The sequence below is a fragment of the Hyla sarda genome, unplaced genomic scaffold (genome assembly GCF_029499605.1).
Source record: "Hyla sarda isolate aHylSar1 unplaced genomic scaffold, aHylSar1.hap1 scaffold_319, whole genome shotgun sequence".
Taxonomy (NCBI): Eukaryota; Metazoa; Chordata; class Amphibia; order Anura; family Hylidae; genus Hyla; species Hyla sarda.
This window is the reverse complement of record NW_026609923.1, coordinates 107,633-179,439: the sequence shown is the minus strand read 5'-3', so window position 1 is coordinate 179,439 and position 71,807 is coordinate 107,633. Positions and strand designations below refer to the sequence as shown.

At 40.5% G+C, this 71,807-nt stretch overlaps 1 protein-coding gene across 1 annotated transcript; it reads right to left on the bottom strand.

The window, feature by feature from the left end:
- Positions 1-42,163: 42,163 nt before the first annotated feature.
- LOC130329599 (uncharacterized) lies at positions 42,164-67,766 on the bottom strand. Its single transcript, XM_056553506.1, has 3 exons — positions 67,751-67,766; positions 48,097-67,668; positions 42,164-42,345 (listed from the first exon to the last, which is right to left on the bottom strand). The coding sequence occupies exons 1-3, from the start codon at positions 67,764-67,766 to the stop codon at positions 42,206-42,208; spliced, it is 19,728 nt and encodes a 6,575-aa protein (XP_056409481.1). The 3' UTR covers positions 42,164-42,205.
- Between the last annotated feature and the right edge of the window lie 4,041 nt (positions 67,767-71,807).

Below are 71,807 nucleotides of genomic sequence, written 5' to 3'. Positions count from 1 at the left end.
AAAGCTCGGAAGTGAAGACAGTCTTAATTCCTGTTGGTCCAGAAGTTGATATATGTTCTATTGTTGACAGTGTATTTTGAGTGGTACTTGGTTCCTGAGATGGTGTAGTCTCTGATATTGTGGTAGGAAGTTGGGTAGACATCTGGGATATAGGAGTGGAAAAGTGTTCTGTCTCTTTTGTTGAGATGTATTCTGAAGTTGGTCCTGATGAAATTGAGGAGCTTGAGGAAGATGTTGAAATTAAGGGTCTTGAGGAAGAAGTTGATGCGTTTTCTGAAGGCAGGCTGGTTTTCTCAACTGAAGTAGGTGTAGCTGAAATTATTGAGGTGTTGAGACTTTCTGTCATAAAAGCTGTTGCCGTAGTGGATATTTTTTCAGTTTTTGGAGTTGATGACAACGTTTGCCCAACTTCAGGAGATAACGTAATATCAGAATTTAGTGTTTGTCTTACTGTTGTAGGTGTGACTTCTGATGCTGTTGAAGAAAGATCACTAGTTTCTGTTGTTGATAAGGAAAGTTCTGATGTTGTCTCGGGTAAAGAGGTGGATGAAACGGTTGACAAGAATTTTGAGGTTTCGCTGTGAAAAGTTTTGGTTTCTTCTCTTCTGGTTGGTGTAATTGCTTCTGTGGAAAGCTCAGAAGTGAAGATAGTCTTAATTCCTGTTGGTCCAGAAGTTGATATATGTTCTCCTCTTGACAGGGTATTTTGAGTGGTACTTGGTTCCTGAGAAGGTATAGTTTCTGTTATTGTGGTTGATAGTTTGGTAGACATCTGAGACATAGGAGTGAAAGAGTGTTCTGTCTCTTTAGTTGAGATGTATTCTGAAGTTGGTCCTGATGAAATTAAGGGTCTTGAGGAAAAAGTTGATGCTGTTTCTGAAGGCAGGCTGGTTTCCTCAACTGAAGTAGGTGTAGCTGAAATTATTGAGGTGTTGGGACTTTCTGTTGTTAAAGCTATTGCCGTAGTGGATATTTTTTCAGTTTTTGAAGTTAATGATGTTTGGCCAACTTCAGAAGATAATGTGGTTTCAGACTTTACTTTTTGTGTTACTGTTGTAGCTGTGATTTCAGAGGCTGTAGAAGAAAGATCACTAGTTTGTGTTGTTGATGAGCGAAGTTCTGATGTTGTCTCGGGTAAAGAGGTGGATAAAACAGTTGACAAGAAGGGTGAGGATTCGGTGGAAAAAATTTTGGTTTCTTCTCTTCTGGTTGGTGTAATTGCTTCTGTGGAAAGCTCAGAAGTGAAGACAGTCTTAATTCCTGTTGGTTCAGAAGTTGATATATGTTCTCCTGTTGACAGGGTATTTTGATTGGTACTTGGTTCCTGAGATGGTATAGTCTCTGTTATTGTGGTAGGAAATTTGGTAGACATCTGGGACATAGGAGTGAAAGAGTGTTCTGTCTCTTTTGTTGAGATGTATTCTGAAGTTGGTCCTGATGAAATTAAGGGTTTTGAGGAAGAAGTTGATGCTGTTTTTGAAGGCAGGCTGGTTTCCTCAACTGAAGTAGGTGTAGCTGAAATTATTGAGGTGTTGAGACTTTCTGTTGTTAAAGCTATTGCCGTAGTGGATATTTTTTCAGTTTTTGGAGTTGATGATATTTGGCCAATTTCAGGAGATAATGTGGTTTCAGAGTTTACTGTTTGTGTTACTGTTGTAGCTTTTATTTCAGAGGCTGTAGAAGAAAGATCACTAGTTTGTGTTGTTGATGAGGGAAGTTCTGATGTTGTTTCTGGTAAAGAGGTGGATGAAATGGTTGACAAGAAGGTTGAGGGTTCGGTGGACAAAGTTTTGGTTATTTCTCTACTGCTTGATGTAATTGCTTCTGTGGAAAGCTCAGAAGTGAAGACAGTCTTAATTCCTGTTGGTCCAGAAGTTGATATATGTTCTCCAGTTGACAGGGTATTTTGGGTATTTTGAGTGGTACTTGGTTCCTGAGATGGTATAGTCTCTGTCTTTGTGGTAGGAAGTTTGGTAGACATCTGGGACATAGGAGTGAAAGAGTGTTCTGTCTCTTTTGTTGAGATGTAATCTGAAGTTGGTTCTGATGAAATTGAAGAGCTTGAGGAAGATTTTGATGCTGTAGAAGAAAGTTCACTAGTTTGTGTTGTTGATAAGGAAAGTTCAGATGTTGTTTCTGGTAAAGAGGTGGATGAAACGGTTGACAAGAATGTTGAGGTTTCTTTGTGAAAAGTTTTGGTTTCTTCTCTTCTGGTTGGTGTAATTGCTTCTGTGGAAAGCTCGGAAGTGAAGACAGTCTTAATTCCTGTTGGTCCAGAAGTTGATATATGTTCTATTGTTGACAGTGTATTTTGAGTGGTACTTGGTTCCTGAGATGGTGTAGTCTCTGATATTGTGGTAGGAAGTTGGGTAGACATCTGGGATATAGGAGTGGAAGAGTGTTCTGTCTCTTTTGTTGAGATGTATTCTGAAGTTGGTCCTGATGAAATTGAGGAGCTTGAGGAAGATGTTGAAATTAAGGGTCTTGAGGAAGAAGTTGATGCTGTTTCTGAAGGCAGGCTGGTTTTCTCAACTGAAGTAGGTGTAGCTGAAATTATTGAGTTGTTGAGACTTTCTGTCATAAAAGCTGTTGCCGTAGTGGATATTTTTTCAGTTTTTGGAGTTGATGACAACGTTTGCCCAACTTCAGGAGATAACGTGATATCAGACTTTAGTGTTTGTGTTACCGTTGTAGGTGTGACTTCTGATGCTGTAGAAGAAAGATCACTAGTTTCTGTTGTTGATAAGGAAAGTTCTGATGTTGTCTCGGGTAAAGAGGTGGATGAAACGGTTGACAAGAATGTTGAGGTTTCGGTGTGAAAAGTTTTGGTTTCTTCTCTTCTGGTTGGTGTAATTGCTTCTGTGGAAAGCTCAGAAGTGAAGACAGTCTTAATTCCTGTTGGTCCAGAAGTTGATATATGTTCTCCTGTTGACAGGGTATTTTGAGTGGTACTTGGTTCCTGAGAAGGTATAGTTTCTGTTATTGTGGTTGATAGTTTGGTAGACATCTGAGACATAGGAGTGAAAGAGCGTTCTGTCTCTTTAGTTGAGATGTATTCTGAAGTTGGTCCTGATGAAATTAAGGGTCTTGAGGAAGAAGTTGATGCTGTTTCTGAAGGCAGGCTGGTTTCCTCAACTGAAGTAGGTGTAGCTGAAATTATTGAGGTGTTGGGACTTTCTGTTGTTAAAGCTATTGCCGTAGTGGATATTTTTTCAGTTTTTGAAGTTAATGATGTTTGGCCAACTTCAGAAGATAATGTGGTTTCAGACTTTACTTTTTGTGTTACTGTTGTAGCTGTGATTTCAGAGGCTGTAGAAGACAGATCACTAGTTTGTGTTGTTGATGAGCGAAGTTCTGATGTTGTCTCGGGTAAAGAGGTGGATAAAACAGTTGACAAGAAGGGTGAGGATTCGGTGGAAAAAATTTTGGTTTCTTCTCTTCTGGTTGGTGTAATTGCTTCTGTGGAAAGCTCAGAAGTGAAGACAGTCTTAATTCCTGTTGGTTCAGAAGTTGATATATGTTCTCCTGTTGACAGGGTATTTTGATTGGTACTTGGTTCCTGAGATGGTATAGTCTCTGTTATTGTGGTAGGAAGTTTGGTAGACATCTGGGACATAGGAGTGAAAGAGTGTTTTGTCTCTTTTGTTGAGATGTATTCTGAAGTTGGTCTTGAGGAAGAAGTTGATGCTGTTTTTGAAGGCAGGCTGGTTTCCTCAACTGAAGTAGGTGTAGCTGAAATTATTGAGGTGTTGAGACTTTCTGTTGTTAAAGCTATTGCCGTAGTGGATATTTTTTCAGTTTTTGGAGTTGATGATATTTGGCCAATTTCAGGAGATAATGTGGTTTCAGACTTTACTGTTTGTGTTACTGTTGTAGCTTTTATTTCAGAGGCTGTAGACGAAAGATCACTAGTTTGTGTTGTTGATGAGGGAAGTTCTGATGTTGTTTCTGGTAAAGAGGTGGATGAAATGGTTGACAAGAAGGTTGAGGGTTCGGTGGACAAAGTTTTGGTTATTTCTCTACTGCTTGATGTAATTGCTTCTGTGGAAAGCTCAGAAGTGAAGACAGTCTTAATTCCTGTTGGTCCAGAAGTTGATATATCTTCTCCAGTTGACAGGGTATTTTGGGTATTTCGAGTGGTACTTGGTTCCTGAGATGGTATAGTCTCTGTCTTTGTGGTAGGAAGTTTGGTAGACATCTGGGACATAGGAGTGAAAGAGTGTTCTGTCTCTTTTGTTGAGATATAATCTAAAGTTGGTTCTGATGAAATTGAGGAGCTTGAGGAAGATTTTGATGCTGTAGAAGAAAGATCACTAGTTTGTGTTGTTGATAAGGAAATTTCAGATATTGTCTCTGGTAAAGAGGTGGATGAAACGGTTGACAAGAATGTTGAGGTTTCGGTGTGAAAAGTTTTGGTTTCTTCTCTTCTGGTTGGTGTAATTGCTTCTGTGGAAAGCTCGGAAGTGAAGACAGTCTTAATTCCTGTTGGTCCAGAAGTTGATATATGTTCTATTGTTGACAGTGTATTTTGAGTGTTACTTGGTTCCTGAGATGGTGTAGTCTCTGATATTGTGGTAGGAAGTTGGGTAGACATCTGGGATATAGGAGTGGAAAAGTGTTCTGTCTCTTTTGTTGAGATGTATTCTGAAGTTGGTCCTGATGAAATTGAGGAGCTTGAGGAAGATGTTGATGCGTTTTCTGAAGGCAGGCTGGTTTTCTCAACTGAAGTAGGTGTAGCTGAAATTATTAAGGTGTTGAGACTTTCTGTCATAAAAGCTGTTGCCGTAGTGGATATTTTTTCAGTTTTTGGAGTTGATGACAACGTTTGCCCAACTTCAGGAGATAACGTGATATCAGAATTTAGTGTTTGTCTTACTGTTGTAGGTGTGACTTCTGATGCTGTAGAAGAAAGATCACTAGTTTCTGTTGTTGAGAAGGAAAGTTCTGATGTTGTCTCGGGTAAAGAGGTGGATGAAACGGTTGACAAGAATTTTGAGGTTTCGCTGTGAAAAGTTTTGGTTTCTTCTCTTCTGGTTGGTGTAATTGCTTCTGTGGAAAGCTCAGAAGTGAAGATAGTCTTAATTCCTGTTGGTCCAGAAGTTGATATATGTTCTCCTCTTGACAGGGTATTTTGAGTGGTACTTGGTTCCTGAGAAGGTATAGTTTCTGTTATTGTGGTTGATAGTTTGGTAGACATCTGAGACATAGGAGTGAAAGAGTGTTCTGTCTCTTTAGTTGAGATGTATTCTGAAGTTGGTCCTGATGAAATTAAGGGTCTTGAGGAAGAAGTTGATGCTGTTTCTGAAGGCAGGCTGGTTTCCTCAACTGAAGTAGGTGTAGCTGAAATTATTGAGGTGTTGGGACTTTCTGTTGTTAAAGCTATTGCCGTAGTGGATATTTTTTCAGTTTTTGAAGTTAATGATGTTTGGCCAACTTCAGAAGATAATGTGGTTTCAGACTTTACTTTTTGTGTTACTGTTGTAGCTGTGATTTCAGAGGCTGTAGAAGAAAGATCACTAGTTTGTGTTGTTGATGAGCGAAGTTCTGATGTTGTCTCGGGTAAAGAGGTGGATAAAACAGTTGACAAGAAGGGTGAGGATTCGGTGGAAAAAATTTTGGTTTCTTCTCTTCTGGTTGGTGTAATTGCTTCTGTGGAAAGCTCAGAAGTGAAGACAGTCTTAATTCCTGTTGGTTCAGAAGTTGATATATGTTCTCCTGTTGACAGGGTATTTTGATTGGTACTTGGTTCCTGAGATGGTATAGTCTCTGTTATTGTGGTAGGAAATTTGGTAGACATCTGGGACATAGGAGTGAAAGAGTGTTCTGTCTCTTTTGTTGAGATGTATTCTGAAGTTGGTCCTGATGAAATTAAGGGTTTTGAGGAAGAAGTTGATGCTGTTTTTGAAGGCAGGCTGGTTTCCTCAACTGAAGTAGGTGTAGCTGAAATTATTGAGGTGTTGAGACTTTCTGTTGTTAAAGCTATTGCCGTAGTGGATATTTTTTCAGTTTTTGGAGTTGATGATATTTGGCCAATTTCAGGAGATAATGTGGTTTCAGACTTTACTGTTTGTGTTACTGTTGTAGCTTTTATTTCAGAGGCTGTAGAAGAAAGATCACTAGTTTGTGTTGTTAATGAGGGAAGTTCTGATGTTGTTTCTGGTAAAGAGGTGGATGAAATGGTTGACAAGAAGGTTGAGGGTTCGGTGGACAAAGTTTTTGTTTCTTCTCTTCTGGTTGGCGTAATTGCTTCTGTGGAAAGCTCAGAAGTGAAGACAGTCTTAATTCCTGTTGGTCCAGAAGTTGATATATGTTCTCCAGTTGACAGGGTATTTTGGGTATTTTGAGTGGTACTTGGTTCCTGAGATGGTATAGTCTCTGTCTTTGTGGTAGGAAGTTTGGTAGACATCTGGGACATAGGAGTGAAAGAGTGTTCTGTCTCTTTTGTTGAGACGTAATCTAAAGTTGGTTCTGATGAAATTGAAGAGCTTGAGGAAGATTTTGATGCTGTAGAAGAAAGATCACTAGTTTGTGTTGTTGATAAGGAAAGTTCAGATATTGTCTCTGGTAAAGAGGGGGATGAAACGGTTGACAAGAATGTTGAGGTTTCGGTGTGAAAAGTTTTGGTTTCTTCTCTTCTGGTTGGTGTAATTGCTTCTGTGGAAAGCTCGGAAGTGAAGACAGTCTTAATTCCTGTTGGTCCAGAAGTTGATATATGTTCTATTGTTGACAGTGTATTTTGAGTGGTACTTGGTTCCTGAGATGGTGTAGTCTCTGATATTGTGGTAGGAAGTTGGGTAGACATCTGGGATATAGGAGTGGAAAAGTGTTCTGTCTCTTTTGTTGAGATGTATTCTGAAGTTGGTCCTGATGAAATTGAGGAGCTTGAGGAAGATGTTGAAATTAAGGGTCTTGAGGAAGAAGTTGATGCGTTTTCTGAAGGCAGGCTGGTTTTCTCAACTGAAGTAGGTGTAGCTGAAATTATTGAGGTGTTGAGACTTTCTGTCATAAAAGCTGTTGCCGTAGTGGATATTTTTTCAGTTTTTGGAGTTGATGACAACGTTTGCCCAACTTCAGGAGATAACGTAATATCAGAATTTAGTGTTTGTCTTACTGTTGTAGGTGTGACTTCTGATGCTGTTGAAGAAAGATCACTAGTTTCTGTTGTTGATAAGGAAAGTTCTGATGTTGTCTCGGGTAAAGAGGTGGATGAAACGGTTGACAAGAATTTTGAGGTTTCGCTGTGAAAAGTTTTGGTTTCTTCTCTTCTGGTTGGTGTAATTGCTTCTGTGGAAAGCTCAGAAGTGAAGATAGTCTTAATTCCTGTTGGTCCAGAAGTTGATATATGTTCTCCTCTTGACAGGGTATTTTGAGTGGTACTTGGTTCCTGAGAAGGTATAGTTTCTGTTATTGTGTTTGATAGTTTGGTAGACATCTGAGACATAGGAGTGAAAGAGTGTTCTGTCTCTTTAGTTGAGATGTATTCTGAAGTAGGTCCTGATGAAATTAAGGGTCTTGAGGAAAAAGTTGATGCTGTTTCTGAAGGCAGGCTGGTTTCCTCAACTGAAGTAGGTGTAGCTGAAATTATTGAGGTGTTGGGACTTTCTGTTGTTAAAGCTATTGCCGTAGTGGATATTTTTTCAGTTTTTGAAGTTAATGATGTTTGGCCAACTTCAGAAGATAATGTGGTTTCAGACTTTACTTTTTGTGTTACTGTTGTAGCTGTGATTTCAGAGGCTGTAGAAGAAAGATCACTAGTTTGTGTTGTTGATGAGCGAAGTTCTGATGTTGTCTCGGGTAAAGAGGTGGATAAAACAGTTGACAAGAAGGGTGAGGATTCGGTGGAAAAAATTTTGGTTTCTTCTCTTCTGGTTGGTGTAATTGCTTCTGTGGAAAGCTCAGAAGTGAAGACAGTCTTAATTCCTGTTGGTTCAGAAGTTGATATATGTTCTCCTGTTGACAGGGTATTTTGATTGGTACTTGGTTCCTGAGATGGTATAGTCTCTGTTATTGTGGTAGGAAATTTGGTAGACATCTGGGACATAGGAGTGAAAGAGTGTTCTGTCTCTTTTGTTGAGATGTATTCTGAAGTTGGTCCTGATGAAATTAAGGGTTTTGAGGAAGAAGTTGATGCTGTTTTTGAAGGCAGGCTGGTTTCCTCAACTGAAGTAGGTGTAGCTGAAATTATTGAGGTGTTGAGACTTTCTGTTGTTAAAGCTATTGCCGTAGTGGATATTTTTTCAGTTTTTGGAGTTGATGATATTTGGCCAATTTCAGGAGATAATGTGGTTTCAGAGTTTACTGTTTGTGTTACTGTTGTAGCTTTTATTTCAGAGGCTGTAGAAGAAAGATCACTAGTTTGTGTTGTTGATGAGGGAAGTTCTGATGTTGTTTCTGGTAAAGAGGTGGATGAAATGGTTGACAAGAAGGTTGAGGGTTCGGTGGACAAAGTTTTGGTTATTTCTCTACTGCTTGATGTAATTGCTTCTGTGGAAAGCTCAGAAGTGAAGACAGTCTTAATTCCTGTTGGTCCAGAAGTTGATATATGTTCTCCAGTTGACAGGGTATTTTGGGTATTTTGAGTGGTACTTGGTTCCTGAGATGGTATAGTCTCTGTCTTTGTGGTAGGAAGTTTGGTAGACATCTGGGACATAGGAGTGAAAGAGTGTTCTGTCTCTTTTGTTGAGATGTAATCTGAAGTTGGTTCTGATGAAATTGAAGAGCTTGAGGAAGATTTTGATGCTGTAGAAGAAAGTTCACTAGTTTGTGTTGTTGATAAGGAAAGTTCAGATATTGTCTCTGGTAAAGAGGTGGATGAAACGGTTGACAAGAATGTTGAGGTTTCGGTGTGAAAAGTTTTGGTTTCTTCTCTTCTGGTTGGTGTAATTGCTTCTGTGGAAAGCTCGGAAGTGAAGACAGTCTTAATTCCTGTTGGTCCAGAAGTTGATATATGTTCTATTGTTGACAGTGTATTTTGAGTGGTACTTGGTTCCTGAGATGGTGTAGTCTCTGATATTGTGGTAGGAAGTTGGGTAGACATCTGGGATATAGGAGTGGAAGAGTGTTCTGTCTCTTTTGTTGAGATGTATTCTGAAGTTGGTCCTGATGAAATTGAGGAGCTTGAGGAAGATGTTGAATTTAAGGGTCTTGAGGAAGAAGTTGATGCTGTTTCTGAAGGCAGGCTGGTTTTCTCAACTGAAGTAGGTGTAGCTGAAATTATTGAGGTGTTGAGACTTTCTGTCATAAAAGCTGTTGCCGTAGTGGATATTTTTTCAGTTTTTGGAGTTGATGACAACGTTTGCCCAACTTCAGGAGATAATGTGATATCAGACTTTAGTGTTTGTGTTACTGTTGTAGCTGTGACTTCTGATGCTGTAGAAGAAAGATCACTAGTTTCTGTTGTTGATAAGGAAAGTTCTGATGTTGTCTCTGGTAAAGAGGTGGATGAAACGGTTGACAAGAATGTTGAGGTTTCGGTGTGAAAAGATTTGGTTTCTTCTCTTCTGGTTGGTGTAATTGCTTCTGTGGAAAGCTCAGAAGTGAAGACAGTCTTAATTCCTGTTAATCCAGAAGTTGATATATGTTCTCCTGTTGACAGGGTATTTTGAGTGGTACTTGGTTCCTGAGAAGGTATAGTTTCTGTTATTGTCGTTGATAGTTTGGGAGACATCTGAGACATAGGAGTGAAAGAGTGTTCTGTCTCTTTAGTTGAGATGTATTCTGAAGTTGGTCCTGATGAAATTAAGGGTCTTGAGGAAGAAGTTGATGCTGTTTCTGAAGGCAGGCTGGTTTCCTCAACTGAAGTAGGTGTAGCTGAAATTATTGAGGTGTTGGGACTTTCTGTTGTTAAAGCTATTGCTGTAGTGGATATTTTTTCAGTTTTTGAAGTTGATGATGTTTGGCCAACTTCAGGAGATAATGTGGTTTCAGACTTTACTGTTTGTGTTACTGTTGTAGCTGTGATTTCAGAGGCTGTAGAAGAAAGATCACTAGTTTGTGTTGTTGATGAGCGAAGTTTTGATGTTGTCTCGGGTAAAGAGGTGGATGAAACAGTTGACAAGAAGGGTGAGGATTCGGTGGAAAAAATGTTGGTTTCTTCTCTTCTGGTTGGTGTAATTGCTTCTGTGGAAAGCTCAGAAGTGAAGACAGCCTTAATTCCTGTTGGTTCAGAAGTTGATATATGTTCTCCTGTTGACAGGGTATTTTGAGCGGTACTTGGTTCCTGAGATGGTATAGTCTCTGTTATTGTGGTAGGAAGTTGGGTAGACATCTGGGACATAGGAGTGAAAGAGTGTTCTGTCTCTTTTGTTGAGATGTAATCTGAAGTTGGTTCTGATGAAATTGAGGAGCTTGAGGAAGATTTTGATGCTGTAGAAGAAAGATCACTAGTTTGTGTTGTTGATAAGGAAAGTTCTGATGTTGTCTTGGGTAAAGAGGTGGATGAAACGGTTGACAAGAATGTTGAGGATTCGGTGGAAAAAGTTTTTGTTTCTTCTCTTCTGGTTGGCGTAATTGCTTCTGTGGAAAGCTCAGAAGTGAAGACAGTCTTAATTCCTGTTGGTCCAGAAGTTGATATATGTTCTCCAGTTGACAGGGTATTTTGGGTATTTTGAGTGGTACTTGGTTCCTGAGATGGTATAGTCTCTGTCTTTGTGGTAGGAAGTTTGGTAGACATCTGGGACATAGGAGTGAAAGAGTGTTCTGTCTCTTTTGTTGAGATGTAATCTGAAGTTGGTTCTGATGAAATTGAAGAGCTTGAGGAAGATTTTGATGCTGTAGAAGAAAGTTCACTAGTTTGTGTTGTTGATAAGGAAAGTTCAGATGTTGTTTCTGGTAAAGAGGTGGATGAAACGGTTGACAAGAATGTTGAGGTTTCTTTGTGAAAAGTTTTGGTTTCTTCTCTTCTGGTTGGTGTAATTGCTTCTGTGGAAAGCTCGGAAGTGAAGACAGTCTTAATTCCTGTTGGTCCAGAAGTTGATATATGTTCTATTGTTGACAGTGTATTTTGAGTGGTACTTGGTTCCTGAGATGGTGTAGTCTCTGATATTGTGGTAGGAAGTTGGGTAGACATCTGGGATATAGGAGTGGAAGAGTGTTCTGTCTCTTTTGTTGAGATGTATTCTGAAGTTGGTCCTGATGAAATTGAGGAGCTTGAGGAAGATGTTGAAATTAAGGGTCTTGAGGAAGAAGTTGATGCTGTTTCTGAAGGCAGGCTGGTTTTCTCAACTGAAGTAGGTGTAGCTGAAATTATTGAGTTGTTGAGACTTTCTGTCATAAAAGCTGTTGCCGTAGTGGATATTTTTTCAGTTTTTGGAGTTGATGACAACGTTTGCCCAACTTCAGGAGATAACGTGATATCAGACTTTAGTGTTTGTGTTACCGTTGTAGGTGTGACTTCTGATGCTGTAGAAGAAAGATCACTAGTTTCTGTTGTTGATAAGGAAAGTTCTGATGTTGTCTCGGGTAAAGAGGTGGATGAAACGGTTGACAAGAATGTTGAGGTTTCGGTGTGAAAAGTTTTGGTTTCTTCTCTTCTGGTTGGTGTAATTGCTTCTGTGGAAAGCTCAGAAGTGAAGACAGTCTTAATTCCTGTTGGTCCAGAAGTTGATATATGTTCTCCTGTTGACAGGGTATTTTGAGTGGTACTTGGTTCCTGAGAAGGTATAGTTTCTGTTATTGTGGTTGATAGTTTGGTAGACATCTGAGACATAGGAGTGAAAGAGCGTTCTGTCTCTTTAGTTGAGATGTATTCTGAAGTTGGTCCTGATGAAATTAAGGGTCTTGAGGAAGAAGTTGATGCTGTTTCTGAAGGCAGGCTGGTTTCCTCAACTGAAGTAGGTGTAGCTGAAATTATTGAGGTGTTGGGACTTTCTGTTGTTAAAGCTATTGCCGTAGTGGATATTTTTTCAGTTTTTGAAGTTAATGATGTTTGGCCAACTTCAGAAGATAATGTGGTTTCAGACTTTACTTTTTGTGTTACTGTTGTAGCTGTGATTTCAGAGGCTGTAGAAGACAGATCACTAGTTTGTGTTGTTGATGAGCGAAGTTCTGATGTTGTCTCGGGTAAAGAGGTGGATAAAACAGTTGACAAGAAGGGTGAGGATTCGGTGGAAAAAATTTTGGTTTCTTCTCTTCTGGTTGGTGTAATTGCTTCTGTGGAAAGCTCAGAAGTGAAGACAGTCTTAATTCCTGTTGGTTCAGAAGTTGATATATGTTCTCCTGTTGACAGGGTATTTTGATTGGTACTTGGTTCCTGAGATGGTATAGTCTCTGTTATTGTGGTAGGAAGTTTGGTAGACATCTGGGACATAGGAGTGAAAGAGTGTTTTGTCTCTTTTGTTGAGATGTATTCTGAAGTTGGTCTTGAGGAAGAAGTTGATGCTGTTTTTGAAGGCAGGCTGGTTTCCTCAACTGAAGTAGGTGTAGCTGAAATTATTGAGGTGTTGAGACTTTCTGTTGTTAAAGCTATTGCCGTAGTGGATATTTTTTCAGTTTTTGGAGTTGATGATATTTGGCCAATTTCAGGAGATAATGTGGTTTCAGACTTTACTGTTTGTGTTACTGTTGTAGCTTTTATTTCAGAGGCTGTAGACGAAAGATCACTAGTTTGTGTTGTTGATGAGGGAAGTTCTGATGTTGTTTCTGGTAAAGAGGTGGATGAAATGGTTGACAAGAAGGTTGAGGGTTCGGTGGACAAAGTTTTGGTTATTTCTCTACTGCTTGATGTAATTGCTTCTGTGGAAAGCTCAGAAGTGAAGACAGTCTTAATTCCTGTTGGTCCAGAAGTTGATATATGTTCTCCAGTTGACAGGGTATTTTGGGTATTTTGAGTGGTACTTGGTTCCTGAGATGGTATAGTCTCTGTCTTTGTGGTAGGAAGTTTGGTAGACATCTGGGACATAGGAGTGAAAGAGTGTTCTGTCTCTTTTGTTGAGATGTAATCTGAAGTTGGTTCTGATGAAATTGAAGAGCTTGAGGAAGATTTTGATGCTGTAGAAGAAAGTTCACTAGTTTGTGTTGTTGATAAGGAAAGTTCAGATATTGTCTCTGGTAAAGAGGTGGATGAAACGGTTGACAAGAATGTTGAGGTTTCGGTGTGAAAAGTTTTGGTTTCTTCTCTTCTGGTTGGTGTAATTGCTTCTGTGGAAAGCTCGGAAGTGAAGACAGTCTTAATTCCTGTTGGTCCAGAAGTTGATATATGTTCTATTGTTGACAGTGTATTTTGAGTGGTACTTGGTTCCTGAGATGGTGTAGTCTCTGATATTGTGGTAGGAAGTTGGGTAGACATCTGGGATATAGGAGTGGAAGAGTGTTCTGTCTCTTTTGTTGAGATGTATTCTGAAGTTGGTCCTGATGAAATTGAGGAGCTTGAGGAAGATGTTGAATTTAAGGGTCTTGAGGAAGAAGTTGATGCTGTTTCTGAAGGCAGGCTGGTTTTCTCAACTGAAGTAGGTGTAGCTGAAATTATTGAGGTGTTGAGACTTTCTGTCATAAAAGCTGTTGCCGTAGTGGATATTTTTTCAGTTTTTGGAGTTGATGACAACGTTTGCCCAACTTCAGGAGATAATGTGATATCAGACTTTAGTGTTTGTGTTACTGTTGTAGCTGTGACTTCTGATGCTGTAGAAGAAAGATCACTAGTTTCTGTTGTTGATAAGGAAAGTTCTGATGTTGTCTCTGGTAAAGAGGTGGATGAAACGGTTGACAAGAATGTTGAGGTTTCGGTGTGAAAAGATTTGGTTTCTTCTCTTCTGGTTGGTGTAATTGCTTCTGTGGAAAGCTCAGAAGTGAAGACAGTCTTAATTCCTGTTAATCCAGAAGTTGATATATGTTCTCCTGTTGACAGGGTATTTTGAGTGGTACTTGGTTCCTGAGAAGGTATAGTTTCTGTTATTGTCGTTGATAGTTTGGGAGACATCTGAGACATAGGAGTGAAAGAGTGTTCTGTCTCTTTAGTTGAGATGTATTCTGAAGTTGGTCCTGATGAAATTAAGGGTCTTGAGGAAGAAGTTGATGCTGTTTCTGAAGGCAGGCTGGTTTCCTCAACTGAAGTAGGTGTAGCTGAAATTATTGAGGTGTTGGGACTTTCTGTTGTTAAAGCTATTGCTGTAGTGGATATTTTTTCAGTTTTTGAAGTTGATGATGTTTGGCCAACTTCAGGAGATAATGTGGTTTCAGACTTTACTGTTTGTGTTACTGTTGTAGCTGTGATTTCAGAGGCTGTAGAAGAAAGATCACTAGTTTGTGTTGTTGATGAGCGAAGTTTTGATGTTGTCTCGGGTAAAGAGGTGGATGAAACAGTTGACAAGAAGGGTGAGGATTCGGTGGAAAAAATGTTGGTTTCTTCTCTTCTGGTTGGTGTAATTGCTTCTGTGGAAAGCTCAGAAGTGAAGACAGCCTTAATTCCTGTTGGTTCAGAAGTTGATATATGTTCTCCTGTTGACAGGGTATTTTGAGCGGTACTTGGTTCCTGAGATGGTATAGTCTCTGTTATTGTGGTAGGAAGTTGGGTAGACATCTGGGACATAGGAGTGAAAGAGTGTTCTGTCTCTTTTGTTGAGATGTAATCTGAAGTTGGTTCTGATGAAATTGAGGAGCTTGAGGAAGATTTTGATGCTGTAGAAGAAAGATCACTAGTTTGTGTTGTTGATAAGGAAAGTTCTGATGTTGTCTTGGGTAAAGAGGTGGATGAAACGGTTGACAAGAATGTTGAGGATTCGGTGGAAAAAGTTTTTGTTTCTTCTCTTCTGGTTGGCGTAATTGCTTCTGTGGAAAGCTCAGAAGTGAAGACAGTCTTAATTCCTGTTGGTCCAGAAGTTGATATATGTTCTCCAGTTGACAGGGTATTTTGGGTATTTTGAGTGGTACTTGGTTCCTGAGATGGTATAGTCTCTGTCTTTGTGGTAGGAAGTTTGGTAGACATCTGGGACATAGGAGTGAAAGAGTGTTCTGTCTCTTTTGTTGAGATGTAATCTGAAGTTGGTTCTGATGAAATTGAAGAGCTTGAGGAAGATTTTGATGCTGTAGAAGAAAGTTCACTAGTTTGTGTTGTTGATAAGGAAAGTTCAGATGTTGTTTCTGGTAAAGAGGTGGATGAAACGGTTGACAAGAATGTTGAGGTTTCTTTGTGAAAAGTTTTGGTTTCTTCTCTTCTGGTTGGTGTAATTGCTTCTGTGGAAAGCTCGGAAGTGAAGACAGTCTTAATTCCTGTTGGTCCAGAAGTTGATATATGTTCTATTGTTGACAGTGTATTTTGAGTGGTACTTGGTTCCTGAGATGGTGTAGTCTCTGATATTGTGGTAGGAAGTTGGGTAGACATCTGGGATATAGGAGTGGAAGAGTGTTCTGTCTCTTTTGTTGAGATGTATTCTGAAGTTGGTCCTGATGAAATTGAGGAGCTTGAGGAAGATGTTGAAATTAAGGGTCTTGAGGAAGAAGTTGATGCTGTTTCTGAAGGCAGGCTGGTTTTCTCAACTGAAGTAGGTGTAGCTGAAATTATTGAGTTGTTGAGACTTTCTGTCATAAAAGCTGTTGCCGTAGTGGATATTTTTTCAGTTTTTGGAGTTGATGACAACGTTTGCCCAACTTCAGGAGATAACGTGATATCAGACTTTAGTGTTTGTGTTACCGTTGTAGGTGTGTCTTCTGATGCTGTAGAAGAAAGATCACTAGTTTCTGTTGTTGATAAGGAAAGTTCTGATGTTGTCTCGGGTAAAGAGGTGGATGAAACGGTTGACAAGAATGTTGAGGTTTCGGTGTGAAAAGTTTTGGTTTCTTCTCTTCTGGTTGGTGTAATTGCTTCTGTGGAAAGCTCAGAAGTGAAGACAGTCTTAATTCCTGTTGGTCCAGAAGTTGATATATGTTCTCCTGTTGACAGGGTATTTTGAGTGGTACTTGGTTCCTGAGAAGGTATAGTTTCTGTTATTGTGGTTGATAGTTTGGTAGACATCTGAGACATAGGAGTGAAAGAGCGTTCTGTCTCTTTAGTTGAGATGTATTCTGAAGTTGGTCCTGATGAAATTAAGGGTCTTGAGGAAGAAGTTGATGCTGTTTCTGAAGGCAGGCTGGTTTCCTCAACTGAAGTAGGTGTAGCTGAAATTATTGAGGTGTTGGGACTTTCTGTTGTTAAAGCTATTGCCGTAGTGGATATTTTTTCAGTTTTTGAAGTTAATGATGTTTGGCCAACTTCAGAAGATAATGTGGTTTCAGACTTTACTTTTTGTGTTACTGTTGTAGCTGTGATTTCAGAGGCTGTAGAAGACAGATCACTAGTTTGTGTTGTTGATGAGCGAAGTTCTGATGTTGTCTCGGGTAAAGAGGTGGATAAAACAGTTGACAAGAAGGGTGAGGATTCGGTGGAAAAAATTTTGGTTTCTTCTCTTCTGGTTGGTGTAATTGCTTCTGTGGAAAGCTCAGAAGTGAAGACAGTCTTAATTCCTGTTGGTTCAGAAGTTGATATATGTTCTCCTGTTGACAGGGTATTTTGATTGGTACTTGGTTCCTGAGATGGTATAGTCTCTGTTATTGTGGTAGGAAGTTTGGTAGACATCTGGGACATAGGAGTGAAAGAGTGTTTTGTCTCTTTTGTTGAGATGTATTCTGAAGTTGGTCTTGAGGAAGAAGTTGATGCTGTTTTTGAAGGCAGGCTGGTTTCCTCAACTGAAGTAGGTGTAGCTGAAATTATTGAGGTGTTGAGACTTTCTGTTGTTAAAGCTATTGCCGTAGTGGATATTTTTTCAGTTTTTGGAGTTGATGATATTTGGCCAATTTCAGGAGATAATGTGGTTTCAGACTTTACTGTTTGTGTTACTGTTGTAGCTTTTATTTCAGAGGCTGTAGACGAAAGATCACTAGTTTGTGTTGTTGATGAGGGAAGTTCTGATGTTGTTTCTGGTAAAGAGGTGGATGAAATGGTTGACAAGAAGGTTGAGGGTTCGGTGGACAAAGTTTTGGTTATTTCTCTACTGCTTGATGTAATTGCTTCTGTGGAAAGCTCAGAAGTGAAGACAGTCTTAATTCCTGTTGGTCCAGAAGTTGATATATCTTCTCCAGTTGACAGGGTATTTTGGGTATTTTGAGTGGTACTTGGTTCCTGAGATGGTATAGTCTCTGTCTTTGTGGTAGGAAGTTTGGTAGACATCTGGGACATAGGAGTGAAAGAGTGTTCTGTCTCTTTTGTTGAGATATAATCTAAAGTTGGTTCTGATGAAATTGAGGAGCTTGAGGAAGATTTTGATGCTGTAGAAGAAAGATCACTAGTTTGTGTTGTTGATAAGGAAAGTTCAGATATTGTCTCTGGTAAAGAGGTGGATGAAACGGTTGACAAGAATGTTGAGGTTTCGGTGTGAAAAGTTTTGGTTTCTTCTCTTCTGGTTGGTGTAATTGCTTCTGTGGAAAGCTCGGAAGTGAAGACAGTCTTAATTCCTGTTGGTCCAGAAGTTGATATATGTTCTATTGTTGACAGTGCATTTTGAGTGGTACTTGGTTCCTGAGATGGTGTAGTCTCTGATATTGTGGTAGGAAGTTGGGTAGACATCTGGGATATAGGAGTGGAAAAGTGTTCTGTCTCTTTTGTTGAGATGTATTCTGAAGTTGGTCCTGATGAAATTGAGGAGCTTGAGGAAGATGTTGAAATTAAGGGTCTTGAGGAAGAAGTTGATGCGTTTTCTGAAGGCAGGCTGGTTTTCTCAACTGAAGTAGGTGTAGCTGAAATTATTAAGGTGTTGAGACTTTCTGTCATAAAAGCTGTTGCCGTAGTGGATATTTTTTCAGTTTTTGGAGTTGATGACAACGTTTGCCCAACTTCAGGAGATAACGTGATATCAGAATTTAGTGTTTGTCTTACTGTTGTAGGTGTGACTTCTGATGCTGTAGAAGAAAGATCACTAGTTTCTGTTGTTGATAAGGAAAGTTCTGATGTTGTCTCGGGTAAAGAGGTGGATGAAACGGTTGACAAGAATTTTGAGGTTTCGGTGTGAAAAGTTTTGGTTTCTTCTCTTCTGGTTGGTGTAATTGCTTCTGTGGAAAGCTCAGAAGTGAAGATAGTCTTAATTCCTGTTGGTCCAGAAGTTGATATATGTTCTCCTCTTGACAGGGTATTTTGAGTGGTACTTGGTTCCTGAGAAGGTATAGTTTCTGTTATTGTGGTTGATAGTTTGGTAGACATCTGAGACATAGGAGTGAAAGAGTGTTCTGTCTCTTTAGTTGAGATGTATTCTGAAGTTGGTCCTGATGAAATTAAGGGTCTTGAGGAAGAAGTTGATGCTGTTTTTGAAGGCAGGCTGGTTTCCTCAACTGAAGTAGGTGTAGCTGAAATTATTGAGGTGTTGAGACTTTCTGTTGTTAAAGCTATTGCCGTAGTGGATATTTTTTCAGTTTTTGGAGTTGATGATATTTGGCCAATTTCAGGAGATAATGTGGTTTCAGACTTTACTTTTTGTGTTACTGTTGTAGCTGTGATTTCAGAGGCTGTAGAAGAAAGATCACTAGTTTGTGTTGTTGATGAGCGAAGTTCTGATGTTGTCTCGGGTAAAGAGGTGGATAAAACAGTTGACAAGAAGGGTGAGGATTCGGTGGAAAAAATTTTGGTTTCTTCTCTTCTGGTTGGTGTAATTGCTTCTGTGGAAAGCTCAGAAGTGAAGACAGTCTTAGTTCCTGTTGGTTCAGAAGTTGATATATGTTCTCCTGTTGACAGGGTATTTTGATTGGTACTTGGTTCCTGAGATGGTATAGTCTCTGTTATTGTGGTAGGAAATTTGGTAGACATCTGGGACATAGGAGTGAAAGAGTGTTCTGTCTCTTTTGTTGAGATGTATTCTGAAGTTGGTCCTGATGAAATTAAGGGTTTTGAGGAAGAAGTTGATGCTGTTTTTGAAGGCAGGCTGGTTTCCTCAACTGAAGTAGGTGTAGCTGAAATTATTGAGGTGTTGAGACTTTCTGTTGTTAAAGCTATTGCCGTAGTGGATATTTTTTCAGTTTTTGGAGTTGATGATATTTGGCCAATTTCAGGAGATAATGTGGTTTCAGAGTTTACTGTTTGTGTTACTGTTGTAGCTTTTATTTCAGAGGCTGTAGAAGAAAGATCACTAGTTTGTGTTGTTGATGAGGGAAGTTCTGATGTTGTTTCTGGTAAAGAGGTGGATGAAATGGTTGACAAGAAGGTTGAGGGTTCGGTGGACAAAGTTTTGGTTATTTCTCTACTGCTTGATGTAATTGCTTCTGTGGAAAGCTCAGAAGTGAAGACAGTCTTAATTCCTGTTGTTCCAGAAGTTGATATATGTTCTCCAGTTGACAGGGTATTTTGGGTATTTTGAGTGGTACTTGGTTCCTGAGATGGTATAGTCTCTGTCTTTGTGGTAGGAAGTTTGGTAGACTTCTGGGACATAGGAGTGAAAGAGTGTTCTGTCTGTTTTGTTGAGATATAATCTAAAGTTGGTTCTGATGAAATTGAGGAGCTTGAGGAAGATTTTGATGCTGTAGAAGAAAGATCACTAGTTTGTGTTGTTGATAAGGAAAGTTCAGATATTGTCTCTGGTAAAGAGGTGGATGAAACGGTTGACAAGAATGTTGAGGTTTCGGTGTGAAAAGTTTTGGTTTCTTCTCTTCTGGTTGGTGTAATTGCTTCTGTGGAAAGCTCGGAAGTGAAGACAGTCTTAATTCCTGTTGGTCCAGAAGTTGATATATGTTCTCCTGTTGACAGGGTATTTTGAGTGGTACTTGGTTCCTGAGAAGGTATAGTTTCTGTTATTGTGGTTGATAGTTTGGGAGACATCTGAGACATAGGAGTGAAAGAGTGTTCTGTCTCTTTAGTTGAGATGTATTCTGAAGTTGGTCCTGATGAAATTAAGGGTCTTGAGGAAGAAGTTGATGCTGTTTCTGAAGGCAGGCTGGTTTCCTCAACTGAAGTAGGTGTAGCTGAAATTATTGAGGTGTTGGGACTTTCTGTTGTTAAAGCTATTGCTGTAGTGGATATTTTTTCAGTTTTTGAAGTTGATGATGTTTGGCCAACTTCAGGAGATAATGTGGTTGCAGACTTTACTGTATGTGTTACTGTTGTAGCTGTGATTTCAGAGGCTGTAGAAGAAAGATCACTAGTTTGTGTTGTTGATGAGCGAAGTTTTGATGTTGTCTCGGGTAAAGAGGTGAATGAAACAGTTGACAAGAAGGGTGAGGATTCGGTGGAAAAAATGTTGGTTTCTTCTCTTCTGGTTGGTGTAATTGCTTCTGTGGAAAGCTCAGAAGTGAAGACAGTCTTAATTCCTGTTGGTTCAGAAGTTGATATATGTTCTCCTGTTGACAGGGTATTTTGAGCGGTACTTGGTTCCTGAGATGGTATAGTCTCTGTTATTGTGGTAGGAAGTTGGGTAGACATCTGGGACATAGGAGTGAAAGAGTGTTCTGTCTCTTTTGTTGAGATGTAATCTGAAGTTGGTTCTGATGAAATTGAGGAGCTTGAGGAAGATTTTGATGCTGTAGAAGAAAGATCACTAGTTTGTGTTGTTGATAAGGAAAGTTCTGATATTGTCTTGGGTAAAGAGGTGGATGAAACGGTTGACAAGAATGTTGAGGATTCGGTGGAAAAAGTTTTTGTTTCTTCTCTTCTGGTTGGTGTAATTGCTTCTGTGGAAAGCTCAGAAGTGAAGACAGTCTTAATTCCTGTTGGTTCAGAAGTTGATATATGTTCTCCTGTTGACAGTGTTATTTGAGTGGCACTTGGTTCCTGAGATGGTATAGTCTCTGTTATTGTGGTAGGAAGTTTGGTAGACATCTGGGACATAGGAGTGAAAGAGTGTTCTGTCTCTTTTGTTGAGATGTATTCTGAAGTTGGTCCTGATGAAATTAAGGGTCTTGAGGAAGAAGTTGATGCTGTTTTTGAAGGCAGGCTGGTTTCCTCAACTGAAGTAGGTGTAGCTGAAATTATTGAGGTGTTGAGACTTTCTGTTGTTAAAGCTATTGCCGTAGTGGATATTTTTTCAGTTTTTGGAGTTGATGATATTTGGCCAATTTCAGGAGATAATGTGGTTTCAGACTTTACTGTTTGTGTTACTGTTGTAGCTTTTATTTCAGAGGCTGTAGAAGAAAGATCACTAGTTTGTGTTGTTAATGAGGGAAGTTCTGATGTTGTTTCTGGTAAAGAGGTGGATGAAATGGTTGACAAGAAGGTTGAGGGTTCGGTGGACAAAGTTTTGGTTATTTCTCTTCTGCTTGATGTAATTGCTTCTGTGGAAAGCTCAGAAGTGAAGACAGTCTTAATTCCTGTTGGTCCAGAAGTTGATATATGTTCTCCAGTTGACAGGGTATTTTGGGTATTTTGAGTGGTACTTGGTTCCTGAGATGGTATAGTCTCTGTCTTTGTGGTAGGAAGTTTGGTAGACATCTGGGACATAGGAGTGAAAGAGTGTTCTGTCTCTTTTGTTGAGATATAATCTAAAGTTGGTTCTGATGAAATTGAGGAGCTTGAGGAAGATTTTGATGCTGTAGAAGAAAGATCACTAGTTTGTGTTGTTGATAAGGAAAGTTCAGATATTGTCTCTGGTAAAGAGGTGGATGAAACGGTTGACAAGAATGTTGAGGTTTCGGTGTGAAAAGTTTTGGTTTCTTCTCTTCTGGTTGGTGTAATTGCTTCTGTGGAAAGCTCGGAAGTGAAGACAGTCTTAATTCCTGTTGGTCCAGAAGTTGATATATGTTCTATTGTTGACAGTGTATTTTGAGTGGTACTTGGTTCCTGAGATGGTGTAGTCTCTGATATTGTGGTAGGAAGTTGGGTAGACATCTGGGATATAGGAGTGGAAGAGTGTTCTGTCTCTTTTGTTGAGATGTATTCTGAAGTTGGTCCTGATGAAATTGAGGAGCTTGAGGAAGATGTTGAAATTAAGGGTCTTGAGGAAGAAGTTGATGCTGTTTCTGAACGCAGGCTGGTTTTCTCAACTGAAGTAGGTGTAGCTGAAATTATTGAGGTGTTGAGACTTTCTGTCATAAAAGCTGTTGCCGTAGTGGATATTTTTTCAGTTTTTGGAGTTGATGACAACGTTTGCCCAACTTCAGGAGATAATGTGATATCAGACTTTAGTGTTTGTGTTACTGTTGTAGCTGTGACTTCTGATGCTGTAGAAGAAAGATCACTAGTTTCTGTTGTTGATAAGGAAAGTTCTGATGTTGTCTCTGGTAAAGAGGTGGATGAAACGGTTGACAAGAATGTTGAGGTTTCGGTGTGAAAAGATTTGGTTTCTTCTCTTCTGGTTGATGTAATTGCTTCTGTGGAAAGCTCAGAAGTGAAGACAGTCTTAATTCCTGTTAATCCAGAAGTTGATATATGTTCTCCTGTTGACAGGGTATTTTGAGTGGTACTTGGTTCCTGAGAAGGTATAGTTTCTGTTATTGTCGTTGATAGTTTGGGAGACATCTGAGACATAGGAGTGAAAGAGTGTTCTGTCTCTTTAGTTGAGATGTATTCTGAAGTTGGTCCTGATGAAATTAAGGGTCTTGAGGAAGAAGTTGATGCTGTTTCTGAAGGCAGGCTGGTTTCCTCAACTGAAGTAGGTGTAGCTGAAATTATTGAGGTGTTGGGACTTTCTGTTGTTAAAGCTATTGCTGTAGTGGATATTTTTTCAGTTTTTGAAGTTGATGATGTTTGGCCAACTTCAGGAGATAATGTGGTTTCAGACTTTACTGTTTGTGTTACTGTTGTAGCTGTGATTTCAGAGGCTGTAGAAGAAAGATCACTAGTTTGTGTTGTTGATGAGCGAAGTTTTGATGTTGTCTCGGGTAAAGAGGTGGATGAAACAGTTGACAAGAAGGGTGAGGATTCGGTGGAAAAAATGTTGGTTTCTTCTCTTCTGGTTGGTGTAATTGCTTCTGTGGAAAGCTCAGAAGTGAAGACAGTCTTAATTCCTGTTGATTCAGAAGTTGATATATGTTCTCCTGTTGACAGTGTATTTTGAGTGGTACTTGGTTCCTGAGATGGTATAGTCTCTGTTATTGTGGTAGGAAATTTGGTAGACATTTGGGACATAGGAGTGAAAGAGTGTTCTGTCTCTTTAGTTGAGATGTATTCTGAAGTTGGTCCTGATGAAATTAAGGGTCTTGAGGAAGAAGTTAATGCTGTTTTTAAAGGCAGGCTGGTTTCCTCAACTGAAGTAAGTGTAGCTGAAATTATTGAGGTGTTGAGACTTTCTGTTGTTAAAGCTATTGCCGTAGTGGATATTTTTTCAGTTTTTGGAGTTGATGATATTTGGCTAACTTCAGAAAATAATGTGGTTTCAGACTTTACTGTTTGTGTTACTGTTGTAGCTTTTATTTCAGAGGCTGTAGAAGAAAGATCACTAGTTTGTGTTGTTGATAAGGGAAGTTCTGATGTTGTTTCTTGTAAAGAGATGGATGAAATGGTTGACAAGAAGGTTGAGGGTTCGGTGGACAAAGTTTTGGTTATTTCTCTTCTGCTTGATGTAATTGCTTCTGTGGAAAGCTCAGAAGTGAAGACAGTCTTAATACCTTTTGGTCCAGAAGTTGATATATGTTCTATTGTTGACAGTGTATTTTGAGTGGTACTTGGTTCCTGAGATGGTGTAGTCTCTGTTATTGTGGTAGGAAGTTGGGTAGACATCTGGGATATAGGAGTGGAAGAGTGTTCTTTCTCTTTTGTTGAGATGTAATCTGAAGTGGGTTCTGACGAAATTGAGGAGCTTGAGGAAGATTTTGATGCTGTTGAAGTAAGATCACTAGTTTGTTTTGTTGATAAGGAAAGTTCTGATGTTGTCTCGGGTAAAGAGGTGGATGAAACGGTTGACAAGAATGTTGAGGTTTCGGTGTGAAAAGTTTTGGTTTCTTCTCTTCTGGTTGGTGTAATTGCTTCTGTGGAAAGCTCAGAAGTGAAGGCAGTCTTAATTCCTGATGGTCCAGAAGTTGATATATGTTCTCCTGTTGACAGGGTATTTTGAGTGGTACTTGGTTCCTGAGATGGTATAGTCTCTGTTATTTTGGTAGGAAGTTTGGTAGACATCTGGGACATAGGAGTGAAAGAGCGTTCTGTCTCTTTTGTTGAGATGTATTCTGAAGTTGGTCCTGATGAAATTAAGGGTCTTGAGGAAGAAGTTGATGCTGTTTCTGAAGGCAGGCTGGTTTCCTCAACTGAAGTAGGTGTAGCTGAAATTATTGAGGTGTTGGGACTTTCTGTTGTTAAAGCTATTGCCGTAGTGGATATTTTTTCAGTTTTTGAAGTTGATGATGTTTGGCCAACTTCAGGAGATAATGTGGATTCAGACTTTACTGTTTGTGTTACTGTTGTAGCTGTGATTTCAGAGGTTGTAGAAGAAAGATCACTAGTTTGTGTTGTTGATGAGGGAAGTTCTGATGTTGTCTCGGGTAAAGAGGTGGATGAAACGGTTGACAAGAAGGGTGAGGATTCGGTGGAAAAAATGTTGGTTTCTTCTCTTCTGGTTGGTGTAATTGCTTCTGTGGAAAGCTCAGAAGTGAAGACAGTCTTAATTCCTGTTGGTTCAGAAGTTGATATATCTTCTCCTGTTGACAGGGTGTTTTGAGTGGTACTTGGTTCCTGAGATGGTATAGTCTCTGTTATTGTGGTAGGAAGTTGGGTAGACATCTGGGACATAGGAGTGAAAGAGTGTTCTGTCTCTTTTGTTGAGATGTAATCTGAAGTTGGTTCTGATGAAATTGAGGAGCTTGAGGAAGATTTTGATGCTGTAGAAGAAAGATCACCAGTTTGTGTTGTTGATAAGGAAAGTTCTGATGTTGTCTTGGGTAAAGAGGTGGATGAAACGGTTGACAAGAAGGGTGAGGATTCGGTGGAAAAAGTTTTGGTTTCTCCTCTTCTGGTTGGCATAATTGCTTCTGTTGAAAGCTCAGAAGTGAAGACAGTCTTAATTCCTGTTGGTCCAGAAGTTGATATATGTTCTATTGTTGACAGTGTATTTTGAGTGGTACTTGGTTCCTGAGATGGTGTAGTCTCTGATATTATGGTAGGAAGTTGGGTAGACATCTGGGATATAGGAGTGGAAGAGTGTTCTGTCTCTTTTGTTGAGATGTATTCTGAACTTGGTCCTGATGAAATTGAGGAGCTTGAGGAAGATGTTGAAATTAAGGGTCTTGAGGAAGAAGTTGATGCTGTTTCTGAAGGCAGGCTGGTTTTCTCAACTGAAGTAGGTGTAGCTGAAATTATTGAGGTGTTGAGACTTTCTGTCATAAAAGCTGTTGCCGTAGTGGATATTTTTTCATTTTTTGAAGTTGATAACAACGTTTGCCCAACTTCAGGAGATAACGTGATATCAGACTTTAGTGTTTGTGTTACTGTTGTAGCTCTGACTTCTGATACTGTAGAAGAAAGATCACTAGTTTGTGTTGTTGATAAGGAAAGTTCTGATGTTGTCTCTGGTAAAGAGGTGGATGAAACGGTTGACAAGAAGGTTGAGGGTTCGGTGGACAAAGTTTTGGTTATTTCTCTTCTGCTTGATGTAATTGCTTCTGTGGAAAGCTCAGAAGTGAAGACAGTCTTAATACCTTTTGGTCCAGAAGTTGATATATGTTCTCCAGTTGACAGGGTATTTTGGGTATTTTGAGTGGTACTTGGTTCCTGAGATGGTATAGTCTCTGTTATTGTGGTAGGAAGTTTGGTAGACATATGAGACATAGTAGTGAAAGAGTTTTCTGTCTCTTTTGTTGAGCTGTACTCTGAATTTGGTTCTGATGAAATTGAGGAAGATTTTGATGCTGTAGAATAAAGATCACTAGTTTCTGTTGTTGATAAGGAAAGTTCTGATGTTGTTTCTTGTAAAGAGGTGGATGAAACGGTTGACAAGAAGGTAGAGGGTACATTGGACAAAGTTTTGGTTTCTTCTCTTCTGGTTGGTGTAATTGCCTCTGTGGAAAGTTCAGAAGTGAATACAGTCTTAATTCCTGTTGGTCCAAAAGTTGATATATGTTCTCCAGTTGACAGGGTATTTTGAGTGGTACTTGGTTCCTGAGATGGTATAGTCTCTGTTATTGTGGTAGGAAATTTGGTAGACATCTGGGACATAGGAGTGAAAGAGTGTTCTGTCTCTTTTGTTGAGCTGTACTCTGAATTTGGTTCTGATGAAATTGAGGAAGATTTTGATGCTGTAGAAGAAAGATCACTAGTTTCTGTTGTTGATAAGGAAAGTTCAGATGTTGTTTCTGGTAAAGAGGTGGATGAAACGGTTGACAAGAATGTTGAGGTTTCGGTGTGAAAAGTTTTGGTTTCTTCTCTTCCGGTTGGTGTAATTGCTTCTGTGGAAAGCTCAGAAGTGAAGACAGTCTTAATTCCTGTTGGTTCAGAAGTTGATATATGTTCTCCTGTTGACAGGGTATTTTGAGTGGTACTTGGTTCCTGAGATGGTATAGTCTCTGTTATTGTGGTAGGAAGTTTGGTAGACATCTGGGACATAGGAGTGAAAGAGTGTTCTGTCTCTTTTGTTGAGATGTAATCTGAAGTTGGTCCTGATGAAATTGAGGAGCCTGAGAAAGATGTTGATGCTTTTTCTGAAGGCAGGCTGGTTTCCTCAACTGAAGTAGGTGTAGCTGAAATTATTGAGGTGTTGAGACTTTCTGTTGTTAAAGCTATTGCCGTAGTGGATATTTTTTCAGTTTTTGAAGTTGATAATGTTTGGCCATCTTCAGGAGATAATGTGATTTCAGACTTTACTGTTTGTGCTACTGTTGTAGCTTTTATTTCAGAGGCTGTAGAAGAAAGATCACTAGTTTGTGTTGTTGATGATGGAAGTTCTGATGTTGTTTCTGGTAAAGAGGTGGATGAAACGGTTGACAAGAAGGTAGAGGGTACATTGGACAAAGTTTTGGTTTCTTCTCTTCTGGTTGGTGTAATTGCCTCTATGGAAAGTTCAGAAGTGAATACAGTCTTAATTCCTGTTGGTCCAAAAGTTGATATATGTTCTCCAGTTGACAGGGTATTTTGAGTGGTACTTGGTTCCTGAGATGGTATAGTCTCTGTTATTGTGGTAGGAAGTTTGGTAGACATCTGGGACATTGGAGTGAAAGAGTGTTCTGTCTCTTTTGTTGAGATGTATTCTGAAGTTGGTTCTGATGAAATTGAGGAGCTTGAGGAAGATTTTGATATTGTAGAAGAAAGATCACTACTTTGTGTTGTTGATAAGGAAAGTTCTGATGTTGTCTTGGGAAAAGAGGTGGATGAAACGGCTGACAAGAAGGTTGAGGATTCGGTGGAAAAAGTTTTGGTTTCTTCTATTCTGGTTGGCGTAATTTCTTCTGTGGAAAGCTCCGAAGTGAAGACAGTCTTAATTCCTGTTGGTCCAGAAGTTGATATATGTTCTATATTTGACAGTGTATTTTGAGTGGTACTTGGTTCCTGAGATGGTGTAGTCTCTGTTATTATGGTAGGAAGTTGGGTAGACATCTGGGACATCGGAGTGGAAGAGTGTTCTGTCTCTTTTGTTGAGATGTATTCTGAAGTTGGTCCTGATGAAATTAAGGGTCTTGAGGAAGAAGTTGATGCTGTTTCAGAAGGCAGGCTGGTTTCCTCAACTGAAGTAGGTGTAGCTGAAATTATTGAGGAGTGGAGATTTTCTGTCGTAAGAGCTCTTGACGTTGTGGATATTTTTTCAGTTTTTGGAGTTGATGAAGTTTGCCCAACTTCAGGAGATAATATGGTTTCACTAGTTTGTGTTGTTGATAAGGAAAGTTTTGATGTTGTCTCTGGTAAAGACGTGGATGAAATGGTTGACAAGAAGGTTGAGGGTTCGGTGGAAAAAGTTTTTGTTTCTTCTCTTCTGGTTGGTGTAATTGCCTCTGTGGAAAGCTCTGAAGTGAAGACAGTCTTAATTCCGGATGGTCCAGAAGTTGATATATGTTCTCCTGTTGACAGTGTATTTTGAGTGGTACTTGGTTTCTTAGATGGTGTAGTCTCTGATATTATGGTAGGAAGTTGGGTAGACATCTGGGATATAGGAGTGGAAGAGTGTTCTGTCTCTTTTGTTGAGATGTATTCTGAAGTTGGTTCTGATGACATTAAGGAGCTTGAGAAAGATGTTGATGCTGTTTCTGAAGGCAGGCTGGCTTCCTGAACTGACGTAGGTGTAGCTGAAATTATTGAGGTGTTGAGACTTTCTGTCGTAAAAGCTATTGCCGTAGTGGATATTTTTTCAGTTTTTTGAGTTGATGACAACGTTTGCCCAAATTCAGCAGATAATGTGATATCAGACTTTACTGTTTGTGTTAATGTTGTAGCTGTGATTTCTGATGCTGTAGAAGAAAGATCACTAGTTTGTGTTCTTGATAAGGAAAGTTCTGATGTTGTCTCCGGTAAAGAGGTGGATGAAATGGTTGACAAGAACGTGGAGGATTTGGTGGAAAAAGTTTTGGTTTTTTCTTTTCTGGTTGGTGTAATTGCTTCTGTGGAATGCTCAGAAGTGGAGGCAGTCTTAATTCCTGTTGGTCCAGAAGTTGATATATGTTCTCGTGTTGAGAGGATATTTTGAATTGTACTTGGTTCCTGAGATGGTGTAGACTCTGATATTATGGTAGGAAGTTGGGTAGACATCTGGAATATAGGAGTGGAAGAGTGTTCTGTCTCTTTTGTTGAGATGTATTCTGAAGTTGGTCCTGATGAAATTGAGGATCTTGAGGAAGATGTTGATGTTGTTTCTGAAGGCAGGCTGGTTTCCTCAACTGAAGTAGGTGTAGCTGAAATTAATGAGGTGTTGAGACTTTCTGTTGTTAAAGCTATTGCTGTAGTGGATATTTTTTCAGTTTTTGGAGTTGATGACAACGTTTGCCCAACTTCATATAATCTGGTTTCAGACTGTAATGTTTGTGTTACTGTTGTAGCTGAGATTTCAGATGTTGTAAAAGAAAGATCACTAGTTTGTGTTGTTGATAAGGAAATTTCTGATGTTTTCTCTGATAAAGAGTTAGATGAAATGGTTGATAAGAAAGTTGATGTTTGTGTGTTGGTTTCTGCCCTTCTGGTTGGAGTACTTTCTCCAGTGGACATCTCAATTAATGTGGTGTATGATATCGTAGTCATTTCATCCTCACACCGTTTTCCCATGTATAAACCATTACAGCTGTAGAGAAAGAACAATTTTATTATTTTATTATTTCGTTTTACACTGTTTTGATGTAGTTTTTAGACTCGTGTCTATATTGCAGTTTTTTTTCCCCCTAACAGTGCCCCTTATAAATAAAATCCCATTGGCTTAATCTTTGTGTGAGAAGTAATGTCTGGAGGGGTTGTTGTCTATTAATCATTTATGGGCCATTATGTCAGATGATTGTGAGTATCCTCTGTTACACTTGTGGGCCACTCTGACCGTGTTGGATTTAAGATCTTAATACATTTTTTGAGTTTCTAAATGTTACAATTCAAACTGCATTTACAGTTAGGTGCCAGACATAGACCTTCTAAAGCAATGCACTATATTATCCATCATACACTCACTGCCCAGTTACTTTTCTGAGAAAGTAGTAGAGGCGAAGAATAGCCTTTCTGCAGAACTGGTAGCTGCAAATACAGTAAGAAGTATAAACATGGGATAGACAAGGCTATCCTTCATATAAGATAGGGATAGGCATAAGGCTATCCTTCATATAAGATAGAGATAAGTATAAGGCTATCCTTCATATAAGATATGGTTGGGATAAATGGAGACTTTATTACCTTGTTGGACATATCTAGCTTGGATACTAGATGAGATATGGTTGGGATACATAGAGACTCTATTACCCTGGTGGGCATCTCTAGCCTGGATACATGATGAGATACGATTAGGATACATGGAGGCTCTAGTAACCTGTGTTTGCTTCTATCCTAGATACAAAATGAGATACTGTTGTGATACATGGAGGCTCCAGTACCCTGTGCAGCATCTTTAGCCTGTATACAAGATGAGATATGGTTGGGATACACGAAGGCTTTGGTACCCTGTTCGGCATCTTTAGCCTGGATACAAAATAAGATATGGTTGGGAAACATGGAGGCTGCAGTACCATGTTGGGCACCTATAGCCTGGAAACAAGAAGAGATATGGTTGGTATACATGGAGTCTCTAGTACTCTGTTTGACGCCCTAAGCTCGGATACAAGATGAGATAGTATTGGGATACATGGACACATTGGTACCCCGTTGGGCGCCTCTATCCTGGATCCAAGATATGGTATGGTTCGGATACATGGAGGCTCTATTACCCTGTTGGGCGGCTGTAGCTTGGATACAAGATAAGATACAATTGGAATGCACAAAGGCTCTAGTACCCATTTGTGTGCTTCAAACTTGGATACAAAATGAGATACAGTTTGGATACACAGGGGCTCTAGTACCCTGTTAGGCGCTTCTAGCCTGGATACAAGAAGAGATATGATTAGGATACATGAAGGCTCCAGTACCCTGTTCGGCTTCTTTAGCCTGATTTCAAGATGAGATACGTTGGGAAACATGGAGGCTGTAGAACCATGTTGGGCACCTATAGCCTGGATACAAGAAGAGAAACGGTTGGTATACATCGAGTCTCTAGTACCCTGTTTGATGCCCTAAGCTTGGATACAAGATAGGGTTTGGATACATGGATGCTTTGGTACCCCATTGGGCGCCTCTAGCCTGGATACAAGTTATGATATGGCTTGGATACATGGAGGCTCTAATACCCTGTTTGGAGCTTGTAGCCTGGATAAAAGATAAGATACAATTGGAATGCATGAAGGCTCTAGTACCCAGTTAGGTGCTTCTAACTTGGATACAAAAGGAGATACAGTTTGGATACACAGTGGCTTTAGTACCATGTTGGGCTCCTCTAGCCTAGATACAAGATGAGAAATGGTTGGTATACATTGAGGTATATCGGTTCCATATGACATACTGCAGCACATTTGCCCACAGATGGTACAGGGCCTGTAGATCCTGCATACTTGTAGGCTGCTGTAGCTTTCGCCATGAGGAGATATTCCTGGGAAGCCCTTTCCTTGAGTGGGCGACCATTATCCTGCTGGAGACCATGAGATGTGACATATGTGGCCCCAGGATGTCCTGCACATACAGTTGAGCTGTTAGTGTCCTTCCCATCACAATTTGGTGGTGACTGTCATCAGCTCACAACCCGGATTCATCGCTAAAGACAATACAGCTCCAGTCCGTTGCAGTCCAGGATTCTCATTAACGACACCACAGCAAATATAGGTGACAAGCTGCTCTCTGGGGTCTGATGGGATCTTACGTAAGCCTTGTCTCGTGACTAGAAATGAGCGAATTTATGGAAAATTCGATTCGGATAATTCTCTGAATTTTCCTAATTTTTTTTTCCGTTCGGACTGAATTTATTTGCAGCGAATCGCTATTAAAAACAGCTATTTCTGGCCTACAGAGAGACTCAATAGAGGCTTCTCCTAACACGCATATGGAGTGTGCTGGGGTAGTGAAATAATACTGTTATTCAGTATGACATGCAGATTACAGGCACCGCTGTTAGAATCACTGCAGCAGAGCATCTGGATGTGGCGTATATTTTATGTAATTTTTATTTTATTTCTTTTGATTTACATTTTTATTATTATGATTACCCATTCTGGCGAGCATCGAGCTGGCGGTCCTCCACCAGGTGAGATACCACCTGTTCTAGCCCCTGCCTGTCAGCGCCCCCTGACTATAAAAGTGCAAATGTTTAATTTAATCAGTTATGGTTCATTGTTATTGCTCCAAGCTGTTTTATTGGATTCTTGTCATAATTCCACAGGTAATATATGATGTCGATGACCATAGGGCCTCAGTCTTGAAAAGATTACGTTGATTTTTTAAATCAAAGATTCATATTAGATTCTCAAGTTTAATGTCCCAGCGTTTACTTTTAACTAATACTGTATGACTACAAAACCCAATTTAACAAGTGGCTGCACAATGACAGAGCCTAGAGGTGGCAGCAGCACGAGGAGACCATAATCTGGCAGAATGACACAGCCTGGAATTGGCGGCAGCAAGAGGAGCCCATATAGTGCCTGAATGAAACAGTCTGGAGTTGGTGGCAGCATGAGGAGACAATAGGGCCTCACAATCCCTAAGATTAAAAGATTAATTTTCAAATTTAAATTGAAGATTTATGGTAGCTAGTGCTACTATAAAAATGTTTAGGTAATGCCCCAGGCCCAACAGCATGAGTAAACCATATAGTGGCTGAATGACACAGCCTGGAGTTTGCGGCAGCAAGAGGAGACCATATAGTGGCTGATTGACACCGCTTGGAGGTAATGGAAGCATGAGGAGACCATATAGTGACTGAATGGCACAGCCTGGAGTTGGCGGCAGCATGAGGAGAACATATAGTGGCTGATTGACACAGCCTGGAGGTGGCAAAAGCATGAGGAGACCATATAGTGGCTGAATAGCACAGCCTGGAGTTGGCGGCAGCATGAGGAGAACATATAGTGGCTGAATGACACAGCCTGGAGTTTGCGGCAGCAATAGGAGATCATATTGTGGCTGAATGGCACAGCCTGGAGTTGGCAGCAGCATGGGAAGAACATATAGTGGCTGAATGGCACAGCCTGGAGTTGGCGGCAGCATGAGGAGAACATATGATGGCAGAATGATACAGTGTGAAGGTGGCGGCAGCATGAGGAGAATATATAATGGTTGAATGAAACTGCGTTGAGGTGGCAGTAGCATAAGGAGAACATATAGTGGTTGAATGACACTGCGTGGAGGTGGCAGTAGCATGAGGAGAACATATAGTGGCTGAATGGCACAGCCTGGAGTTGGCGGCTGCATGAGGAGAACATATAGTGGCTGATTGACACAGCCTGGAGGTGGCAAAAGCATGACGAGACCATATAGTGGCTGAATGGCACAGCCTGGAGTTGGCGGCAGCATGAGGAGAACATATAGTGGCTGAATGACACAGCCTGGAGTTTGCGGCAGCAATAGGAGATCATATTGTGGCTGAATGGCACAGCCTGGAGTTGGCAGCAGCATGGGAAGAACATATAGTGGCTGAATGGCACAGCCTGGAGTTGGCGGCAGCATGAGGAGAACATATGATGGCAGAATGATACAGCGTGAAGGTGCCGGCAGCATGAGGAGAATATATAATGGTTGAATGACACTGCGTTGAGGTGGCAGTAGCATGAGGAGAACATATAGTGGTTGAATGACACTGCGTGGAGGTGGCAGTAGCATGAGGAGAACATATAGTGGCTGAATGGCACAGCCTGGAGTTGGCGGCTGCATGAGGAGAACATATAGTTGCTGAATGGCACAGCCTAGAGTTGGCGGCTGTAAGAGGAGACAATATAGTGGCTGAATGACACAGCCTGTAGGTGGCAGAAGCATGAGGAAACCATATAGTGGCTGAATGGCACTGCCTGGGGTTGGCAGCAGCATGAGGAAAACATATGGTGGCAGAATGAGACAGCCTGAAGGTGGCAGCAGCAGCATCAGGAGTCCTGAAAGTGACCCGGTGACAGAGTAGTGCGGTGGGTGGCAATACCGGTACCCGGTGACGAAGGTGGGTGAAAAAAGGTCTGATGCTGAGGAATGTTTGCAACTGGGGAGCAGCACCGTAAATATGTTTTGCACTATCCATATTTGTGAAGTGTTGGTGTGGTACCATGGTCAATCTGCTCTGATGCATCAGGCATTGGTGGGTGGAAATCCTTGCTGATCCATGCCTGATTCATCTTCACAAAGGTCAGTCTATCCACATTTTCATGGATAGATGAGTTCTCCTTGGGGTGACTAAACACCTGCTCTGCTGGCACACTTCTGGCCAGGCAGGACAGCTTTTCCAGGGCAAACTCTGCGACAACAAATCAAGTTTGGCTGCCCAGAAGTCCAGCAAATCTTCAAGGTTTGTTGACATGGTCATGTCAAGGTATGCCACCACCTATGTCCACCTGCTGCTGAAGAGTTACTTCACTATGCGGGTGAAGAAAGGTACTCATCAGCGACTGTACACTCAGGCTGCTGCTGATGGAGCTGGTACTGCTCCTGCCACTTCACCCCTCTCCAGCAGCCATGGCAGTGGAAGGTGAGCACAGAGGGCCCCCCCAAGCCAGACCTGCGAGAGGATGAACGATGGTGCCGATAGGCATCGGCCAACTGACTTAGTAGGATGTCTCTGAAGTAGGTCAGTTGGTCCTCCCTCTCAATGGGTGTAAAAAAGGCCCCCGTTTTGTGCCAGAAGCGAAGGTATAATAAAGTGGAGATCCAGAAGTCATCCCGCTGCCGAATGGGGACAATTCGGCGGTCACTACGCAAGCAAGTGAGCATGCATCGTGCCATTTGTGCAAGTAACTCGGAGGGACTCCCTGCCTCCATCTCCACTGCATACTGTGTGTCTGGGTTCTCTATCTCGACTTCCTCATAACCCTATAGCTCCTCTGGCGGCTCCTGCTCCTCCTCTCCTGTCAGATGACTAGAAAAAACGCCCATTTTGCGAAACCTAAACTGTGAAAAAATCACAGAATATTAGACCAATTAAAATATAACTTTTAAACTGTGCTCCACTGTGCCCCCCTCTCCTCCTCCTCCTCTTGCAGTACAGGGCTCACAAGGTTCATGTGGCCGTGAGATGTAGGCGCCACGTCTCCAGTGCCCTGACCAGCCATAGTTTCCAACACGTGGAAGCACACCTTTTGAGTTACATTTTCCCTCGTCCATGTCCTTTATCTCCTTTCATTCATTGATGTAAATCACTTGCCACCCTCGTGCTTTTTACATATTTGTGGCTGAGTTTAGGTTGTCGAAGACCTCCCTTACCTAGTCCGGGTGGAATCTCCGGTCCTCAGGATTTGGTGAAGCCTCTGACTAATATTGATGCTCTCCTGCCATCTTGTGGTACACTACCCAAATAAGCCTCTGAGATATTTTTATGGGGCAGCAGAGGAAGCACCTTCAAGCCTTCATGTGGCGAGACCCAGAGTGAAATCTGACATAACTGCAGGACATTTCTATTAGGGTGCCCTATTATTGTTTTCACTGAGAGTTTATTATGTCCTGAATTGGGGCATTTTAGTAGAAAAGAGGAGCAGATGGATTTTGGGGCTGTCCCTCCAAAACTGATGTTCAGTTTGATAAATTCTATAATTCTTATTGTCTCTGCTGGTGGGTTATGTACACGTCATATATACTGTATTAGGCTGTATGAACCCCCTAGAGTCAGATGCAGGTATCTGCTATATAATGTAAAGCTATAGTGCTGGCCCCTCCCACCACCGCTTCCCATGATCGGTCATTTCATGCTCAGCTGTTATGGCAGATTATGCTAATATGTGCAGCAGACATGCTCTTCATGGTGAATCTACACAATGGTAACACTGTCATTGAGGTCTGGAGAGCTGTCTAATACTGTACATGGCATTTCTTCACTAGGGACTTACATGCACACTGGTCCAGTTTCCCGGTTGTAGCAGGTACCATTATTGTAACAATACGAGGGGTTCTCTGCACACGGCCCGATGCACGTACACGACTCGTTACAGATTATAGTGTAATTAGAGAAGTCCAGGCTGCAGTTCATGTATGGCTGTAGCTGTGATAAACCTAAAATATACAAAGTCAAGAATAAACGTAACAATAAATAGCATAGTGTGAACACTATTCTATCTTATGATGTTAGATAAACACTTGTAATCACAACGCTTCCCTGTACTCATCCAATGTATACTTTTTTTTTTTTTTTTTGCAGCAATAAAGAATGATAACAATGCCAAGAATTCCACAGCAATATCTGCATCTACGCACGGCCGTATCATTACCGGTGAGTATGAACGTCCCCTAAGACTCCTGCATGACCAGGATTTATCATGTAATGTGTGCGGAGGATATGGATGCTCTATCCTGTTTTATACACTTTTATGAAGAATTAGTATAGCAGCATTTTACACAATAACATTTTTTAGAAATTACTTTGATTTTGGCGCCAGAATAACTTTACTGATCGTCAGATATAACTGTGTATTAAGAGAGGAAACATCCTGCTCTGGTTCCATAGCAAGCACAAGTGTAATGTGATTCTACGGCGCTAGATCTTACACCATAAACGGGTGCTGTGTTGATACAGTGGAAAGCTTAATCTTCTAATGCATAGTTATATGTGGCAGGGGGTGAGGCGCTCATTAAAGATATTCAGCACCATATTTAACATAACACTCTCGTAGGTATACTCATAAACCTCCCCTGGAGTAAAGAAACTGAAACCGGAACCCACTGCTGAGATCTCGCACTTGTACAGCAATAACATGGCAGCCTAGCATTGTTACTGCGCAACCGCAAGATATCAGCTACATCACCTCATGAATAAGCATAGGGAGGCATTCTCACCAGGGATAATGGGCAAACTTGGGGTGTATATAGAAACTGAGTGAAGCCCCCCAGTGCCTTATTAGCCTATCCCAGCAGGATAGTATATACATCAGTGTGAGGAGTGTTTTCAGTATATACCAGCAGGATAGTATATACATCAGTGTGAGGAGTGTTATCAGTATATACCAGCAGGATAGTATAGACATCAGTGTGAGGAGTGTTATCAGTATATACCAGCAGGATAGTATATACATCAGTGTGAGGAGTGTTATCAGTATATACCAGCAGGATAGTATATACATCAGTGTGAGGAGTGTTATCAGTATATACCAGCAGGATAGTATATACATCAGTGTGAGGAGTGTTATCAGTATATACCAGCAGGATAGTATATACATCAGTGTGAGGAGTGTTATCAGTATATACCAGCAGGATAGTATATACATCAGTGTGAGGAGTGTTATCAGTATATACCAGCAGGATAGTATATACATCAGTGTGAGGAGTGTTATCAGTGTATACCAGCAGGATAGTATATACATCAGTGTGAGGAGTGTTTTCAGTATATACCAGCAGGATAGTATAGACATCAGTGTGAGGACTGTTATCAGTATATACCAGCAGGATAGTATAGACATCAGTGTGAGGAGTGTTATCAGTATATACCAGCAGGATAGTATATACATCAGTGTGAGGAGTGTTATCAGTGTATACCAGCAGGATAGTATATACATCAGTGTGAGGAGTGTTATCAGTATATACCAGCAGGATAGTATAGACATCAGTGGGAGGAGTGTTATCAGTATATACCAGCAGGATAGTATAGACATCAGTGTGAGGAGTGTTATCAGTATATACCAGCAGGATAGTATATACATCAGTGGGAGGAGTGTTATCAGTATATACCAGCAGGATAGTATATACATCAGTGTGAGGAGTGTTATCAGTATATACCAGCAGGATAGTATAGACATCAGTGTGAGGAGTGTTATCAGTGTATACCAGCAGGATAGTATAGACATCAGTGTGAGGAGTGTTATCAGTATATACCAGCAGGATAGTATATACATCAGTGTGAGGAGTGTTATCAGTATATACCAGCAGGATAGTATAGACATCAGTGGGAGGAGTGTTATCAGTGTATACCAGCAGGATTGTATATATATCAGTGTGATGAGTGTTATCAGTATATACCAGCAGGATAGTATAGACATCAGTGTGAGGAGTGTTATCAGTATATACCAGCAGGATAGTATATACATCAGTGTGAGGAGTGTTATCAGTATATACCAGCAGGATAGTATAGACATCAGTGTGAGGAGTGTTATCAGTATATACCAGCAGGATAGTATACACATCAGTGTGAGGAGTGTTATCAGTATATACCAGCAGGATAGTATAGACATCAGTGTGGGGAGTGTTATCAGTATATACCAGCAGGATAGTATATACATCAGTGTGAGGAGTGTTATCAGTGTATACCAGCAGGATAATATATACATCAGTGGGAGGAGTGTTATCAGTATATACCAGCAGGATAGTATACACATCAGTGTGAGGACTGTTATCAGTATATACCAGCAGGATAGTATATACATCAGTGTGGGGAGTGTTATCAGTATATACCAGCAGGATAGTATATACATCAGTGGGAGGACTGTTATCAGTATATACCAGCAGGATAGTATATACATCAGTGTGAGGACTATTATCAGTATATACCAGCAGGATAGTATATACATCAGTGTGGGGAGTGTTATCAGTATATACCAGCAGGATAGTATATACATCAGTGTGAGGAGTGTTATCAGTATATACCAGCAGGATAGTATATACATCAGTGTGAGGAGTGTTATCAGTGTATACCAGCAGGATAGTATATACATCAGTGTGAGGAGTGTTATCAGTATATACCAGCAGGATAGTATAGACATCAGTGTGAGGAGTGTTATCAGTGTATACCAGCAGGATAGTATATACATCAGTGTGAGGAGTGTTATCAGCTTATAGTATCGGCATACCTGCTCTCAGTCCCTTTAATGGAACTTAACTTCAATCTAAGACCATATACTTCACTGGAATCCCACAGAAGGGAGTTTTGTTTGTATGTCTGAATGACTTGCCATGGGCAGTTGGTTGGTCAAGTATTGACTATATTGGTCTGACCATGTGGCCAAGCGAAACCAACAGGAGGCAAATTGACCTCTCCAACAATAGGTGTCCTCCTCAGCCCACCCAGCAAAGAGCCCAGATGTCCAGGCTCCAACAAGTCAAATATAGTTTAGAATTATGAGTAAGTCTTACTTGTTATAGGAGAAGACTCAGGAGCTAGTTGTACAGCTGAGATGCCAATAAGGGTGGAAAACGCATCATAAACTTCACTGGTTAAATTGAAATTGATATAGTCAATGCCGGTTTGGTTGTATGGATAGCTGTACATTCCGGTACCGTTAACAATGATGCTTCCGTTACTGTAAAGAAATCACACAGAAACTGCAGATTATAAGATGCCAATATCTAGTTCCTGTTATGATCAGCACCTTAGCCCTATAGTTATATGGTCTTATTTAAAAGGGCCCTCTGATCTGTTCAAAAAATGTCAACCATCATTCATGTGGAGCTGAAACTCCATGGATTCAGGTCCCTGTTAGTTCTTCTGAACCCTCCTGTTCACCAGCTATCAGGGCTGTTATTTTTGGTTCCTAACAGTTTGGAGACCACTGGTATAGACTGTCAACTGGGTGGTGGCTGCCCCTTTAAGGTCCATAAACCGCAACAATGTCCATAGATTGTCAGGAAGGCAGCCATTGTTCCTCTGTTGTCTGCAGTGGGTGAACCTGAGCATTATCCCGGTTGAAAGTTGAGCAGTGATAACTACTCAAAAGTCTTGACCTTCATTAACATATTGCCTGCACCAATAGCTTGTTAACGTGTTACGTGATGATGACATCATTATTAGGTTGTTGGGGGTGTCTTAGAAGCTCCACCAATCAGTTGTTTGTTGGCCCATGGCGTAAAATTGTGAAGAGATTGGATCCCAACTAATCCAATATTGATGGTGTATCTGGAGGATAGTCCATGAAGTTTAGAGGGATACCCCTTTAATGTCCTGCTTTAATTGACATTGCAATAGGTGGTGTCATATAACTGTATGTGCTCCCATAACAAATGCTTATTCTCTGGTGCAAAGTGTCATAGAGGTGTTCCCAACCCCTGTAGTGCTGAGGACTGGAACAACTCCTCCCTCTTATCCCTGTCCCTGCTTGATTGTCAGCTGGAAGACAAGCCCTGTTTACACATCTCACACCTATTCAGAATTTGTATACACTGAGCAGGAACAAGAGTTAGAAACAGGGCTTAGCTTCCAGCTGACTGTCAATCAGAGATTGGAAGGGGGGAGGTGTGAGGAGATTTCAGTCGCCAGCACTTTAAGGTCCTGTAAACGCCTCACTTTGTACCAGTGAATAAAAGAATTATTCTTTGTTATGAAAGCTTAGACAGATATATGACAGGCACCATGAATCTCCTTGTCCTAACAGGGTCAGCAGGATGGAACGTGAATGGCAGCTAAGAGATCCCTTTTAAGTGTTTATCCAGGTATAAAACTATTTTGCAAATATATCAGGAGAGGAATAAATAGCATCTTGGGTAATTTAAAGGGGTTTTCCAAACTATAATAAAGTATCCGCCACCCCCGGGCCCCTCTTGTCCTAGGGCTGTATCAAGTTTTGCAGCTCAGTGTTATAGCAATAAAGAATCATCAGAATTAAGGAATCAGTTTGTAATCTGCCACGTATGATTTTATTAATGTAATCTTTATTTCTATTTAAATACCTGAAACCGTGTAGCCTCATCCCTAAAAAGCATTGTGGTGCATACTGTTGGCATGTCACATTAAAAGCCTAAAATAAAACATAAATGGAACATTTCAATGATCAGCCTTTGATTTCCTGTACATTATAATAGAATAAAATATTTTATATAAAACTTGAAGGAAAGTTGTCATAGAATGTAGAGCAAAGCTTGAAGTGTACCTCTCATGAAACATACATTTTATATATTAAAGATAAAGCCCTACTGAATAACTTGCTTCTATTTATTTTTTAATTCCTCCTTCATGTCTTTTTTAACTTTAAAAACTTCTCCACTAGGGGTCTCCCTAGCAATCCTGTCAGCAAGCATTAGGACTCATTGAGTGAATCTCAAATCTGTGAGATCTGTGAAGCTCCCAGCCTGTCAGTCAGACAGGCAGGAGGGAAGGGGAGCACTCGGCTCATACACAAGCAGGGAACAAACAGAGGTTACATTCCCTCTTCTCTTTTTCTCAGTTGCTCTCCCCTCTATCCACTTTCCACATGGCTAATTATATATGCAATGCTTGTCTGCTCTCTCCACAGACTTTTTCCATTGCTATGACAACCTCCTGTGCATTGTGTGGTTGAATTGAGCTACTGGAGAGCATAGAAAATAGGTATTTTTAGTTTTTTTTTAAAAGCAGAATAAATGCAGGGATGGAGTTAGTCTGGGACAGATGGGGAGGGGATTAGGGAAATTTTAGATGGTGATAGGTACTCTTTAAAGGGGTCTTGTTGATAAACACCCAATTAAGGAATCCAAAATTAATAGGTGGGGCCCAACTCTGGAGTATCAGGGGCTCCTCGTGCATAGAGCTTTCTGTAACAGAGCCCTTATACCCCAACCGAGTAGCTCTGTGTTGTCCCTAGATCATGTGATCGAGATATCCAGAACCAAACATTCCTTATGCCCCTCAGATTAGACTCCAGAACCATGTGATCCTTATGTCTCCTCAGAGAAGACCCCAGAACCATGTGATCCTTATGTCCTCTCAGAGAAGACACCAGAACCATGTGATCATTATGTTTTCTCAGAGAAGACACCAGAACCATGTGATCCTTATGTCTCCTCAGAGAAGACACCAGAACCATGTGATCATTATGTCACCTCAGAGAAGACACCAGAACCATGTGATCATTATGTCCTCTCAGAGAAGACACCAGAACCATATGATCTTTATGTCTCCTTAGAGAAGACACTAGAACCATGTGATCCTTATGTCCCCTCAGAGAAGACACCAGAACCATGTGATCCTTATGTCCCCTCAGAGAAGACACCAGAACCATGTGATCCTTATGTCTCCTCAGAGAAGACACCAGAAACATGTGATCATTATGTCACCTCAGAGAAGACACCAGAACCATGTGATCATTATGTCCTCTCAGAGAAGACACCAGAACCATATGATCTTTATGTCTCCTTAGAGAAGACACTAGAATCATGTGATCCTTATGTCCCCTCAGAGAAGACACCAGAACCATGTGATCCTTATGTCCTCTCAGAGAAGACACCAGAACCATGTGATCATTATGTCCTCTCAAAGACACCAGAACCATGTGATCCTTATGTCCCCTCAGAGAAGACACCAGAACCATGTGATCCTTATGTCCCCTCAGAGAAGACACCAGAACCATGTGATCCTTATGGCCTCTCAGAGAAGACACCAAAATCATGTGATCCTTATGTCTCCTCAGAGAAGACACCAGAACCATGTGATCATTATATCCTCTTGGTAACATGAGGTAAAGCAGTTTTGAATCCCCACTCCCTCTAGGCAGGTCACATGGTCTACATTCCATTGCCTTATAAGGCTTTATAGGTAAACAACATGAAAGTCAGCTGTGAGTCTGTTGCCGGGCAGAGTCTCCTCAGTGATGGGTGGAGACGCACAGTTATGGCACAACCATGGTGCATGATCTCCTGATGCCATGTAATGGTCTACCCTGTGCTCTATGGTTATATGTTGTTGGTCATCAAGCATCTGCGGACAAATTGTGTCATCACATACATGAATGTACTGAACTGGCAATAAGTTTGTACAGTCACATCATATCACTCCCGTTATATAAATCTTATTACCTGTTTTATCTCCCGAGACAGGTTCTCGTATTCTGCTGAACTGGTATTCGTAAGCTCTGCCGTAAATGTTCTGTTCAATGAGGCGATAACATTAATCCTCTTAGCAGGAGCCCTACTTTCATCTGAATATTAGAAAAATAAGAGAAAAACACTTGTAAAATCTATAGAACTGCCGAGTGTGGAAATCTGGACATCACAAAACATTGGCTTTCATGTGGAGAGGGCTTTTCTTTGCCTCTACAGGCTGTCCACCAGACTGTACAACATGGCTGCTGGGACTTCCAAAAATTTGACCAAAGGTTTAGTGAGATCAGTAATAATCCCTTAAGGACGCAGCACATTTTTTGCAAATCTGACCACTGTCACTTTAAGCATTAATAACTCTGATGCTTTTGCTTTTCATTCTGATTCCTAGATAGTTTTTTCGTGACATATTCTACTTCATGTTAGTGGTAAAATTTTGTCGATAATTGCATCATTTCTTGGTGAAAAATTCCCAAATTTGATGAAAAAATTTAAAATTTAGCATTTTTTTTTACTTTGAAGCTCTCTGCTTATAAGGAAAAATGATATTCCAAATAAGTTATATATTGATTCACATATACAATATGTCTACTTTATATTTGCATCATGAAGTTGACATATTTTTACTTTTGGAAGACATCAGAGGGCTTCAAAATTCAGCAGTAATTTTCCAATTTTTTTAAAACATTTTCAAAATTGAAATTTTTCATGGACCAGTCCAGGTTTGAAGGGGATTTGAAGGGCCTTCATATTAGAAATACCCCATAAATGACCCCATTATAAAAACTGCACCCTTCAAAGTATTCAAAATGACATTCAAAAGGTTTGTTAACCCTTTAGGTGTATTACAGGAATAGCAGCAAATTGAAGGAGAAAATTCTAAATCTTTATTTTTTACACTTGCATGTTCTTGTAGACCCAGTTTTTGAATTTTTACAAGGGGTAAAAGAAGAGAAATCTTCCTAAAATTTGTAACCCAATTTCTCTCAAGTAAGGAAATACCTCATATGTGTATGTCAAGTCTTCGGCGGGCGCAGTAGAGGGCTCAGAAGGGAAGAGCGACAATGGGATTTTGTAGAGTGAGTTTTTCTGAAATGGTTTTTGGGGGGGCATGTCACATTTAGCAGGCCCCTATGGTGCCAGAACAGCAAAAAAGAAACACATGGCATACTATTTTGGAAACTAAACTCCTCAAGGAACGTAGCAAGGGGTGCAGTGAGCCTTAACACCCCACAGGTGTTTGACGACTTTTTGTAAAATTTGGACGTGTAAATGTTTTTTTTGTTTTTTTTTTGCTAAAATGCTAGTTTTCCCCCAAATGTTACATTTTTACAAGGGGTAAGAGGAGAAAATGCCCCCCAAAATTTTTAATGGTATGGAAATGCCCCATTGTGTGGACATCAAGTGCTCTGCGGGCAAACTTCAATGCTCAGAAGAGAAGGAGTCACATTTGACTTTTGGAAAGCAAATTTGCTGAAATGGTTTTTGGGGGGCATGTAGCATTTAGGAAGCCCCTATGGTGCCAGAACAGCAAAAAAAAAGAAAAAAAAACACATGGCACACTATTTTGGAAAACTACACCCCTCAAGGAACTTAACAAGGGGTACAGTGAGCCTTAACACCCCACAGGTGTTTGACAAATTTTCGCGTGAAAATGAAAATTTTTATTTTTTTCATTAAAATTCTGGTGTTACCACAAATTTTTCATTTTCACAAGGGGTAATAGGAGAAAAAGCCTCCCAAAATGTGTAACCCCATTTCTTCTGAGTATGGAAATACCCCATATGTGGATGTTAAGTGCTCTGCGGGCGAACTACAGGGCTCAGAAGAGGAGGAGCGCCATTGAGCTTTTGGAGAGAGAATTTGATTGGAATAGAAGTCGGGGCCATGTGGGTTTACAAAGCCCCCCGTGGTGCCAGAACAGTGGACCCCCCCCACATGTGACCCCATTTTGGAAACTACACCCCTCACAGGATTTAATAAGGGGTGCAGTGAGCATTTACATCCCACTGGCATTTGACAGATCTTTGGAACAGTGGGCTGTGCAAATGAAAAATAAAATTTTTCATTTTCACGGACCACTGTTCCAAAAATCTGTCAGACACCTGTGAGGCGTAAATGCTCACTGTACCCCTTTTTAAATTCTGTGAGGGATGTAGTTTCCAATATTGGGTCACATGTGGGGGGGGGGTTCCATTTTTCTGGCACAATGGGGGCTTTGTAAACACACGTGGCCTTCAATTTCGGACACATTCTCTCTTCAAAATCCCAATGGCGCTCCTTCTCTTCTGAGCATTGTAGTTCGCCCACAGAGCACTTTACATTCACATATGGGGTATGTTCTTACTCAGAAGAAATGGGTTAACACTTTTTGGGGGCTTTTTTCCTATTCTCCCTTGTGAAAATGAAAAATTTAGGGTAACAACAGCATTTTAGTGACATTTTTTTTTTCATTTTCACATCCAACTTTAACCCCTTAAGGACGCAGGACGTGAATGTACGTCCTGGTGCGGTGGTACTTAACGCACCAGGACGTACATTTACGTCCTAAGCATAACCGCGGGCATCGGAGCGATGCCCGTGTCATGCGCGGCTGATCCCGGCTGCTGATCGCAGCCAGGGACCCGCCGGCAATGGCCGACGTCCGCGATCTCGCGGGCGTCCGCCATTAACCCCTCAGGTGCCGGGATCAATACAGATCCCGGCATCTGCGGCAGTGCACGATTTGAATGAATGATCGGATCGCCCGCAGCGCTGCTGCGGGGATCCGATCATTCATAACGCCGCACGGAGGTCCCCTCTCCTTCCTCCGTGCGGCTCCCAGCGTCTCCTGCTCTGGTCTGTGATCGAGCAGACCAGAGCAGGAGATGACCGATAATACTGATCTGTTCTATGTCCTATACATAGAACAGATCAGTATTAGCAATCATGGTATTGCTATGAATAGTCCCCTAAGGGGACTATTCAAGTGTAAAAAAAAAAAAAAAAAAATGTAAAAGTAAAAAAAAAGTGAAAAATCCCCTCCCCCAATAAAAAAGTAAAACGTCCGTTTTTTCCAATTTTACCCCCAAAAAGCGTAAAATTTTTTTTTTATAGACATATTTGGTATCGCCGTGTGCGTAAATGTCCGAACTATTAAAATAAAATGTTAATGATCCCATACGGTTAACGGCGTGAACGAAAAAAAAAAAAAGTCCAAAATTCCTACTTTTTTAATACATTTTATTAAAAAAAAATTATAAAAAATGTATTAAAAGTTTTTTATATGCAAATGTGGTATCAAAAAAAAGTACAGATCATGGCGCAAAAAATGAGCCCCCATACCGCCACTTATACGGAAAAATAAAAAAGTTAGAGGTCATCAAAATAAAGGGATTATAAACGTACTAATTTGGTTAAAAAGTTTGTGATTTTTTTTAAGCGCAACAATAATATAAAAGTATATAATAATGGGTATTATTTTAATCGTATTGACCCTCAGAATAAAGAACACACGTCATTTTTACCATAAATTGTACGGCGTGAAAACGAAACCTTCCAAAATTAGCAAAATTGCGTTTTTTTGTTTTAATTTCCCCACAAAAATAGTGTTTTTTGGTTGCGCCATACATTTTATGATATAATGAGTGATGTCATTACAAAGGACAACTGGTCGCGCAAAAAACAAGCCCTCATACTAGTCTGTGGATGAAAATATAAAAGAGTTGTGATTTTTAGAAGGCAAGGAGGAAAAAATGAAAACGTAAAAATTAAATTGTCTGAGTCCTTAAGGCCAAAATGGGCTGAGTCCTTAAGGGGTTAATGAAAATACGTCAAACACCTGTGGGGTTTCAAAATGCGGTCACATGTGAGTATTTATTTTTTTGCGTTTATGTCAGAACCGCTGTAAAGTCAGCCACCCCTGTGCAAATCACCAATTTAGGCCTCAAATGTACATAGTGCGCTCTCACTCCTGAGCCTTGTTGTTTGTCCGCAGAGCATTTTACGCCCACATATGGGGTATTTCCGTACTCAGGAGAAATTGCGTTACAAATTTTGGGGGTCTTTTTTTACATTTACCACTTGTGAAAATTAAAGTATGGGGCAACACCAGCATGTTAGTGTAAAAAAAATCACATTTTTTTTCACATTAACATGCTGGTGTAGACCCCAAGTTTACCTTTTCATAAGGAGAAAAAGCCCCCCAAAATTTGTAACGCAATTTCTCCCAAGTACGGAAATACCCCATATGTGGCCCTAAACTATTTACTTGAAATCCGACAGGACTCCAAAGCGAGAGAGCACCATGCGCATTTGAGGCCGATTTTGGGGATTTTCATCCGCCACCAAAATACCCCAGGCAGTGTTTCCCAAACAGGGTGTCTCCAGCTGTTGCAAAACTCCCAGCATGTCTTGACAGTCAGTGGCTGTCCGGCAATACTGGGAACTGGAGCCTGTGTCTTGGAAACACTGCCGTACAAGACTTTTTATTTTTATTGGGGGGGAGGGGGGGACGACGACGACTGTGCAGGGGAATATGTATATGTAGTGTTGTACTTTTTATTTTGTTTAGGTGTAGTGTAGTGTTTTAAGGGTACACTCACACAGGTAGGGGTTTACAGTGAGTTTCTGGCTGGGAGTTTGAGCTGTAGCAGAAAATTTGCCACTTCTCAAACTTGCAGCAGAGAACTTGCTGTAAACACCTGCCCCCTGTTAATGTACCCTGTACATTCACATGGGGGGGGGGGGGGGGGGTAAACCACCAGCTGTTGCAAAACTACAACTCCCAGCATGGACTGACAGACCATACATGCTGCGAGTTGTAGTTATGCAACAGCTGGAGGCACATTGGTTGCGCAACACTGAGAGTTTGTTACTTAACTCAGTGTTTTGCAACCAGTGTGCCTCTAGCTGTTGCAAAACTAGAACTCCCAGCATGTACAGTCTCTCCGCGCATGCTGGCAGTTGTATTTTTGACACAGCTGGAGGCACACTGGTTGCGAAACACTGAGTTAGGACACAAATTCTGTTTCACAACCAATGTGCCTCCAGCTGCAACACTCAGCATACATTGACTTCGAAGGGCATGCTGAGAGTTGTAGTTTTGCAACAGCTGGAGGCACACTGCTACAACTCCCAGCATGCCCATGGGTAGTCTGTGCATGCTGGGAGGTTTAGTTATGCAACAGCTGGATGCACACTTTTTCATAGAAAAAATGCGCCTCCACTTGTTGCATAACTACAACCCCCAGCATGCACAGACTACCAAAGGGCATGCTGGGAGTTGTAGTTGGAACTCCAGCTGTTGAAAAACTACAACTCCCAGCACGCTCTTTGGGTGTGCATGCTGAGAGTTGTTGCTAAGCAACAGCAGGAGGTGAACAGGCTTCACCTGACCGTCGGCGCTGCTGCCACCACTCCTGCCGCCGGGACCGCCGCCACCGCACCAGAGGTGACCCATCGCTGGATCAGGGAGAGGTAAGAAAACCATGCCGGCCCCGATCTCCGCTTTGATCGCCGCCCGATCACCGCCCAGCAGGACAGTGATTGCTTGTTTCTTCGGAATGATCAATCACGTGATCGTGAGGTGGCACCCGTGCCACCTCACTCATGCTGGGTAAGGGTGAATGGTGCTGTCTTGGACATGGTTTCCCAACCAGTTTGCCTTCAGGAGTTGCAAAATTACATTTGTACTTTTGCAACACCTGGAGGCATGCCGGTTGGGAAACAGTGACCTAGGAAACCACCATAATGCTATAGCATCGGTAATTCCCTTCACTGAACTCTACAGAGAACCATAATTTATAACATCATGAAAAAAATAACACAAAACATAAAACAAAGTCAGGTCCATTGAAACATAGACTCACCGATCATTATATCCACATGATTAATTCCATTTTCACAGTTGTTTCCATATCTGTATTGTGGACACGGCTGTGTAGTGTCGATCGCTGATGGTGTCACGGTTGTATACGTTTTCGTAGTAACTGCTTCGGTGGAGAGAGTGGCACTTGAAGACAATGTTACATGTGGAAAACTTGACATCTGTGACTCATGCACTACTGTTGTAGATTTTATAGATTTACTTGTTAAGAATGACTGAGTTATAGTGGATGCTGCTGTAGTTTGAAATACACTAGAAAGAGTTGGGACTTCTACAGTTGTTGAGGGCTGTGTCATTGTAGTAGGGTGTGATGATTGTAGTATCGATGATGTCTCCTGTTGTTGGATGGAGGTAGAAGGCAATATATTGGTTGATGACAAATCTCTTGGAGTCGTAGGTTCTTTGGTCGTTTCTGATGTTGGTGAATGTACAGTCTCTGTTACACTTGTTGACATGTCTTTTGTTGTTGATAAATGAGATGTATGAATAGTTGTAGAAGCTGTAGGTGATATCTCCTCAGTTCCTTGGAAAGCACCTGAAGTCTCTATTGTGGACAATATTGGTAAAGAAGATGTAGATATCTCCTCTGTTACTGTTGACACTTGTCTAGTAGAGGTGAAATGTGAGGATTCTGGTATGGTTAATGACTCTGTCTTAGACAAAACACTGGAGGTCAAATCTATGAATTGTGTGGTTGTTGGTGATGATTGTTCTACTATTGATGCCATCATAGTTTGATGTGCACTGGTTGAAGACTGAAATGTGTCGGCAGAACTTGATGTTTGTGATAATGTGGATGATCCTTCAGGTTCTGAAGAAAGTGGTATTGAGGACATTTTTGTGCCTTCAGTAGATTGTGATGTTTCAGTCATTGATGTAGATGTTATTGGTTCAGTAGGATTTGAGACTTCTACAGTTGTTGAGGGCTGTGTCATTGTAGTAGGGTGTGATGATTGTAGTATCGATGATGTCTCCTGTTGTTGGATTGAGGTAGAAGGCAATGTATTGGTTGAAGACAAATCTCTTGGAGTTGTAGGTTCTGTGGACTGTTCTGATGTTGGTGATTGTACAGTCTCTGTTACACTTGTTGACATGTCTTTTGTTGTTGATAAATGAGATGAAAGAATAGTTGTAGAAGCTGTAGGTGATATCTCCTCGGTTCCTTGGGAAGCACCTGAAGTTCCTATTGTGGAAGATCTTGGTAAAGAACTTGTAGATTTCTCCTCTGTTGAGATTTGTCTAGTAGAGGTGAAATGTGAGGATTCTGGTATGGTTGATGACTCTTTCTCAGACAAAACACTGGAGGTCAATTCTATGGATTGTGTTGTTGTTGGTGATTGATCTACTGTTGATGCCATCGTACTTTGATGTGCACTGGTTGAAGGGTAAAATATATCGTCAGGACTTGATGTTTGTGATAATATTGTTGATCCTTCAGATTGTGAAGAAGGTGAAGGTGGAAATGAGGGCATTTTTGTGCCTTTAGTAAATTGTGATGTTTTAGTTACTGATGTAGATGTTAATGGTTCAGTAGGAGTTGAGACTTCTACATTTGTTGAGGGCTGTGTCATTGTAGTAGGGTGTGACGACTGTAGTATCGTTGATGGCTCCTGTTGTTGGGTTGAAGTAGAAGGCATTGTACTGGTTGATGACAAATCTCTTTGAGTTGTAGGTTCTGATGTTGGTGATTGCACAGTCTCTGTTACACTTGTTGACATGTCTTTCAATGTTGATAAATAAGATGTATTAATAGTTGAAGTAGCTGTAGGTGTTGTCTCCTCGGTTCCTTGGGAAGAGCCTGAAGTTCCCAGTGTAGATGATCTTGGTAAAGAAGATGTAGATATCTCCTCTGTTACTCTTGACAACAGTCTAGTAGAGGTGAAATGTAAGGATTCTAGTATGGTTGATGATTCTGTCTCAGACAAAACACTGGAGATCAAGTCTATGGATTGTGTTGTTGGTGATGATTGTTCTACTGTTGATGCCATCGTAGTTTGATGTGCACTGGTTGAAGACTGAAATGTGTAGGCAGAACTTGATGTTTGTGATAATGTGGATGATCCTACAGATTCTGAAAAAGGGGAAGGTGGTATTGAAGACATTTTTGTGCCTTCAGTAGATTGTGATGTTTTAGTTACTGATGTAGATGTTAATGGTTCAGTAGGAGTTGAGACTTCTACAGTTGTTGAGGGCTGTGTCATTGTAGTAGGGTGTGATGACTGTAGTATTGATGGTGTCTCCTGTTGTTGGGTTGAAGTAGAAGGCAATGCATTGTTTGATGACAAATCTCTTGGCGTTGTAGGTTCTGATGTTGGTGATTGTACAGTCTCTGTTACACTTGTTGACATGTCTTCCTTTGTTGATAAATAAGATGTATTAATAGTTGTAGTAGCTGTAGGTGATATCTCCTCAGTTCCTTGGGAAGCGTTTGAAGTTCCTACTGTGGAAGATCTTGGTAAAGAAGATGTAGATATCTCATCTGTTACTGTTGACACTTGTCTGGTAGAGGTGAAATGTGAGGATTCTGGTATGGTTGTTGACTCTTTCTCAGATAAAACACTGGAAGTCAAGTCTATGGATTGTGTTGTTGGTGATGATTGTTCTACTGTTGATGCCATTGTAGTTTGATGTACACTGATTGAAGGGTGAGATGTATCGACAGGACTTGATGTTTGTGAAAATGTAGATGATCCTATAGATTCTGAAGAAGGTGAAGGTGGTATTGAGGACATTTTTGTGCTTTCAGTAGATTGTGATGTTTTAGTTATTGATGTAGATCTTAATGGTTCAGTAGGAGTTGTGACTTCTACAGTTGTTGAGGGCTGTGTCATTGTAGTAGGGTGTGATGACTGTGGTATTGATGATGTCTCCTGTTGTTGGGTTGAAGTAGAAGGCAATGTATTGGTTAATGACAAAGCTCTTAGTGTTGTAGATTCTGGTGACTGATTTGATGTTGGAGATTTTACAGTCTCTGTTACACTTGTTGACATGTCTTTTGTTGTTGATAAATGAGATGTATGAATAGTTGTAGAAGCTGTAGGTGATATCTCCTCAGTTCCTTGGGAAGCACCTGAAGTTCCTATTGTGGAAGATCTTGGTAAAGAAGTTGTAGATGTCTCCTCTGTTGACATTTGTCTAGTAGAGGTGAAATGTGAGGATTCTAGTATGGTTGATAATTCTGTCTCAGACAAAACACTGGAGATCAAGTCTATGGATTGTATTGTTGGTGATGATTGTTCTACTGTTGATGCCATCATAGTTTGATGTGCACTGGTTGAAGAGTGAGATGTATCGACGGGACTTGATGTTTGTGATAATGTGGATGATCCTTCAGATTCTGAAGAAAGTGAAGGTGGTATTGATGACATTTTTGTGCCTTCAGTAGATTGTGTTGTTTCAGTTACTGAAGTAGATTTTATTGGTTTAGTAGGAGTAGAGACTTCTACAGTTGTTGAGGGCTGTGTCATTGTAGTAGGGTGTGATGACTGTAGTATTGATGATGTCTCCTGTTGTTGGATGGAGGTAGAAGGCAATGCATTGGTTGATGACAAATCTCTTGGAGTTGTAGGTTCTGTGGCCATTTCTGATGTTGGTGAATGTACAGTCTCTGTTACACTTGTTGACATGTCTTTTGTTGTTGATAAATGAGATGTATGAATAGTTGTAGAAGCTGTAGGTGATATCTCCTCGGTTCCTTGGGAAGCACCTGAAGTTCCTACTGTGGAAGATCTTGGTAAAGAAGATGTAGATATCTCCTCTGTTACTGTTGACACTTGTCTAGTAGAGGTGAAATGTGAGGATTCTGGTATGGTTAATGACTCTGTCTTAGACAAAACACTGGAGGTCAAATCTATGAATTGTGTGGTTGTTGGTGATGATTGTTCTACTATTGATGCCATCATAGTTTGATGTGCACTGGTTGAAGACTGAAATGTGTCGGCAGAACTTGATGTTTGTGATAATGTGGATGATCCTTCAGGTTCTGAAGAAAGTGAAGGTGGTATTGAGGACATTTTTATGCCTTCAGTAGATTGTGATGTTTCAGTCATTGATGTAGATGTTATTGGTTCAGTAGGATTTGAGACTTCTACAGTTGTTGAGGGCTGTGTCATTGTAGTAGGGTGTGATGATTGTAGTATCGATGATGTCTCCTGTTGTTGGGTTGAGGTAGAAGGCAATGTATTGGTTGAAGACAAATCTCTTGGAGTTGTAGGTTCTGTGGACTGTTCTGATGTTGGTGATTGTACAGTCTCTGTTACACTTGTTGACATGTCTTTTGTTGTTGATAAATGAGATGAAAGAATAGTTGTAGAAGCTGTAGGTGATATCTCCTCGGTTCCTTGGGAAGCACCTGAAGTTCCTATTGTGGAAGATCTTGGTAAAGAAGTTGTAGATGTCTCCTCTGTTGAGACTTGTCTAGTAGAGGTGAAATGTGAGGATTCTGGTATGGTTGATAATTCTGTCTCAGACAAAACACTGGAGATCAAGTCTAGGGATTGTGTTGTTGTTGGTGATGATTGTTCTACTGTTGATGCCATCGTACTTAGATGTGCTCTAGTTGAAGGGTTAAATATATCGATAGGACTTGATGTTTGTGATAATATGGATGATCCTTCAGATTGTGAAGAAGGTGAAGGTGGTATTGAGGACATTTTTGTGCTTTCAGTAGATTGTGGTGTTTTAGTTATTGATGTAGATCTTAATGGTTCAGTAGGAGTTGAGACTTCTACAGTTGTTGAGGGCTGTGTCATTGTAGTAGGGTGTGATGACTGTAGTATTGATGATGTCTCCTGTTTTTGGGTTGAAATAGAAGGCAATGTATTGGTTAATGACAAATCTCTTAGTGTTGTAGGTTCTGTGGACTGATTTGATGTTGGAGATTGTACAGTCTCTGTTACACTTGTTGACATGTCTTTTGTTGTTGATAAATGAGATGTATGAATAGTTGAAGAAGCTGTAGGTGATATCTCCTCAGTTCCTTGGGAAGCACCTGAAGTTCCTACTGTGGAAGATCTTGGTAAAGAAGATGTAGATATCTCCTCTGTTACTATTGACACTTGTCTGGTAGAGGTGAAATGTGAGGATTCTGGTATGTTTGATGACTCTTTCTCAGATAAAACACTGGAAGTCAAGTCTATGGATTGTGTTGTTGGTGATGATTGTTGTACTGTTGATGCCATCATACTTAGATGTGCTCTGGTTGAAGGGTTAAATATATCGACAGGACTTGATGTTTGTGATAATATGGATGATCCTTCAGATTGTGATGAAGGTGAAGGTGGTATTGAGGACATTTTTGTGCCTTCAGTAGATTGTGATGTTTCAGTTACTGAGGAAGATGTTATCGGTTCAGTAGGAGTTGTGACTTCTACAGTTGTTGAGGGCTGTGTCATTGTAGTAGGGTGGGATGACTGTAGTATTGATGATGTCTCCTGTTGTTGGGTTGAAGTAGAAGGCAATGTATTGGTTGATGACAAATCTCTTGGAGTTGTAGGTTTTGTGGCCGTTTTTGATGTTGGTGATTGTACAGTCTCTGTTACACTTGTTGACATGTATTTTGTGGTTGATAAATGAGATGTGTGAATAGTTGTAGAAGCTGTAGGAGATATCTCCTCGGTTCCTTGGGAACTGCCTGAAGTCTCTATTGTGGACAATATTGGTAAAGAAGATGTAGATATCTCCTCTGTTACTATTGACACTTGTCTAGTAGAGGTGACATGTGAGGATTCTGGTATGGTTGATGACTCTGACTTAGACAAAACACTGGAGGTCAAGTCTATGGATTGTGTTGTTGTTGGTGATGATTGTTCTACTGTTGATGCCATCGTAGTTTTATGTGCACTGGTTGAAGACTGAAATGTGTCGGCAGAACTTGATGTTTGTGATAATGTGGATGATCCTTCAGATTCTGAAGAAAGTGAAGGTGGTATTGAGGACATTTTTATGCCTTCAGTAGATTGTGATGTTTCAGTCATTGATGTAGATGTTATTGGTTCAGTAGGATTTGAGACTTCTACAGATGTTGAGGGCTGTGTCATTGTAGTAGGGTGTGATGATTGTAGTATCGATGATGTCTCCTGTTGTTGGATTGAGGTAGAAGGCAATGTATTGGTTGATGACAAATCTCTTGGAGTTGTAGGTTCTGTGGACTGTTCTGATGTTGGTGATTGTACAGTCTCTGTTACACTTGTTGACAAGTCTTTTGTTGTTGATAAATGAGATGTATGAATAGTTGTAGTAGCTGTAGGTGATATCTCCTCGGTTCCTTGGGAAGCGCCTGAAGTTCCTATTGTGGAAGATCTTGGTAAAGAACTTGCAGATTTCTCCTCTGTTGAGACTTGTGTAGTAGAGGTGAAATGTGAGGATTCTGGTATGGTTGATGACTCTTTCTCAGACAAAACACTGGAGGTCAATTCTATGGATTGTGTTGTTGGTGATTGTTCTACTGTTGATGCCATCATACTTTGATGTGCACTGGTTGAAGGGTAAAATATATCGTCAGGACTTGATGTTTGTGATAATATTGTTGATCCTTCAGATTGTGAAGAAGGTGATGGTGGTATTGAGGAAATTTTTGTGCCTTCAGTAGATTGTGATGTTTCAGTTACTGAGGTAGATGTTAATGGTTCAGTAGGAGTTGTGACTTCTACAGTTGTTGAGGGCTGTGTCATTGTAGTAGGGTGTGATGATTGTAGTATTGATGATGTCTCCTGTTGTTGGGTTGAAGTAGAAGGCAATGTATTGGTTGATGACAAATCTCTTGGAGTTGTAGGTTCTGATGTTGTTGATTGTACAGTCTCTGTTACACTTGTTGACATGTCTTTCAATGTTGATAAATAAGATGTATTACTAGTTGTAGTAGCTGTCTGTGTTATCTCCTCGGTTCCTTGGAAAGCGCCTGAAGTTCCTAGTGTAGATGATCTTGGGAAAAAAGATGTAGATATCTCCTCTGTTACTGTTGACACTTGTCTAGTAATGGTTAAATATGAGGATTCTGGCATGGTTGATGACTCTGTCTCAGATAAAACACTGGAGGTCAAGTCTATGGATTGTGTTGTTGGTGATGATTGTTCTACTTTTGATGCCATGATACTTTGATGTGCACTGGTTGAAGGGTGAGATGTATTAACAGGACTTGATGTTTTTGATGATATGGATGATCCTAAAGATTGTGAAGAAGGTGAAGGTTGTATTGAGGACATTTTTGTGCCTTCAGTAGATTGGGATGTTTCGGTTACTGATGTAGATGTTAGTGGTTCAATATTAGTTGAGACTTCTACAGTTGTTGAGCGCTGTGTCATTGTAGTAGGGTGTGAAGACTGTAGTATTGAGGATGTCTCCTGTTGTTGGGTTGAAGTAGAAGGCAATGTATTCGTTGACGACAAATCTCTTAGAGTTGTAGGTTTTGTGGTCGTTTTTGATCTTGATGATTGTACAGTCTCTGTTGCACTTGTTGGCATGTCTTTTGTTATTGATAAATGAGATGTATGATTAGTTGTAGAAGCTGTAGATGATATCTCCTCAGTTCCTTGGGAAGTGCTAGAAGTTCCTATTGTGGATGATCTTGGTAAAGAAGATGTAGATATCTCCTCTGTTACTGTTGACACTTGTCTGGTAGAGGTGAAATGAGAGGATTCTGGTATGGTTGATGACTCTTTCTCAGATAAAACACTGGAAGTCAAGTCTTTGGATTGTGTTGTTGGTGATGATTGTTCTACTGTTGATGCCATTGTAGTTTGATATACACTGGTTGAAGGGTGAGATGTATCGGCAGGACTTGATGTTTGTGAAAATGTAGATGATCCTACAGATTCTGAAGAAGGTGAAGGTGGTATTGAGGACATTTTTGTACTTTCAGTAGATTGTGATGTTTTAGTTATTGATGTAGAGCTTAATGGTTCAGTAGGAGTTGAGACTTCTACAGTTGTTGAGGGCTGTGTCATTGTAGTAGGGTGTGATGACTGTAGTATTGATGATGTCTCCTGTTGTTGGGTTGAAGTAGAAGGCAATGTATTGGTTAATGACAAAGCTCTTAGTGTTGTAGATTCTGGTGACTGATTTGATGTTGGAGATTGTACAGTCTCTGTTACACTTGTTGACATGTCTTTTGTTGTTGATAAATGAGATGTATGAATAGTTGTAGAAGCTGTAGGTGATATCTCCTCGGTTCCTTGGGAACTGCCTGAAGTCTCTATTGTGGACAATATTGGTAAAGAAGATGTAGATATCTCCTCTGTTACTATTGACACTTGTCTAGTAGAGGTGAAATGTGAGAATTCTGGTATGGTTGATGACTCTGACTTAGATAAAACACTGGAGGTCAAGTCTATAGATTGTGTGGTTGTTGGTGATGATTGTTCTACTGTTGATGCCATCGTAGTTTTATGTGCACTGGTTGAGGACTGAAATGTGTCAGCAGAACTTGATGTTTGTGATAATGTGGATGATCCTTCAGATTCTGAAGAAAGTGAAGGTGGTATTGAGGACATTTTTATGCCTTCAGTAGATTGTGATGTTTCAGTTATTGATGTAGATGTTATTGGTTCAGTAGGAGTTGAGACTTCTACAGTTGTTGAGCGCTGTGTCATTGTAGTAGGGTGTGATGATTGTAGTATCGATGATGTCTCCTGTTGTTGGATTGAGGTAGAAGGCAATGTATTGGTTGATGACAAATCTCTTGGAGTTGTAGGTTCTGTGGACTGTTCTGATGTTGGTGATTGTACAGTCTCTGTTACACTTGTTGACATGTCTTTTGTTGTTGATAAATGTGATGTATGAATAGTTGTAGTAGCTGTAGGTGATATCTCCTCGGTTCTTTGGGAAGCGCCTGAAGTTCCTAGTGTGGAAGATCTTGGTAAAGAACTTGTAGATTTCTCCTCTGTTGAGACCTGTGTAGTAGAGGTGAAATGTGAGGATTCTGGCATGGTTGATGACTCTTTCTCAGACAAAACACTGGAGGTCAATTCTATGGATTGTGTTGTTGTTGGTGATTGATCTACTGTTGATGCCATCGTACTTTGATGTGCACTGGTTGAAGGGTAAAATATATTGTCAGGACTTGATGTTTGTGATAATGTTGTTGATCCTTCAGATTGTGAAGAAAGTGAAGGTGGTATTGATGACATTTTTGTGCCTTTAGTAGATTGTGATGTTTTAGTTATTGATGTAGATCTTAATGGTTCAGTAGGAGTTGTGACTTCTACAGTTGTTGAGGGCTGTGTCATTGTAGTAGGGTGTGATAACTGTGGTATTGATGATGTCTCCTGTTGTTGGGTTGAAGTAGAAGGCAATGTATTGGTTAATGACAAATCTCTTAGTGTTGTAGGTTCTGTGGCCGTTTCTGATGTTGGTGATTGTACAGTCTCTGTTACACTTGTTGACATGTCTTTTGTTGTTGATAAATGAGATGTATGAATAGTTGTAGAAGCTGTAGGTGATATCTCCTCGGTTCCTTGGGAAGCACCTGAAGTTCCTATTGTGGAAGATCTTGGTAAAGAAGTTGTAGATGTCTCCTCTGTTGACATTTGTCTAGTAGAGGTGAAATGTGAGGATTCTAGTATGGTTGATAATTCTGTCTCAGACAAAACACTGGAGATCAAGTCTATGGATTGTATTGTTGGTGATGATTGTTCTACTGTTGATGCCATCATAGTTTGATGTGCACTGGTTGAAGAGTGAGATGTATCGACGGGACTTGATGTTTGTGATAATGTGGATGATCCTACAGATTCTGAAGAAAGTGAAGGTCGTATTGATGACATTTTTGTGCCTTCAGTAGATTGTGTTGTTTCAGTTACTGAAGTAGATTTTATTGGTTCAGTAGGAGTAGAGACTTCTACAGTTGTTGAGGGCTGTGTCATTGTAGTAGGGTGTGATGACTGTAGTATTGATGATGTCTCCTGTTGTTGGGTTGAGGTAGAAGGCAATGCATTGGTTGATGACAAATCTCTTGGAGTTGTAGGTTCTGTGGCCATTTCTGATGTTGGTGATTGTACAGTCTCTGTTACACTTGTTGACATGTCTTTTGTTGTTGATAAATGAGATGTATGAATAGTTGTAGAAGCTGTAGGTGATATCTCCTCGGTTCCTTGGGAAGCACCTGAAGTTCCTATTGTGGAAGATCTTGGTAAAGAAGTTGTAGATGTCTCCTCTGTTGACACTTGTCTAGTAGAGGTGAAATATGAGGATTCTAGTATGGTTGATAATTCTGTCTCAGACAAAACACTGGAGATCAAGTCTAGGGATTGTGTTGTTGTTGGTGATGATTGTTCTACTGTTGATGCCATCGTACTTAGATGTGCTCTGGTTGAAGGGTTAAATATATCGATAGGACTTGATGTTTGTGATAATATGGATGATCCTTCAGATTGTGAAGAAGGTGAAGGTGGTATTGAGGACATTTTTGTGCTTTCAGTAGATTGTGGTGTTTTAGTTATTGATGTAGATCTTAATGGTTCAGTAGGAGTTGAGACTTCTACAGTTGTTGAGGGCTGTGTCATTGTAGTAGGGTGTGATGACTGTAGTATTGATGATGTCTCCTGTTTTTGGGTTGAAATAGAAGGCAATGTATTGGTTAATGACAAATCTCTTAGTGTTGTAGGTTCTGTGGACTGATTTGATGTTGGAGATTGTACAGTCTCTGTTACACTTGTTGACATGTCTTTTGTTGTTGATAAATGAGATGTATGAATAGTTGAAGAAGCTGTAGGTGATATCTCCTCAGTTCCTTGGGAAGCACCTGAAGTTCCTACTGTGGAAGATCTTGGTAAAGAAGATGTAGATATCTCCTTTGTTACTGTTGACACTTGTCTGGTAGAGGTGAAATGTGAGGATTCTGGTATGTTTGATGACTCTTTCTCAGATAAAACACTGGAAGTCAAGTCTATGAATTGTGTTGTTGGTGATGATTGTTGTACTGTTGATGCCATCATACTTAGATGTGCTCTGGTTGAAGGGTTAAATATATCGACAGGACTTGATGTTTGTGATAATATGGATGATCCTTCAGATTGTGATGAAGGTGAAGGTGGTATTGAGGACATTTTTGTGCCTTCAGTAGATTGTGATGTTTCAGTTACTGAGGAAGATGTTATCGGTTCAGTAGGAGTTGTGACTTCTACAGTTGTTGAGGGCTGTGTCATTGTAGTAGGGTGGGATGACTGTAGTATTGATGATGTCTCCTGTTGTTGGGTTGAAGTAGAAGGCAATGTATTGGTTGATGACAAATCTCTTGGAGTTGTAGGTTTTGTGGCCGTTTTTGATGTTGGTGATTGTACAGTCTCTGTTACACTTGTTGACATGTATTTTGTGGTTGATAAATGAGATGTGTGAATAGTTGTAGAAGCTGTAGGAGATATCTCCTCGGTTCCTTGGGAACTGCCTGAAGTCTCTATTGTGGACAATATTGGTAAAGAAGATGTAGATATCTCCTCTGTTACTATTGACACTTGTCTAGTAGAGGTGACATGTGAGGATTCTGGTATGGTTGATGACTCTGACTTAGACAAAACACTGGAGGTCAAGTCTATGGATTGTGTGGTTGTTGGTGATGATTGTTCTACTGTTGATGCCATCGTAGTTTTATGTGCACTGGTTGAAGACTGAAATGTGTCGGCAGAACTTGATGTTTGTGATAATGTGGATGATCCTTCAGATTCTGAAGAAAGTGAAGGTGGTATTGAGGACATTTTTATGCCTTCAGTAGATTGTGATGTTTCAGTCATTGATGTAGATGTTATTGGTTCAGTAGGATTTGAGACTTCTACAGATGTTGAGGGCTGTGTCATTGTAGTAGGGTGTGATGATTGTAGTATCGATGATGTCTCCTGTTGTTGGATTGAGGTAGAAGGCAATGTATTGGTTGATGACAAATCTCTTGGAGTTGTAGGTTCTGTGGACTGTTCTGATGTTGGTGATTGTACAGTCTCTGTTACACTTGTTGACAAGTCTTTTGTTGTTGATAAATGAGATGTATGAATAGTTGTAGTAGCTGTAGGTGATATCTCCTCGGTTCCTTGGGAAGCGCCTGAAGTTCCTATTGTGGAAGATCTTGGTAAAGAACTTGCAGATTTCTCCTCTGTTGAGACTTGTGTAGTAGAGGTGAAATGTGAGGATTCTGGTATGGTTGATGACTCTTTCTCAGACAAAACACTGGAGGTCAATTCTATGGATTGTGTTGTTGGTGATTGTTCTACTGTTGATGCCATCATACTTTGATGTGCACTGGTTGAAGGGTAAAATATATCGTCAGGACTTGATGTTTGTGATAATATTGTTGATCCTTCAGATTGTGAAGAAGGTGATGGTGGTATTGAGGAAATTTTTGTGCCTTCAGTAGATTGTGATGTTTCAGTTACTGAGGTAGATGTTAATGGTTCAGTAGGAGTTGTGACTTCTACAGTTGTTGAGGGCTGTGTCATTGTAGTAGGGTGTGATGATTGTAGTATTGATGATGTCTCCTGTTGTTGGGTTGAAGTAGAAGGCAATGTATTGGTTGATGACAAATCTCTTGGAGTTGTAGGTTCTGATGTTGTTGATTGTACAGTCTCTGTTACACTTGTTGACATGTCTTTCAATGTTGATAAATAAGATGTATTACTAGTTGTAGTAGCTGTCTGTGTTATCTCCTCGGTTCCTTGGAAAGCGCCTGAAGTTCCTAGTGTAGATGATCTTGGGAAAGAAGATGTAGATATCTCCTCTGTTACTGTTGACACTTGTCTAGTAATGGTTAAATATGAGGATTCTGGCATGGTTGATGACTCTGTCTCAGATAAAACACTGGAGGTCAAGTCTATGGATTGTGTTGTTGGTGATGATTTTTCTACTTTTGATGCCATGATACTTTGATGTGCACTGGTTGAAGGGTGAGATGTATTAACAGGACTTGATGTTTTTGATGATATGGATGATCCTAAAGATTGTGAAGAAGGTGAAGGTTGTATTGAGGACATTTTTGTGCCTTCAGTAGATTGGGATGTTTCGGTTACTGATGTAGATGTTAGTGGTTCAATATTAGTTGAGACTTCTACAGTTGTTGAGCGCTGTGTCATTGTAGTAGGGTGTGAAGACTGTAGTATTGAGGATGTCTCCTGTTGTTGGGTTGAAGTAGAAGGCAATGTATTCGTTGACGACAAATCTCTTGGAGTTGTAGGTTTTGTGGTCGTTTCTGATCTTGATGATTGTACAGTCTCTGTTGCACTTGTTGGCATGTCTTTTGTTATTGATAAATGAGATGTATGATTAGTTGTAGAAGCTGTAGATGATATCTCCTCAGTTCCTTGGGAAGTGCTAGAAGTTCCTATTGTGGATGATCTTGGTAAAGAAGATGTAGATATCTCCTCTGTTACTGTTGACACTTGTCTGGTAGAGGTGAAATGGGAGGATTCTGGTTTGGTTGATGACTCTTTCTCAGATAAAACACTGGAAGTCAAGTCTTTGGATTGTGTTGTTGGTGATGATTGTTCTACTGTTGATGCCATTGTAGTTTGATATACACTGGTTGAAGGGTGAGATGTATCGGCAGGACTTGATGTTTGTGAAAATGTAGATGATCCTACAGATTCTGAAGAAGGTGAAGGTGGTATTGAGGACATTTTTGTGCTTTCAGTAGATTGTGATGTTTTAGTTATTGATGTAGAGCTTAATGGTTCAGTAGGAGTTGAGACTTCTACAGTTGTTGAGGGCTGTGTCATTGTAGTTGGGTGTGATGACTGTAGTATTGATGATGTCTCCTGTTGTTGGGTTGAAGTAGAAGGCAATGTATTGGTTAATGACAAAGCTCTTAGTGTTGTAGATTCTGGTGACTGATTTGATGTTGGAGATTGTACAGTCTCTGTTACACTTGTTGACATGTCTTTTGTTGTTGATAAATGAGATGTATGAATAGTTGTAGAAGCTGTAGGTGATATCTCCTCGGTTCCTTGGGAAGCACCTGAAGTTCCTATTGTGGAAGATCTTGGTAAAGAAGTTGTAGATATCTCCTCTGTTGACACTTGTCTAGTAGAGGTGGAATGTGAGGATTCTAGTATGGTTGATAATTCTGTCTCAGACAAAACACTGGAGATCAAGTCTATGGATTGTGTTGTTGTTGGTGATGATTGTTCCAGTGTTAATGCCATCGTACTTAGATGTGCTCTGGTTGAAGGGTTAAATATATCGACAGGACTTGATGTTTGTGATAATATTGTTGATCCTTCAGATTGTGAAGAAGGTGATGGTGGTATTGAGGACATTTTTGTGCCTTTAGTAGATTGGGATGTTTCAGTTACTGAGATAGATGTTAATGGTTCAGTAGGAGTTGTGACTTCTACAGTTGTTGAGGGCTGTGTCATTGTAGTAGGGTGTGATGATTGTAGTATTGATGGTGTCTCCTGTTGTTGGGTTGAAGTAGAAGGCAATGTATTGGTTGATGACAAATCTCTTGGAGTTGTAGGTTCTGATGTTGTTGATTGTACAGTCTCTGTTACACTTGTTGACATGTCTTTCAATGTTGATAAATAAGATGTATTAATAGTTGTAGTAGCTGTCGGTGTTATCTCCTCGGTTCCTTGGGAAGCGCCTGAAGTTCCTAGTGTAGATGATCTTGGTAAAAAAGATGTAGATATCTCCTCTGTTACTGTTGACACTTTTCTAGTAATGGATAAATATGAGGATTCTGGCATGGTTGAGGACTCTGTCTCAGATAAAACACTGGAGGTCAAGTCTATGGATTGTGTTGTTGGTGATGATTGTTCTACTGTTGATGCCATGATACTTTGATGTGCACTGGTTGAAGGGTGAGATGTATTAACAGGACTAGATGTTTTTGATGATGTAGATGATCCTAAAAATTGTGAAGAAGGTGATGGTGGTATTGAGGACATTTTTGTGCCTTCAGTAGATTGTGATGTTTCATTTACTGAGGTAGATGTTATCGATTCAGTAGGAGTTGTGACTTCTACAGTTGTTGAGGACTGTGTCATTGTAGTACGGTGGGATGACTGTAGTATTAATGATGTCTCCTGTTGTTGGGTTGAAGTAGAAGGCAATGTATTGGTTGATGACAAATCTCTTGGAGTTGTAGGTTCTTTGGCCGTTTCTGATGTTGGTGATTGTACAGTCTCTGTTACACTTGTTGACATGTATTTTGTGGTTGATAAATGAGATGTATGAATAGTTGTAGAAGCTGTAGGTGATATCTCCTCGGTTCCTTGGGAACTGCCTGAAGTCTCTATTGTGGACAATATTGGTAAAGAAGATGTAGATATCTCCTCTGTTACTATTGACACTTGTCTAGTAGAGGTGAAATGTGAGAATTCTGGTATGGTTGATGACTCTGACTTAGACAAAACACTGGAGGTCAAGTCTATAGATTGTGTGGTTGTTGGTGATGATTGTTCTACTATTGATGCCATCGTAGTTTTATGTGCACTGGTTGAGGACTGAAATGTGTCAGCAGAACTTGATGTTTGTGATAATGTGGATGATCCTTCAGATTCTGAAGAAAGTGAAGGTGGTATTGAGGACATTTTTATGCCTTCAGTAGATTGTGATGTTTCAGTTATTGATGTAGATGTTATTGGTTCAGTAGGAGTTGAGACTTCTACAGTTGTTGAGCGCTGTGTCATTGTAGTAGGGTGTGATGATTGTAGTATCGATGATGTCTCCTGTTGTTGGATTGAGGTAGAAGGCAATGTATTGGTTGATGACAAATCTCTTGGAGTTGTAGGTTCTGTGGACTGTTCTGATGTTGGTGATTGTACAGTCTCTGTTACACTTGTTGACATGTCTTTTGTTGTTGATAAATGTGATGTATGAATAGTTGTAGTAGCTGTAGGTGATATCTCCTCGGTTCTTTGGGAAGCGCCTGAAGTTCCTAGTGTGGAAGATCTTGGTAAAGAACTTGTAGATTTCTCCTCTGTTGAGACCTGTGTAGTAGAGGTGAAATGTGAGGATTCTGGAATGTTTGATGACTCTTTCTCAGACAAAACACTGGAGGTCAATTCTATGGATTGTGTTGTTGTTGGTGATTGATCTACTGTTGATGCCATCATACTTTGATGTGCACTGGTTGAAGGGTAAAATATATTGTCAGGACTTGATGTTTGTGATAATGTTGTTGATCCTTCAGATTGTGAAGAAAGTGAAGGTGGTATTGATGACATTTTTGTGCCTTTAGTAGATTGTGATGTTTCAGTTACTGAGGTAGATATTAATGGTTCAGTAGGAGTTGTGACTTCTACAGTTGTTGAGGGCTGTGTCATTGTAGTAGGGTGTGATGACTGTAGTATTGATGATGTCTCCTGTTGTTGGGTTGAGGTAGATGTTATCGGTTCAGTAGGAGTTGTGACTTCTACAGTTGTTGAGGGCTGTGTCATTGTAGTAGGGTGTGATGATTGTAGTATTGATGGTGTCTCCTGTTGTTGGGTTGAAGTAGAAGGCAATGTATTGGTTGATGACAAATCTCTTGGAGTTGTAGGTTCTGATGTTGGTGATTGTACAGTCTCTGTTACACTTGTTGACATGTCTTTCAATATTGATAAATAAGATGTATTAATAGTTGTAGTAGCTGTCGGTGTTATCTCCTCGGTTCCTTGGGAAGCGCCTGAAGTTCCTAGTGTAGATGATCTTGGTAAAGAAGATGTAGCTATATCCTCTGTTACTGTTGACACTTGTCTAGTAATGGTTAAATATGAGGATTCTGGCATGGTTGATGATCCTGTCTCTGATAAAACACTGGAGGTCAAGTCTATGGATTGTTTTGTTGGTGATGATTGTTCTACTTTTGATGCCATGATACTTTGATGTGCACTTGTTGAAGGGTGAGATGTATTAACAGGACTAGATGTTTTTGATGATGTGGATAATTCTAAAGATTGTGAAGAAGGTGAAGGTTGTATTGATGACATTTTTGTGCCTTCAGTAGATTGTGATGTTTCGGTTACTGATGTGGATGTTAGTGGTTCAGTAGGAGTTGAGACTTCTACAGTTGTTGAGCGCTGTGTCATTGTAGTAGGGTGTGAAGACTTTAGTATTGAGGATGTCTCCTGTTGTTGGGTTGAAGTAGAAGGCAATATATTCGTTGACAACAAATCTCTTGGAGTTGTAGGTTCTGTGGTCGTTTCTGATCTTGGTGATTGTACAGTCTCTGTTACACTTGTTGACATGTCTTTTGTTGTTGATAAATTAGATTTATGAATAGTTGTAGAAGCTGTAGGTGATATCTTCTCCGTTTCTTGAGAAGCGCCTGAAGTTCCTACTGTGGATGATCTTTGTAAAGAAGATGTAGATATCTTCTCTGTTACTGTTGACACTTGTCTCGTAGAGGTAAAATGTGAGAATTCTGGTATGGTTGATGACTCTTTCTCAGATAAATCACTGGAGGTCAAGTCTATGGTTTGTGTAGTTTTTGGTGATGATTGTTCCAGTGTTGATGCCATCGTACTTTGATGTGCACTGGTTGAAGGGTAAAATATATCGACAGGACTTGATGTTTGTGATAATATTGTTGATCCTTCAGATTGTGAAGAAAGTGAAGGTGGTATTGAGGACATTTTTGTGCCTTCAATAGATTGTGATGTTTCATTTACTGTTGTAGAAGTTATCGGTTCAGTAGGAGTTGTGACTTCTACAGTTGTTGAGGGCTGTGTCATTGTAGTAGGATTTGATGACTGTAGTATTAATGATGTCTCCTGTTGTTGGGTTGAAGTAGAAGGCAATGTATTGGTTGATGACAAATCTCTTGGAGTTGTAGGTTCTGGGGTCGTTTCTGATCTTGGTGATTGTACAGTCTCTGTTACACTTGTTGACATGTCTTTTGTTGTTGATAAATTAGATTTATGAATAGTTGTAGAAGCTGTAGGTGATATCTTCTCAGTTTCTTGGGAAGCGCCTGAAGTTCCTACTGTGGATGATCTTTGTAAAGAAGATGTAGATATCTCCTCTGTTACTGTTGACACTTGTCTCGTAGACGTGAAATGTGAGAATTCTGGTATGGTTGATGACTCTTTCTCAGATAAAACACTGGAGGTTAAGTCTATGGATTGTGTTGTTTTTGGTGATGATTGTTCCAGTGTTGATTCCATCGTACTTTGATGTGCACTGGTTGAAGGGTAAAATATATCGACAGGACTTGATGTTTGTGATAATATTGTAGATCCTTCAGATTGTGAAGAAAGTGAAGGTGGTATTGAGGACATTTTTGTGCCTTCAGTAGATTGTGATGTTTCATTTACTGAGGTAGATGTTATCGGTTCAGTAGGAGTTGAGACTTCCACAGTTGTTGAGGGCTGTGTCATTGTAGTAGGGTGTGATGACTGTAGTATTGAGGATGTCTCCTGTTGTTGGGTTGAAGTAGAAGGCAATGTATTGGTTGATGACAAATCTCTTGGAGTTGTAGGTTCTGTGGACTGTTCTGATGTTGGTGATTGTACAGTCTCTGTTACACTTGTTGACATGTCTTTTGTTGTTGATAAATGAGATGTATGAATAGTTGTAGAAGCTGTAGTTGATATGTCCTCGGTTCCTTGGGAAGCACCTGAAGTTCCTATTGTGGAAGATCTTGGTAAAGAACTTGTAGATGTCTCCTCTGTTACTGTTGACACTTGTCTAGTAGTGATGAAATGTGAGGATTCTGGTATGGTTGATGACTCTGTCTTAGACAAAACAGTGGATGTCAAGTCTATGGATTGTGTTGTTGGTGATGATTGTTCTACTGTTGATGCCATCTTAGTTTGATGTGCACTGGTTGAAGAGTGAGATGTATCGACGGGACTTGATGTTTGTGATAATGTGGATGATCCTACAGATTCTGAAGAAGGTGAAGGTGGTATTGATAACATTTTTGTGCCTTCAGTAGATTGTGATGTTTCAGTTACTGATGTAGATGTTATTGGTTCAGTAGGAATTGAGACTTCTATAGTTGTTGAGGGCTGTGTCATTGTAGTAGGGTGTGATGACTGTAGTATCGATGATGTCTCCTGTTGTTGGGTTGAAGTAGAAGGCAATGCATTGGTTGATGACAAAGCTCTTAGTGTTGTAGATTCTGGTGACTGATTTGATGTTGGAGATTGTACAGTCTCTGTTACACTTGTTGACATGTCTTTTGTTGTTGATAAATGAGATGTATGAATAGTTGTAGAAGCTGTAGGTGATATCTCCTCAGTTCCTTGGAAAGCACCTGAAGTTCCTATTGTTGATGAGTCTGGAAAATAAGTAGAAGATGTTTCCTTTGTTACTCTGGTTACTCCTCTAGTAGAGGTAGTATGTGTCGATTCTGCCACATTGGTAACATTTGAGGTGATTTTCATGGACTTTGTTGCTTGTGATATCTTTGAAACTGGCAATTGTTCTGTCGTTTTCCTCAATGAGGAGTAAGATTTATCAAGAAGACTTGTTGTTGTAATGGATGCAGTTTCATTTTGTGAAGTTGTGAATAGTGCGGAGGTAGATACTTCATCCGAAGGTGTATAGTTTGTGTTAGTGGCTGATTGAACACTGGTTGAGTTTTCTGTAGTGGTGCCTATAGTATCTTCTAAGCTATTGGTCATGGATAAGATGGTCCCAGTCAAGGCTTGTGCTGTAGATATAAAACGTAATATTAAGTTATTATAATATTGTTATCATTTGTTATCTATTTAAAGTGTCTGTCCCACATTTACATAATTCATTATTCATGTTTGGTTTTTATTATGATGTAAGAAAAGTTTTTTCTTAGGTTTTTATGAAAAAGACCTCAAAACTCGTCCAGAACCTGTAACCGGCATGTTGTTTGTTGTCTATTTCTAAACAAACACAAATAAAGATGGAAGTATTTTTTCTAATAAAGTTTACTAATCTCTAAGTGGCATTTCTAAGTGATGTAGATTATCTAGAATACAATAATTTAGTAAGCGCTAAATGGGACTTTAAGATAGTTGTCAGATTGATTGAATACGTGTTCAAGAATAAAGAAAAAAAAATGCATACCCATATGTGATTGTGGTAGGCAGCTATGCTGACATTGGCCAAAATAGATAAACGGATATCTGATAGAAATAGCTGCAGAATTTTTTTTGTATTATTATAGTAAGTGTTTTAAAGCAATTTAAATGAGTGTATATAAGCTACCTGTAAACTGTACTTGTACACTGGTATATAGATTGATAGTTGTTTGCTGAATGCAAGCGATGGTGAACTGCAGTATGTAGATGAAACACTAATTGATAAGAGCAAAAGGAGGCATCTGTTAGTACATCCAGGTGCTGGTAAGTTGAGGATCGCCGATGAAGGAAACCGTATTCAAGTTTCCGAAACGCGTGGGATAGCATTGTGGACCTCCAAGGTACTAGTAGTGATGTCACCACTGACCGTCCAAGATCACCGGACTGACCGCGAAGTGAGCGAGGTACGGTTGAGGTACGGGGCGTTCTTCCGTTTTACCCTCACGATCCTGGACACAGGCATCTCGTTCCAATCTACAATTGAAACATCAGTACCGTATGAAAAAAACGCATCAAAACCGCAAGTATAGTATTTTGGATAAAGTGAACATCACTCAACTTACCAGCACCTGCAAGTACTAACAGATGCCTCCTGCAAGTACTAACAGATGCCAATTAGTGTTTCATCTTGTTACGCCGAGCGCTCCGGGTCCCTGCTCCTCCCCGAAGCGCTCGCGGCGTTTCTCTCCCTGCAGCGCCCCGGTCAGACCCGCTGACCGGGAGCGCTGCACTGACATGGCCTGCGGGGATGCGATTCGCATCGCGGGACGCGCCCGCCTGCGAATCGCACCCCAGGTCACTTACCTGTCCCGGTCCCCGGCTGTCATGCTCTGGCGCCCGCGGCTCCGCTCTCTAGGGCGTGCGCGCGCCAGCGCTCTAAGATTTAAAGGGCCAGTGCACCAATGATGGTGCCTGGCCCAATCACCCTGATTAGCTTGCACCTGTTCCTTGCCCTACTTATACCTCACTTCCCCTGCACTCCCTTGCCGGATCTTGTTGCCTTGTGCCTTGAGAAAGCTTTACTGTGTTACCCATACTGTGTTCCAGACCTCCTGCTATTCCACCATTGACTACGAGCCTTGCCGCCTGTCCCGACCTTCTGCTACGTCTGACCTTGCTCTTGTCTACTCCCTTGTACCGCGCTTATCTCAGCAGTCAGAGAGGTTGAGCCGTTGCCAGTGGATACGACCTGGTTGCTACTGACGCTGCAAGACCATCCCGCTTTGCGGCGGGCTCTGGTGAATACCAGTAGCAACTTAGAACCGGTCCACTGACACGGTCCACGCCAATCCCTCTCTGGCACAGAGGATCCACCTCCAGCCTGCCGAATCGTGACACATCTACATACTGCAGTTTACCATCGCTTGCATTTAGCAAACAACTATCAATCTATATACCAGTGTACAAGTACAATTTACAGGTAGTTTATATACACTCATTTAAATTGCTTTAAAATACTCACTATAATAATACAAAAAAAATGTCTGCAGCTATTTCTATCAGATATCCATTTATCTATTACGATCACATATGGGTATGCATTTTTTCTTTTTTCTTTATTCTTGAACACGTATTCAATCAATCTGACAACTATCTTAAAGTCCCATTTAGCGCTTACTAAATTATTGTATTCTAGGTATCTATATATTGTGTGCGATTTACGGGAACGTACACTTTAGACAAGCAGCACATCTGGGCATATCACGATATCCGTACTATAGCTCTATTGTTACATATTAGTTATTGATGTAGATTATAATATTACAAATTGCTTGGCACAAGATTTGCAACAATTGTCCACCAGTGAGCTGTAAAACGATGATAGATTCTCTTCTATGTCCTATGTAAATGTTCCCATGTGTAGATGTTGCTGTCACATACTTGTGCTTCCCCCTGCTGTTCTTTTGATTCCTTTTCAGAACATCCACCCAACGTGAACAATGCTGGTTGCCGCACATGCTCAGTCACTCATTTGAACCTGTGGAGAGATTTCCGCTACTGCGCCTTCTAACCAATAAGACCCTATATGAATTGATGCACTACTCGTATCTTCTCCTCACCAGTACTGAGCATATTCAATGACCTGATAAATCAAATCTCACTAAGGGGAGCGTGTCAAGTATGTAATAATTAGTGTTGCTCGCGAATATTCGCAATACGAATTTTATTCGCGAATATCGCATATTCGCTAATTCGCGAATATTCGCGAATATAGCACTATATATTCGTAATTACGAATATTCGTTTTTTTTTTTTTTTTTTTTTTTTTCACAGTACACATAACAGTGATCATCCCTCTCTGCTTCCAGCTTGTGTGGTGTAAAGGAGGCTCTAATACTACTGTGTGAGACTGGTGTGCGAATTTTCACATATACGAAAATTTGTATATGCTAATTTTCGCATATGCGAATGTTTACTTGCACAGGTTTTCATATATGCAAATTTTCGCATATGCAAATGTTCGCATACGCGAATATTTGCATATGCAAAAATTAAACGCGAATATTCGCGAATATAAGACGAATATTCGTCCATATATTCGCGAATTCGAATATGGCCTATGCCGCTCAACACTAGTAATAATCTTAAATATAAAAGGAGAAGACCTGACTCACTGACTCATCAATGCCCAGCCTAAACCCTTGGACCTAGAAACCTGAATTTTTGCACAGGTGTTGTTTTTAAGACGTAGACAAAGGGTTTTTCAAAATTCCATCCTTAGGGGGGTGAAAAAGTTATTTATTTATTTTTTTTCATACAAGTCTATGGGAAATATATATTACTGCATAACTTCCAAACGGCTGGAGATATTTCGATAATACTTGGTCACATGTTACTTATATGTCCACTTAAAATTTAGGATAGTTAATTTAACCCTTAACTACCCCCTTTGTGAGGGTCGGGGTTTTTGTTTAAAATCCCATGAAAATCAATGGGAAATGTATGTTCCCACATAACTTCTGTACGGCTGGAGATATTTCAATACCTGGTCACATATTACAGGACGAGATATGAGGACGGGATGGGAGATCGGGATAGGAGGTCAAGATAGCAGGTCGAAATAGGAGGTCGAGATAGGAGGACGGGATGATCAAGATAGGAGGACAGGATAGGAGGTCGGGATAGGAGGTAGAGATAGGAAGACGGGATAGGAGGTCGGCATAGAAGGTCGGGATAGGAGGTCAGGATTGGAGGTCGAGATAGGAGGTCAATATAGGAGGACGGGATAGGAGGATAGAATAGGAGGTCGGGATAGGAGGTCGAGATAGGAGGAGGGGATATGAGGACGAGATAGGAGGTCGGGATGATTGGGATAGGAGGTCAAGATAGGTCGAGATAGGATGACGGGATAGGAGGTCGAGATAGGAGGACGGGATAGGAGGTCGGGATAGGAGGACGGGATAGGAGGTCGGGATAGGAGGACGGGATAGGAGGTCAGGATAGGAGGACGGGATAGGAGGTCAGGATAGGAGGACGGGACAGGAGGATGGGATATGAGGACTGTTGGCAGTATATAAGCAGCACAAGAAGGGATGGGAGGACGGGATAGGAGGTTGGTTGGGATAGGAGGACAGGATAGGAGGTCGGGATAGGAGGTAGAGATAGGAAGACGGGATAGGAGGTCGGCATAGAAGGTCGGGATAGGAGGTCAGGAGTGGAGGTCGAGATAGGAGGTCGATATAGGAGGACGGGATAGGAAGATGGAATAGGAGCTCGGGATAGGAGGTCGAGATAG

What these genes read in the sequence shown, in the direction of transcription:
- LOC130329599 (XM_056553506.1), bottom strand. An exon ending in TCATGTGGATATAATGATCG is followed by an intron (nt 42,346 to 48,096) that starts GTGAGTCTATGT and finishes TCTAATATTCAG; the next exon opens with ATGAAAGTAGGGCTCCTGCT.